Raw genomic sequence first — 61102 nt, 5'->3', positions numbered from 1 at the left:
AGTGGGGATGGGAGGAGGGACAGGAGTGAGGGGCAGTGGGGACAGGAGGAGAGACAGGAGTGAGGGGCAGTAGGGATGGGAGGAGGGACAGGAGTGAGGGGCAGTGGGGACGGGAGGAGGAGAGCGGAATGCACAGGCCCCGACTCCCAAGGCCCGCGTTGGAATCTCTAGGCTCTCAGTGTCTCTGTGCCTTGTGTTCCAGGTCTTTCAAATGGGTCCAGGAATTCCTGCCGCATTGGATGGGTTAAGGCAGGAATAGAAGGTCATGAATGGAAGTAGTTAGCAGACTGTGTCATGCCTAGTGAGTGCTTAGTGATGGTAGTTGCCATCATTATTGTGAACATAACTTCAAAACAAAGCAAGCTTATGGGGCTGCACCCAGCAGATGTCAGGCCAGCTGGGCCCACATCCAGAGGCAGGGGTGGGATGGAGACTCACAGGGCACTGCGCCATGTTGAGGAGGAGCCTGTGATCCAGGAAGGAGCCTGGGGGAGGTGCCCCCGTGCCCTCTGGCTGCAGTGGGCGGACCAGCACATTGTATTCCTGGCTATTCCTGCACGGAACCAAAGTTTAAGCCCAGATGGGCCAATGGCTGTTGGAAAACAGGTGAGAACCCCCAGGAGCAGCTGTCGGTCTGTTGTTCTGTGTGTCTGTTCCTAACCCTTTTTCTTTTTTTTTAGACAAAGTCTCACTCTATTGCCCAGGCTGGAGTGCAGTGGCATGATCTGGGCTTACCTCCCCACCTCAAGCAATTCTCCCGCCTCAGCCTCCCAAGTAGCTGGGATTACAGGTGCACACCACCACGCCCAGCTAATTTATTTTATTTTTAGTACAGAAGGGGTTTCATCATGTGGGCCAGGTTGGTCTTGAACTCCCGACCTCAAATGTTCCACCCACCTCAGCCTCCCAAAGTTCTGGAATTACAGGCGTGAGCCACCGCACTCACCTAACCCTTTCAACTGGGGGTCCGTCCCACGTGGGTGTGGACTCCACGGCCACAGTAGCAGAGCTGTCTCTTCTGAAAACCAGACTCCAGGACCCCTGGGTCAGCGCCACTAGGCCAGTCCTCAGACTTACACAGTTTAAAGAAAGAACCAGTGAACATGGGGTTATCCTGGGGTGCCAGTGGATCCCAGAGCAGGCCCGGAGGTCTGCCTTTCTCCCCAGAAATGAGCTGCCATCCTCCACTGGTTTGCACTGGGCACAGGGACTGGAGGGCCTGAGGCCACTGAGCTCAGCATGCTGTCACTTCTTGGGAAGTTGTGGGGGTGAGGAGACTAGCTGGGGCCACTCTGCAAAGGGGAGAAACGGGCACAGGCCAGAGGCACGGGCTGGTAGAGTAAGTCCTCTCCCGCATTCATTCATTCACTTGTTCATTCATTTCGTCCATCAGACACCTGCTGGGCATCTGCCATGTGCAAGGCTCTGTGCTGGGTACTCCAGACACAGGACAGAAACCCGGGTCACCCCGTGTGCCTCCGCGCTGGCCTTCCCTGAGGGGTGGGTGCAGGCTTGGTCTCCTAGGCTTTAAGCCCCATGCATCAGGTGGAAGACAATTTCCAGCGGCCTCTGCCGGCTTGTTTTTTCTCCTCTCCATTCCCTGCCGCCGTGGTCTTTTTTGTCTTTTGTGCAGGGCCGCCTCTCACAGCGCCCGTCTGTGCTCCACAGCGTCTAGGAAAGGATTAGTGTGAGCAGAGCATGCAGGCTTTGGTGAACAGAGCCGAGCTTGGTTTCAACATCTAATTCAATTTGTTCTGCCGAGATTGAAATATGAAATGGTTGCCAGTCAAACGTTCAAAGGACGGGGAAGGGAGAGTGAGCGTCTGCTGAAATTTAAATTTTAATGAAAATGACTTTAACCCTTTGGTACACCTTGCGGAAATGTAGCACCTCTTCCCACCCTGGGAAGGCGGCCTCTCGGCTTAGAGCTTTCCACCCACTGCTCTTCCGCTGAGCTTCACTCATAATATGTCATCGTTTTTTTCCAGCCGTCCCAATAATAAAAGATTAATAGAATACTTGCGTAATAATAATTTATTCACCCATGCCGCCTGGGCTGTTGAAGTAGGCACCTTGCCTACATGACTTTCCCAGGCCCCATCCCAGACAAGCCCAGGCCTCGTGTCAGATGCACTCATCACACCAGTTGTCTCCCTAGCTCCTTACAGCTGTGAATCGTTTCTGTGTGTTTATTTCATGTCTGACCTTTCTCTCTCTGGACCGTAAACCCCAGGAGAGCAGGGTCAGTCCCTGTTTTGTGCATCATGTAGTAGATGCTTAGTAAACACTTGGTGAAGGCATCAGTGGCCCCAACTTTGTCCTTTTAGCAACTGTGAGAGGTAAGTTTATGGGAGATGCGGAAACAGAGAGGTGGGTGGCATTCCCAAGACAGCACTGCACAGAGGGCTGCCATCAGCCTCATGCTCAGCTCCTTCTGGCACAAGCCCAAGCCCTTCCTCCCCAGAGCAGTGAGGGCAGTTCCCACAGGCAGGGGGCCGGGCCCCTACGCTGGGCTTCAGAGGCTCACCCCGCGCTCTCGTTCCTGCACCAGGGCCTGGGATACTGTCTCCACTTTACAGCGGGGGCAGGCCCACTGTGTGCCATCTCGAGCCCTGTCCTCAAGGCAGCGTGGATGGAGGCCTCTCTCTCCTCACCCCCGATGAGGTGCTCCTATTCAGCTCCTTCCTGCCACAGCACCCCCAGTGTGCTTTTTGGTTTGTTTTTTAATATCATCAAATGCCATCAGTGCCGGGCCAGTGGGCATGCATTGTAGCTCATTATGGCTGTGGACTGACAGTGCCAGGCATTGCCCAGGCATCATAGGGTTCCAGGGTAAAGAGTGGGGCGATGGGGGCAGCCCTGAGACCACCTTCAGGACTGTCAGCTTCCAAGGACTGATACCTCAGCTTCATCCTCTGGGACTCACACAGCCCCAGAGCCCAAGGGAGAGGTTCAGACCTAAAACACCCAGCAGATGTGTGTTGAGCTCGTGTGTACCAGGCATGGCCATGATGCTGGAGGTGCAGGAGTGGACACAGCAGATAAGACTCCCTGGCCTCGAGCAGCTGGTGGCCAAATGTGGGGAGACCCAGCCCCAAGTGGGCAGAGGATTGCTTTCCTGGCACTGCTGAGGCTCTGTTCTCTCTGAGGATGCCTGGCAGGCCCAAGGAAGGGCTCCTGAGGAGGTGGCATGTGAGCAGAGCCAGGAGGAAGGGGACAGATCTGTATGCTGAAGAGAGGAAGAGAGGGCCAGCCCAAACCACAGACAAAGCCAGGGAGAATGGACAGAGGGCTGCCAACCCCGCTCAGGCTTGGGTATCAAGTCTGGGTCTGTGGAGGGCAGCAGAGCTGCCCCAGTCTGCCACCATGTTGACAATCAACAGCAGGACAAGAACCAAAACAGGGATAGGTGTTCAGAAGCCATTGCAGTGAGCAGGAGAGACGGGGTTGACTCAGAGCGGAGAGGTGTCCGTGGAGGGCTGAGGTGGCCCTTTCCGGTAGACAGATTGAAGATGCAGCCAGTGGCCTGAAGGCTTGGCTGTGGGGTATGCACAACCAAGGTGCGCGCTCACAGCCTAGGCAGTGGGAAGAAGGAAGCTGGTGCTGAGACCATTGCAGGAGGAGCCGGCTTGGAGCGGGGCAGGAACTGGCTTTAAACTCGGTTAGCTGTTGCTAAGAGGTAAAGATCACACCAAAGGATGTGTGTCTCAGGTTGAGGAGAGGGTTGGACGGGGTATAATGGGAAATTCTCCTCCTTTGGTTAAGAAATCTAAGAAGGGCCAGCCTCGGTGCTTTACTCCTGTAATCCCAGCACTTTGGGAGACTGAGACAGGAGGATAGCTTTGAGGTCAGGAGTTTGAGACCAGCCTGGGCAACATAGGGAGACCTCCATCTCTACAAATAATTTTTAAAATTAGCCGGCTATGGTGGTGTGGGCTAATGGTCCCAGATACTCAGGAGGCTGAGGTGGGAAGATCACCTGAGCTCAGGAGAGCGAGGCCACAGTGAGCCATGATCATAGCACTGCACTCCAGCCTGGGCGATGGAGTGAGATGCTGTCTCCAAAAAAAAAGGAAAAAATAAAAATCTAAGAGTCAGATGAGAACTAACAGCCCCATGTATATAGACATGGGAAATCCTAGCTCATAGCTCCAAAATTTCATGTTAATTTTTTTTTTTTTTTTTTTTTTGAGATGGAGTCTTGCTCTGTTTCCTAGGCTGGAGTGCAGTGGTGCAATCTTAGCTCATTGTAGCTCTCACCTCTCTCACTTCAAGCAATCCTTCCACCTCAGCATCCCAAGTAGCTGAGATTACAAGCACGCACCGCGACACCTGGCTAAGTACTGTGTTTTTAGTAGAGATGAGGTTTTGCCATGTTGGCCAGACTGGTCTTGAACTCCTGACCTCAGGTGATCCTCCCACCTCGGCCTCCCAAAGTGCTGAGATTACAGGCGTGAGCCACTGCACTGGCCTCAACTTCATTTTGAAGCCACTTCTAGATGGCTCCAAACTCTTTTGGCTCCAGAACCCATTTCTCAAACAAACGTCTTAAACAGATTAAGCGAGAACTGCTTTGTTCCAAGTCAGGGTACAGGGCCTGACCTCCCCCCCCAGGCTCCTCCCCCCCCCCAGGCGCCTCCTCTCCCCCAGGCTCTTCCTCCCAGGCATCACCTCAGCAGTCTGAAAAACAATTAAAAAATGTTCTCAAATCACGGAGCATGGACCTGTGTGCTTCAGGAGATGGTTTAGGTGGCCCACACGCTTTTCTTTTTAATTTTTAACTTACAAGTTTATTTTCACATGTATGCCACAAATTCAAACCTATATTTTTTTAGGCCATCAAACCTATGATTTTGCTAAGTTCTAAGGAATACTAGTGAATTGATATAAAGAAAAATATTAAAAATATGAATTTCATAAGGCAAAGTAGTAAAGAAGGAATATGAACGATTGAAATCGGGGGTTGGCAACCATGACCCATTTTGTTTGTTTGTTTGCTGCTATTGACTGGTTTTGTAAATAAAGTTTTATTGGAATACAGCCATGCCTGTTGGTTTGTATACTGTCAGTAGTTGCTGCATGTAGCAGAGTTGAGTAGCAGCAGAGACCTTATGACATGCAAAGCCAAAAATATTTACAATCTGGCCCTTTGCATCAAGTGTGGTAACCCCTGATCTAAACCAAACCCCCGCAATTGTACAGGTTAGAAAGCCCAAGAGTGGTTTCTACAAGATCACACAGTGGCAGAATTCCCCATCCTGGCTTTCACCTCTGCGTGCTGCCTCCAGCACGTGTGCCAAGTAAAACTTTATTCCCAACACCAGCCAACAGTAGCAGCAAAACTTAAAATAAAATGGGCTGTGGTTTGCCAACCCCTGATTTTGAATTTTGATCGTTTCTGTCCCTTCTTTACTACTTTGCCACTGACTTACCCACAGTGTGACCTTGAGTAAGCTCCTGGCCTCTCTGTGCCTGGGTGTTCTCACCTGTGAACTGACAGCAGGACAGACAGACAGACTCCTGCGGATGCGGGGATGAGGTGAGGGCTGAGAATGGTCCCAGCCGCATATGAGCACTACACAAGCCTCAGCTGTTGTTACCCCGTCCCCCCAACATGAAGGCAGTGTCCTCCTGCACCCCGACAGGATTGGCCCATCACCTGCCACCCAGGAGGCCGGGGTACTTCAGCACAAGCCCCAGGAGGGGCCCCTCAATCTAATTATAGCACTGCCAGAAGCCAGGGCTGCATTCCCCTCCAGCTTCCTTAATAAACCCCACTTCCCCATAATTGCAGATTTCACGGAGCCGTCCACTGGGGCCACCGTGTCCCACCCTTGGGCTCAGGCCAACAGCAGACATTTTGCTGTGCAGATTTCCAGATAGCAGCTGCTCCCACCTTTCCTGGAACTGTCAGGAGCCTCTCCCTTCTCCTGCTCCTGAAAAAGATTCCAGGTGATAACATCGCTGCCGCCTTGTACGCCTGCAGTTTACAAAGCACGTTCACGGGTGGGAGCTGGGTCACTAGGCAGGGGCTGTCTCTGCCATCGCACAGATGAGAAAACTGAGTCTCCAGGAAAGTGGGGGAGCAGCCATGGCCAGTGTTCCAGAGAGAAGGCCCAGGCAGCGGCTCCACAGTCCAAGCCCCTCCTCCCTTCCCTTTCGGCTTTGCAGAAGAGGAGAGGAAGCTGGCTACGTGGCACCCTGCACGAGGGATAGCAAGAAACCCTGCGTCCTCTGAACGGTTCTCAGACTGCATTCCCCAGAGGTGCTGAGATGCGGGCTGAAGGAGGGAGTCCGGAGCCCTGAACCCCTCCACCTCCCAGGATTGTATATTCTTGGGCTCAGGTGCCTAATCCTCATAGTGTCAGCATCTCGCTGCAATCTCTTATGAGCTGCGAGGTATTTTGTGGACCCTGCACACAAGTCAACAACTTCACCCAGTGCTCAACCGAAGAACAGTCGCTACCCCAGTGCTAGGGGACAGCCAGCTGTGTTCATAGGTCAGGGAATGTGTTGGTTGCTGTCACAGACCCAGACATCAGTGGGTTTAAATGAGATGGAGGTGGTTTCTGTGTCACCTGACAGTTGGAAGGTGAGCAGGCCTGGTCTGACGGCGAGCAGCAGGGGCCCAGCCCATCTGAACTCACTCTGCCATGCCTCCACGGTCCAGACAGCACCCCACTGTGCTGCCACCATCCAGCCACCAGGAGTGGGGAGGAAATAGAGGGCTTGCCCTGCCCTTCAGGGACACAGCCTGGGCATTCTTATGTCACTTTGGCCAGAATATGGTCACCTGGTTTAACCTAGCTGCAGGAGAAGCTGGGAAATGGTGTTTCTACTAAGGACACTTGGCATTGAATTTATGGCCCACCCCTAATCTCAAGATCCTTAGTTATATGTACAAAGACTCTTTTTTCCCAAATAAGGTCATATTTGCAGGTTCCAGGTGGACATATATTCTGGGGAGAGGTCACCATTCAACCCTCTGCAGACTGTCTGAGTCCCCTTTCCTTGCTCTACAAGCATTGAATGAGCACCTCCTATTGACCAGCCCTGAACTGGTGGCCGGGGATCCATCAATCAACACAGCAGCGTTGGCCAGGCTTGGTGGCTCACACCTGTAATCTCAGCACTTCGGGAGGCCGAGGCGAGCAGATCACTTGAGGTCAGGAGTTTGAGACCAGTCTGGCCAACGTGGTGAAACCCATCTTTACTAAAAATACAAAAATTAGCTGGGTGCAGTGGCTCATGCCTATAATCCCAACACTTTGGGAGGTTGAGGCGGGCGAATCACTTGAGGTCAAGAGTTCAAGACCGGCCTGGCCAACAGGGCAAAACCACGTCTCTACTAAAAATACAAAAAATTAGCCGGGCATGGAGGCAGGTGCCTGTAGTCCCAGCTGCTTGGGAGGCTGGGGCACGAGAATCTCTTGAACTCGAGAGATGGGGGTTGCAATGAGCTGAGATGGCACCACCGCGCTCTAGCCTGGGTGACAGAGCAAGAGTCTGTCTCAAAAACAAACATACAACACAGTAGGCTCACTGCTGCGATGAAAGTTCACAGTCTGTTGGGGAGATGGCCAAGTAACAGGTGGTCATGATGCCAAGGGAGAAGTGGGGAACGTGTCCAAAGGAAGGATGGGGAGAGCGTCCCAAAAGAGGTGGCTTCTAAACGGTGTCCCAGGAGGTGAGGAGTGGCTACTCTGAGGGGTTGACTTACCCTGAGGGCAGCGGAGAGCCCCTGAAGGTCCAAGAGCAGGAGAGTGGCAAAGTCCAGCTGCCTGTGATGTCGCCACCTTCTCTCCCTCCACACCTCGACACTCAGGGACATCCCCCCCACCGCAGCCCACACTCCCAGGGAAGGCATTCCTATAGTGGCCCTTCCGGTTTCTTTTGTAGATAACCATGTGGCCCTTCACCACCTCTGCAAAAACAACATCCTCACTCACCCCACGAAGCCCAATCTGTTCTCTCCCTGCCCTGGCTGTGGAGCCCTGAATCAGGGCGAGCTGCACCACCCTGCCTCGACACCCAGCTGAGGCGACCTCATTTCTGGAGGGAGATGAAAAACCAACTCGTCCTTGTTCCTACCCAGAGAAGCCCAGATTTTTACCTTCCTGGTGTCTGAAAAGCAGTCACAATTCTTCAGTCTCTCTTCTCTCCGGTTAGGTGGGTGATCTACTTAGAAGAATTGTGTATTCATACCTACCCCCCGACCCTCCACCCAACCGATTCAGTAAAGCAGTTTTCAAAACGAGGCAGGTTGGGGGATGGGAAGGGGTGCAGCCAGCGTTTGTGTTTTCTGAGTTGACTGCTCTCTTTTTACTTTATTGCATCTTGCATGAGAGTCCTGGCTTCTGGAGCGGAAGCCATTGGCCCCTCAAGATGCGATTCCCATGCTTCCAAGAAACCCAGGCCCTGGCCAGGCATGATGGCTCATGCCTGTAACCCTAGCACTTTGAGAGGCTGAGGCGGGCAGATGACCTGAGGTCGGGAGTTCAAGACCAGCCTGGCCAAAATGGGAAAACTCCATCTCTACTTAAAATACAAAAACTGGCTGGATGTGGTGGTGGGTTCCCGTAATCCCAACTACTCGGGAGGTTGAGGCAGAGAATCACTTGAACCCAGGAGGTGGAGGTTGCAGTGAGCTGAGATTGCACCACTGCACTCCAGCCTGGGTGACACAGTGGGACTCTGTCTCAAAAAAAAAAAAAAAAAAAGACAGAAAGAAAAAAAGAAACCCAACCCAGTCCCTTAGGAGTGAGAGTCAAGCTCCTCCCTCTATTCTGGACGCACAGACTGGACAGTTGCCCCGGCCAGGATTCTCCTTCCCAATTCCTGCCTCTCTGCATCTGCTTCCTCATCTGAAAACAGGGATGATGTGGCCATTCCTCCCCAGCGGTGTTAGGAAGACCCAGGACATGAGTGATGAGCCACCACAGAGTGCCTAGTTTGCAGGAAACGCTAAAACCGTTTATTCCACTGACTTTTGCTAAATGCTGCCCGGTGCCAGGCCCTGGTTGGTAAGCCCAGGATCCACATCCAGGCCCCCGAGGGAGTCATCCCCACGCACCCAGACCCAAAATGACAACTGGTGACACCTGTGTAATGTGGGTGCTGGGACGGCGCCATGTGCCAGGAGAGAACATTGCTGGGGTGCCTCCTTCAGATTGGTGAGAGCAGGTTTCTCTAGGAAGTCACTTTCCAGCCAAGGGAGAGTAGGAGGCAGCTGAGCAAAGGGAAGAGGAGGTTCCGGGGGGAGGAGCGCCCTGGGCAAAGGTGCAGTGGCAGGACCTGAGTGCCTGGCTGCCTGCTCCCCTCCAACCCCAGCCCCCAGCCCCTCTTCTCCATCACCTGCCCCGGATAGAAAGCCCTGCTGGCACCTCCAGTTCCAGGATGGAGCGCCATCAGCTGGAGGCTGCCCCCAGGACACGGACCTGTCCCCATTTGGGGACCGAAGCCTTGGGTCAGGGCTGTGCAGGTGCCCCTGTCTTCAGACTGGCCTCCTCCTCGAGGCAGGGAGTCACGTGGCAGCTGACTGAGGTTTCAGACGTGTCCACTCATGAATATCAATGAGGCCTGGTAATTCACAGTGAGATCCAGATTGACTAATAAGCAAGGCTTTCACCCCAAACTGGGTCTGGGGAAGGAGAGTGGCAGCGGGCAGGTGTGGGCATGATGTGACCAGAATTGGAAAACCCAGCAGCAAAGCCACAGGCAGCAAGGTGGCCGTGGTCGCCTGCTCACTGCGGGAGGGGCTGCCAAACAGCCTGGGCAGCCGGGGTCCCCTCACAGGCAGCAGGCACTGAGCCCCAGCACAGAGCATGTGCAGCCCACAGGAATGCTTCAAAAAACCCCGCAGTGTGACTAGGGGCCAGGGTTTGGTGGGCTTCCTCAGGGTAGAAGCTGTCAGCCCCAGGTAGGACTGAGAAAGGGCTGCAACCTTTTCAGGGGTGTCTGATGCCCACCCTGGTGTCTGGCTGGCATCAGGAACGTGAACCCTGTGGATCTCTTCTCCATCCTGGCCGACAGCCAGTGTTTCTCTCTGCAGTTGTGGGGTCCGACTGGGATCCCAGGAGAGATGAGTTGCCTGGGCACAGTGCTCCAGGAGAGGTGAGACCCCCAAGGCATGCTCCAGGAGAGAGAGCACCCTGAGAACTTGGGGCCCTGAGAGTCAAAGGTGGCACCCAGCCTTGTTCTGAGCACTTCTGTGACCAACAGGCTCAATCTCACCAAAATCAGCTGGAAGTCTGAATTGTGGACAGTTTCATGGGAACCAGCCGGCGTGCTGGATGAAAATCCGGCTCTACTGCTTACAAGCTCTGTGACCTCAGGAGGGTTACCTGGCTGTTCTGTGCCTCAGTTTCCTCCTCTGTAAAACGGGTATGAGAGGAACACTCACCGCCAAGGATTAGCTGAGCATGCCTGAGTGTGTCACCTCCCAGCTGTGTGACTCAGGCAAGCACTGTGCCTCCCTGGGCCATGTCCCCATCTGTAGGGTGAGGTCAGGAGACTGAAATGAGATGTAGAAAGTCCCCTGCACCGTGGGTCTTGGACGAGGGCCACTTTCCTCCTTCCCTCAGTCTCCCCCACTGGAGTTTTGGTGCCTCCACTATCCTGAGGAGTGATTATCATATTGCCCTAGCTATGGGTTAACTCAGCCCTCATGCCATCCCACACGATGGGTACTGTTATTGCCACCCTTACCTCCCGTGAGAAAGCAGGAGCCCAGAAAGGGCTCGTCACTTGCTCAAGACCACACAGCTCATGGTTGAGCCAGGCTTAGAACCAGGCGGCCCCACTCTGGGGTCTGTGCTCCCCACCCAGCACTGTACCCCTCAGCCGGCTAGGTCAGTCTGCACCTAACGTCTCACATACAGGCATGCCCCCCTGCCCACTGGAAAAAGTAATGGAACGCTCTGGAAACTGCACATCTCCCAGCCTGCAGCTGCAGGCTGCTGGTGGCCAACAGAACTTCCCCCTTCCCTTAGGCGCCAGAAGGACGGTTGGGGTTTTAGCAGGAGCTAATGGGGGGATTTGCAGAGAATCAATCATACAGAATCCTTTATTTTCCTAGTGCAGCGCTGTCCTGGTGCCACTGTCCCTAGCCGTTAGGACGCAATCGGTTCCCAGAAGCGGCTGCATGCTCCCACTCATCTTGCCTGCCACAGCCTGGTTCCAGGAGAGGACAGCTTCTCTGCCTTCCGAAGATTCCCTTCTGCCAGGGATGTGGTCAGCCCAGAGTAGGGATAGGAGAAATGTGGGGCTCAAATTAGGAGATGCTGCGTCCATCCGGTCACATATTTGACAGGTTCTCAGGGTGGGGATTGTGTCTTAAAGACAGTAGCCAGCCTTCTTGGAGACCTAAATTCAAGACCCTGCGGACTGAATGATAAACTGAATCCATGGCCCCATGACCAAATCTTCCCCACAGCTCCATGGGTACTGCAGTCTCCCCATTTTACAGTTGAGGAGGCTGAGGTTCAGGGCTGCTCCAGGGGCTTCTCAGCACCACACGGCTTGGAATAAGCTGACGTGGCATTCCTGCTGGGTGTCTCTGACTTCCAGCCCCAACACTGGACCCCCAGCTGAAGGCGGCGACAGACAACCCGGTGCATTTGTGCATGCGTCAGAACAGACATTGACTAGACATTGACTAGCACCTTTCCTGCTGGGCCTGGCCTTAGCGTCCACGGGGAAGAGGGTGAACACAGTCCCTGGCCACAGAGGGAGCCCCAGGCTGGTGGGGGAGCAGACAGTTCTGGTGATTATGGAGGACCGAGAATGCCGAGGGCCTGTTGGACGTGTGTGTTCGTATGTGCACCCGCACGTGGAAGGGTCAGCAAGCCGCGGACACACGGTTCTGCTGTCATCCCGAGCTTAGCCTTGGCCTTCAGAAAGCACCAGGCACTGCCTTTACTCATCCAAACAGTAGCCAGGATATGGATTCAGGGCCCTACAGGGACCCCCCCAACTGCCTGTTTATATGTGAGATGGCATAAAATGTAGTTTTAAAACCAGCAGATTGGGGTTTTTTTGTTTTTGAGATGGAGTCTCGTTCTGTTGCCCTGGCTAGAGTGCAGTGTTTCTATCTCAGCTCACTGCAACCCCTGCCTCCCGGGTTCAAGCAATCGTTGTGCCTCAGCCTCTGGAGTAGCTGGGAATGCACCATCATGCCTGGCTAATTTTGTTGTTGTTGTATTTTTATTAGAGACAGGGTCTTACCACATTGGCGAGGCTGGTCTTGAAACCCTGTCCTCAAGTGATCACCTGCCTCGGCCTCCCAAAGTGCTGGGAATACAGGCATGAGCCACTGTGACTGGCAAAACCCAGCAGACTTTGTAACCAGGGAGGCAGGTGAGCAGGTTGTCCGCCTTCATCACAGACAAGCTGTGTCAGCTTCGATGCCTCCAGCCAGGATGTCTTGAACATGACGTCAAGTCTTGTGCAGAGGGGCCCAAGGGGGAGGAGGCACTGGGGCTTCCCCGAGGCCACTGCTGACAGTGGGCTGGGTGTTACCCCCGGAGTGGCCCCAGGAAAATGAGACAGTTGTGTTGGGACTCGGATGGAGCAGTGTTTGGGGCACACAGTCAGGCTGGGGACAGCTCAGATCTGATCAGCCTCAGTTTCCCTGCCCTAATACACAAGCGGCATTTCTCCCACTGGAAAAAAAACACCCCAAGTGCACTGTGTTCCATTTCACTCTAGCATGTGTGAGATCCAGTCCTTCTGGATCATGAATTCCATGAGCACTGACCCTGTTCTAAGTCCTCTGGGTGAAGAACTCATTAGCTTTGAAACAGATAGTAGTGTTCTTCCCTTTTCCAGACAAAGAAACGGGGCACAGAGAGGTGTGGTGGAGTGCTCAAGACCACACAGCTTCTCAGTGGCAGGACCAGGCTTAGAAGTCAGGGAATCTGGCTCCAGGGTCCACACCCTTGACCGCAACATGCCGTGGCTTTGGGCTGGTCCCTCCTGCGCCTGCATCGGCCCCACTCAGCCTGTGGAAGTCAGAGCCCATCAAGAGAGGAGCTTCAGAGGCATACTCTGGGCATTACCTCCCAGCTTGTGGAGACACTGGGCCCTTTGCTGGAAGGTGTGAGTCAGCCAGAGGGGAACGCTTTGAACTGTGAGGAAACAGGGCATTGGGTTAGTGTACCCTCTCCCGATCAAATGCTAAAGGACATGTCGGGGAATAGGTGAGCAGAAGGCCAAGAACCAGGGTGTGGCCCAGAGCCCCTGCACTGTGGCCAAGATCCAACCCTGCCCACCTGCCCACCTGCCTCTAGGATCCTTGTGGCCCCCGTTCTGTCTCTGTAAAGTGGGCATCCACTTATTTGGCTAAATGTGTATCGAAAGCCACCTAAGTGCTAAGCCCTGATCTAGGCACTAGGGATACCACGGTGAAGAGAACAGACCCAAAGCCCCGCCCCCCTGAAACTCACATCTCACTCCCGGAGACAGACATTCAGCAAGTCAGAATGTAATGTCAGGCAGAGGGGGCTGCAATGTCATCAGAGCAAGGGGGGGCACCACAGCAGTCGGGGAGCGCCTTCACTTGGGGCCCAGGCATGGCCTTGCCAGTGAGGTGACAGTCATGCTACCGATGCCTTGAGGATGACTGGGAGGAATCTCGTCCAGGGCCTCTCAACACACGGCCTGCACATAGTAGTAAGTGCTCAATAAACGGCCACCACTGGAGTGGTGCCTGTTCTTGTTATTTGCATCCCTATTCCCGGTCCCATCGATTCTTAAGCAGATGCCGGGTCAGCTAGAAATTTCCCCATCTAAACTGCAAAGACGAGCGATATTCCTGAGGGGCCGTGGGGAATAGACAGGCCAGCTTGCCACCGCTGCTAATTTTTATTTGCATCTCAAGTGGGTCTCGTCGCCTTCCTGATGTGGGGAAGCACCACCAGGATTCAGTGGGGGCAGGGGACACTTGCCCCCTGTTCGGAGGGCATCCAGGGGCTCTCTGCATCCGCGGCTGGCGGCTGGAGAGGGTTTGCCATCGGAGTTCAGAAGGCCCAGCCCGCTGCCTCCCGTGAAACACTGGGTAGTTTCTCATTTTCCCCTTGAGTAGTTTCACAGCCCAGTTAAACCTGCAGCAAAGGCTGGCTGGGATGGAGACCTGGGCCCGAGAAGGAGGCGGGTGAGGGGAAGCAAGTATACCCCACACTGTGCCCTGCCCCCACCACACACACACAAAATATGAAATGGCCAGGAAAAGCTCAGAGGAGAATGTGATTTACAATCACTGGCCCTGACCCCAAGACAAGTTCTCCAAATACAAAAAAAGACACCACGCAGAGATGCCACTTTGGGACGGATATTTTGCGTACTGAACAGCAAACTGCACAAAGGCCTCCTGTTGCTGCTCTTTGTCTTTAGAGCAGCAATTTGCCCCCTGGTTCATTTCCCTAAGGTGTGCTGTAGAATTCTTGCTTTGATGGTGATAGTCGGGGGTATGGATCATTTTTCGTTATGGGGGTTTGGAAGTGCTACCCTTGAGCATCTGCCCTGCCCCAGCTGCCCATTAACAATGCCAGTCCATAACCATGTGAGAGAGGCTCCTATGCCCATTTTTTAGGTGCAGCAAGTGAGGCTCAAAGAGGTGTGGTGACTTGCCAGGGTCACACAGCACAGAAACAACAGACTCGGGCCTCAGGCTTCAGGCCCATCCACCCTCATTCCCCCCTCTGAAGTCAGTGCTCTTTCCAGAACATACCCTGATGGGCCAGGGCAGCGAGGGAGAAAACGGGCCATCATCTTGCAAACAGCTTCCGGTCTGGGATCCAGGCAGTCCCAGCCGGCTGCAGCGGTGACAGTGTCAATTTACCTTCAGGCTCACCCGCCCCCTTTGCAGCTCTCTTTCAATCAGTGAGAGCAGCTGGAATGAGACCCTCCCGCCGGCGTCAGCCCTGGCCCACAGGCAGGGTCAAGCACCACACGTGGGCATCTCGGATGTTTCTCTGCACTCATGGGGCTCTGGAATCTGGGTTGCCGGTGGCCATCAGGCTGGGCAACACGAGTCCAGCTTCCTGGAGCCTCACAGTGTCAAAGGCTTCTGGAGCCAAGCTGCCACCGTGTCCCTGCTGCCTCTGTCCAGGGGTCTCCAGCCTCATGGTCATAATTCTCATTGCGATTAGAATCATCTGCTCCGCCGGAGCCACTAGGGCCACCCTGCAGTCCCTTATGCTCTCTGCTGTCCCCTTCTTTTCTCTAGGTCTCTGTTCAGATGTGGCCTCATCGGAGAGGCCTTCCCTTCCATCCTGTGTAAAGTAACGCCCCTGACGTGCTCTGTCCCCAAATCGTTTGATTTTCTTCCTAGCACTTATTCTCTTCTGACATGCCCTTTGTTTGTTTTGTTTGTTTGTTTTGTTTTGTATTTGAGATGGAGTCTCGCTCTGTCACCCAGGCTGGAGTACAGCGGTGCAATCTCAGCTCATTACAACCTCCACCTGCCAGGTTCAAGCAATTCTCCTGCCTCAGCCTCCCTAGTAACTGAGACTACAGGTGAACGCCACCATGCCTGGCTAATTTTTGTATTTTTATAGAGATGGGGTTTCACCATATTGGCCTGGCTGGTCTCGAACTCCTGACCTAGGGATCTGCCCACCTTGACTTCCCAAAGTGCTGAGATTACAGGCATGAGCCACCATACCTGGCCCATCCTCAGACATACTTTATTTGTTTATTGCCTGCTTCTCCGCCCTCCCCCAACTAGAATGTTCCATGAGAAGGGGGCGTGTTATCTCAGTCTTTGTTGAGTCCCCAGTGCCCAGAACAGCACCGGGACAAAGGCACATGGATATGGAGTGAAGGAGTTCATAGGCAGAGAGCTGTGGGCTCTCTCCTAGTCATCACCACCCTTCAAGGTAAATCATCTTATCCCCACTACACAGATCAGAAGACTGAGGTCCCAGCGGCTGAGTATCACGCAGGTCGAAGCAGGAGAATTGAGTCTCCTTGACGCTGATGGCCACTCTGCACAAGTGCAGAGAGCCCCATGTCACTCTTCAGTGGCACCAGCAGGACGGGGAGCTTTGTCCTCCACGAAGGTGGGCAGTTCGACTCCTGACAAGCCTCCGCAGCTTTCGAAAAAGATTAAAGGGAGATCAAATCAAACTGGAAGTTGGAAACCTGGGTTGGCCCGCCTGGCTCTGAGTCCCTGGCGAGGCTGCAGCCGCTGTCTGTGCCTGAGCCGGAAGCAGGGCACAGAGCGGCAGGCCTCGGGGTCTGGGGGCTTGCTGGCAGCCGGCCGGCGGCGGCTCGCCTGACTTAGTTAGAATGCAGCCGTTAGATCGCTGCCTCCTCTCTGATGGCTGTGAGTGATTGACACTTACAAATTACCCAGCCGAAAGTGTCGAGTCTTTGACCCCTGAGTAACATCTTTGGCAAGCCTGAGATTTGCCAGCATTTTGTCATCTAATTACTACAAATCCCTTGAAAATTCACTGGCTGGTGAATTTTTAATGCAGGGCAATTTCAATGTGATGCATGGTCCAGATGGGTTCTTGTGTTTCTCACCTCTCTCTCTCTTTCTCCTCTTCTCTCCCTCTTGTGCTGTCTCCATTCCTCTTTGCTTAACTTTTTTATTTCCTTACCTCCCAAACTTCTGAATGAGCCGGTAGTAACAGGAGCCCCACCCAAGCATTTGGTTGGAGCGGTTGGAGGATGGCTTCCTGTCTTCATATCTGATTATTTTCATGCCATGTTCTTGGGAAATGGGCTTACAGACCCGTCACCAGAAAAATGCCTCCCAGAGAACACGTGGCTTCACCTTCTCCCGCTAGACTTCCCCAACCAGCACAATAAACAAAACGGCATAAATAAACCAGTCTTCTGGCCGGGCGCCGTGGCTCACACCTGTAATCCCAGCACTTTAGGAGGACGAGGCAGGCGGATCATGAGGTCAAAAGATCAAGACCATCCTGGCCAACATGGTGAAACCCTGTCTCTACCAAAAATACAAAAGTTAGCTGGGCATGTTGGTGTGTACCAGCTACTCCAGAGGCTGAGGCAGGAGAATTGCTTGAATCCGGGAGGCAGAGGTTACAGTGAGCCCTTGCACTCCAGCCTCGCCACAGAGCGAGGCTCCATCTCAAGAAAAATAAAAAATAAAGCAGCCCCTTCACTTAGTACCTTGTGAGTGGTCACTGTCCCCAGGCAAGCGGGCTGGTGACTCTCTGCAGGGTTGGTGGCATTCACACTAAACTCTTGGGCAGAGCTAGTGTTTCATCACCATTTTTTTTCTTTTCACTCATTGCTGAGGTCCTCCCAGGACAGTGCTCAGTGGGGAAGGGGCGAGGCAGCTGCCTTTTGCAGAGTAGAGATGAAATCATCTCTTCTGCCCTGCACGCTTGGACATTCAATGCTGACCAGGCCTCCAGGCTTCTTGGACCTGGACGGGGAAGCAGGGCTTTCTCCAGCCAGTGCCACACTGCCCCATTTTGTAGAATGCACTTGAGACTTCAACGCGGAGGAAGGCAGGCCTCCCACTGCTTCGGGTTTCTTCCCCAAAGGAGCAACGAAGTAGCCCATGAATTAGAAATGCACATCCCATTCTCTAAAGACTCAACCACCCCATTCTGGCATGGTTTTAGAATATTTATTATGTCTTTCACCTATGATATGTATATTGGGTTCTTATAGCTAAATACAAAAACAAGATGCCTTTTAAACTTTGTGCCCCAAACAGCCCTCTGTGCAGATGCTCCCTGCATTGACAAGACAGAGGGTGGAAATCAGTCACCGCATGTTCCCGCTGTTGACCTCCTAGAGATAAGTCCCTTCTGCCACCTCCGCTAGCGTCCCCACCCCCTTCCTCCTTCCCCCTATTCAGGGAAACGAGGTTTTGCTTTTCAGCCCCATTTCTGGTTACATATGTACACGGCTGATAAAATATTCCTCTTCACCCCTTCTCCCCGTGGGACCTGCCGTCTTACGGGGAAAGGGTTTGTATGACAGCGACCGCAACAGACGACGTGTCGCCTGGAAACCGCAGTAGGGAGGCGACTCTCTCTCCCCTCTCCTTTTTATTCAAATTCCCTCTCCTGGTTTTGATAACAGCATGGCTGCTGGAGAGAAAAGGCTGGGGCTTCCTCCGTGGAACTCTGGCCAAAGCCCAGATGGTCACCCTCCTGTCCTTGAGAGAGAAGGAGGATGCCACCGAGGTCCTGACCGTTTGCTCCCTCACAACGAGCACCTGAGGCCACTCGGGCCTTCGAGGAGGTCGCTTCTGCCCTCCTGCTAAGTAGGCAAGGTCTGTCTTCTGCAAAGCAGGCTCAGCTGGTTCCACGCGGAGCTCACTCTTTCTTTGTGGTCAGGATAGTTGGGGCCAGAGTAGAATTTGGATGGGGGAAATTTCCACAGCAGCAAATGTGGCTGGATGGGTGGAGTCCAGCACTGGGAGGAGGAGGCGCTGGGCAGTGTGCATGGGGAGGAGGAGGTCCCGGCTGCTGAGACCATCCAGGGAGGATGGAGATACAGGAAGGTCTGCGGGGTTTGCCCTGAGGGTTCAGAGAGACTCTAGACCTTGCCTTTGCAGAGACAGATTTCTGCTTGTCTGTCCACCCGCTTGGTTCTCTCATGTCTCCCTTCATGTGTAACTGATATTCTCCAAATCCAGAATATTCCAGAAGCAGAGATGGGGCAGAGGAAGGTTCAGGGAAGTTGGGGGCCAGAGGGAGACTTCTTTCCCCAAGCTTCCTGCCAACCTCCTTTGCCAAAAAGCAACACGTCTCTTTGTTGAGAGTTCACAGAAGCAGAGAATTTGCACCCAGCGTTTTGAAAGCTGGGCATTAGCTCTGGAATCGCCGTTTGCAGAGTGCTGCAATTGACCAGGCCCAGGGCTTGGCGCTGAGGGGCAGAGATACAGAGTCAGTGTGTGAAAGAGGTTAAAACGGGGCGTGGGGTTCAGAAGACAAGAACGAATTTAATGAACTCCATGCAAGAGGGGCAGAGGCTTCTGAAAGATCAGAACAAGGCGGGGTTCAGATATTGAACTTGTCTTGCTTATTAAATGCTCATTGCATTTAATAAGCAAGATAAGTTCTGGGTGCTGGGTACAAGGGTGGCAAAGATGAGAGACACAGTCCCTGGTCTTGGAGGGCTGAAGTGTCCTGGGAATGATCTCTTAGAAAGGGGGCAACCAGGTGGGAGGTTGCCGCGTAATGAAGGACCAACTTCACACATGCACTGAGACCCCTGTAGCTAGGTGGAGCTGGGCAGTTTTCAAGCTAACCTATGTCAAACAAAGGTGTATGTGTGCATTACATGCAAAATAGGGCCCAGTCCCTCCATATGGAGGCCCGATTTGCATGAGCTAGCAGCTAGCAACACAGAGTCCACATTGAAAGAAAGGCATTTAGACCTAAAAATCATGCGGCCACTGCAAATGACAAATTCTGTTATCTGTTCAGTGAGGCTGCCTGCCACTCCGAATCTTATGGAGACTGGTACTCCATAAGATTGAATAATGAAGCAAAAAGGCTGGCAACGAAACTTGCCTCTACTTCTTTCCCACACCTCAGTACTCCTCTGCTTTTTGCTTTTCTCTTTCTTTCTTTTTTATTTTTTCTGAGACGGAGTCTCATTTCTTCTCCCAGGCTGGAGTGCAGTGGCGCGACCTTGGCTCACTGCAACCTCTGCCTCCCAAGTTCAGGCAATTCTCTGTCTCAACCTCTCGAGTAGCTGGGATTACGGGCATCCGATACCACACCCAGTTAATTTTTTTTGTATTTTAGTAGAGATGGAGTTTCACCATCTTGGCCAGGCTGATCTTGAACTCTTGCCCTCGTGATCCACCCGCCTCGCCTCCAAAGTGCTGGGATTACAGGCGTGAGCCACTGCCTGACCTCCTCTGCTTTTTTCTTCTTGTTTTATTGTTTCATTTTGGTGTGTGTGTGCACACGATTGTGTGTGCATGTGTGTGTGTGTGTGCATGTGTGCCTGTGTGTGTTTGCATGTACATGCATTTTGCTCCTAAAGAGTGTCATGGTAACCATTCAAAGTTCTGGACTTATTTGAGCCATGGTCCCCGCTTGACAATATTTACCAACAATTTGGAGGCTATTGGAATTTTTCCCTCCTCCCGTTCACATATTCATGCATTCATTTAACAAATATTCATCAACACTTTTACACTGTGTTTTGTACATGGGCATTCTATAGTTGGACAGAAAGTTTTTCTGAGGCCTCATGGAAAACAGATAAACCAGGAATAAAAACATGTATTATTTCAGATAGGGATGAGGGGCAGAGGAAGGCCTGATTTTAGATTGCAGTGGCCCAGGAAGGTCACCCCGAGGAGGTGACGTTTCAGCCAAGACTTGAAGGCTAAGAAGATACCGCCCATGTTTGCTGAGAATGGAGCTGGGGCCAGCAGTACCTGGGGTGGAGGGACAAGAAAGTTCCCCAGAAGCGGGGAGACTTTGTGTTTGAGGATGTAGAGATGGCCTGGGTTTCTGGAACACAATGTACGTACGGAATCAACTGGGGAGACATTTAGCCTGGGAAAGCAACTGTGGAGAGCTTGGCACACATCGAACCTGGAAGGTTAAATGACACCACAGCGAGGAGCAGGCGATGGGTGAAAACAGGACACAGCGGACACTGTGGGGTCACCGGTTATTTCCAATCCCCTTCACCAGTGCTGCCCTCCACTTGATTTCTCAGCCCTGATGGCAGCCAGGGGCTGTCCAAGACAGTTATTCTAGCCAGTCAGACATACACATAAATCTGGCTGGGCACAGTGGCTCATGCCTGTAATCCCCGCACTTGGGGAGGCCCAGGCAGATGGATCATTTGAGGTCAGGAGTTTAAGACCAGCCTGTCCACCATGGTGAAACCTCATCTCTACTAAAAATGTAAAAATTAGCCAGGCATGGTGGTGAACACCTGTAATCCAGCTACTTGGGAGGCTGATGCAGAAGAATTGCTTGAACCTGGGAGGCGGGGGTTGCAGTAAGCCAAGATCATGCCACTGCACTCCAGCCTGGGTGACAGAGTGAGACTCTGTCTCCAAAAAAAAAAAAAAAAAAAAAAAATGAATCATAAAGACAAAGAAGTTATTTAATCCACACCAGTCACCTCCCTCCAGACTCTTCACTACATAAGAAGAATGGCTCCCATCTAAGACATAGTTGGCTTTTCTGTTACTTGCTCTGAAATGCATTCTTGAGCTGATCCGTGGAGTAAGGGTTTGGGGCTGTGGATGGGGGGATAAAAATATGGGTGAGTCTGAAATCAAAAACAGGAGCCTTAAGATTCTAAGATGAACACCAGGCTTGAAAGAGCCATCTCTGATGGTAAAATCAATCTATTACTTAAATATCTCTACTTCAAGTTCCATATTTTGGGGGAAGAGCTGAGCTGAAATGAATCAAGAAAGGCATGAATCCTTATTTTATATGTGATCCTTATTTCACCCAAAAGCAAGCTTGGTGGCCCAGACAGCACCACTGGAGAAAGACTACTTTCTGGGGTTTAATTTGTGTATCCATTGAGCCTGGATGGGAAAGGGCTGAAGATGACGGAAAGTGAAAATCAGTGAAAAGTAGAACATCTTTCCCCATGAGCTCTGCTATCCCCTGGGCTTCCAGGATTTCAGGTATATTGTGACAATAAACGTTTTGTGGAATAGGAAATAAAAGTTATGGGATGTGCAAATTCATTATACAATGTTAGATAACAAAAAAAAAGAACATTTATTTAGTTTCTGTGTTCTCTCAAAAGGTCCGTGTACATTCTCATTAAGTAAAAGTATGCATTGAACTATAAATCATACAGGTGGCCACAAACTCTAGATATCACAGAGTTAAGGTCTCAAAATCATGGAAGACTGAGAGCACAAATGACATGGGATAGGCTGAAACCGTGAGCCCTGGCACCAAGAACCTGGCATCTGGGCAGTGCCCATCCTGCCCACTTAATCTAATGCCAGCAAGTGTTAAGGTTCAATTGGGCCAAGAGAAACCATCATGCCCAAAGAGACGGCATCAACCCTGTAGTGTAAATGCTAAATACGCGGCTCTCTGCCTGTGTGTGTGGCATATTGACACGTAACCAACTGATACAGTTTGGCTTTGTCCCCACCCAAATCTCATCTTGAATTTTGGTTTCCCTAATCCCCACGTGTTGTGGGACCGACCAGGTAGAGATAATTCAATCATGAGGGCCGTTTCCCCCATCTGTTCTCATGATATTGAGTTAGTTCTCACAAGATCTGATGGTTTTATAAGCGGCTTTCCCCTTCACTAGGCACTCATTCTTCTTCTCCCTGCTGCCATGTGAAGAAGGACAAGGTTGCTTCCCCTTCCACCATGATGGTAAGTTTCCTGAGGCCTCCTCAGCCATATTAAACTGAGTCAATGAAACCTGTTTCCTTTATAAATTACTAGTCTTAGCTATGCCTTTACTAGCAGTGCGAGAGTGAACTAATACACCAACAAACATTTGTTGAAGAGATACCTACCTACTGTGCACATACTGCCCCATGTGCTGGAATCATCTAAGACCAAGGGATTATTATCATAAAAGATGGATGTCAAGGTAGCTGTCCCAGAAATAATCTAGAATGTTAGGATTTAGGCTGCAGTCCTTGATTTTGGATAGATCACTGGGTGTGTGGTACAGCCCCTGCTTTTAACCGGATTTGAACAGAAGAGTGGCCACTTAGTCCAGGTGGCAGTAGATGAAGCGTTTGGTTTCATGTGTCACATAACTCCTGAAGTTCCTCCACACGATGCGATGTGGCCATGTTTGCCTTGAGAGAATGTGCTTCCAGCTGCATTTCAAACAAGACATAGTCGTTCTGCACCTAGAAAACTCCAGAGGCGGCTGAGCATGGTGGCTTATGCTGGTAATCACAGCACTTTGGGAAGCCAAGGCGGGAGGGTTGCTTGCCCCCTGGGTAACCATTTGCAGAACGACTAAAGATGATAAAAAATGCTGACGTGTTGGAAGAGATGCGGTAGGACTTGGTGGAGTGCACTACTCAGGGGCTAGAAAAATAGAATAGAGAGAAGGGCATGGCAGCTCATATCAAGAAGGAATTTGACAACAGGTCCAATCCCATGCAGCTTGCATCGTGGGGAGGAACTTCGGGAGTTCTGTGACGCACGAAAGCAAACGCTTCATCTACTTCCACCTGGGCCAAGTGGCCACTCTTCTGTTCAAATCTGGTTAAAAGCAGGGGCTATGCCACACACCCAATGATCTATCCAAAATCAAGGACTGCAGCCTAAATCCTAAAAATCAGAGACTGAAATTTTTAGCCCTGATCTTGGAACCTTCATTGTGGTTTATACAGGGTAGTCCCTGAGCTAGTTTGTTATGGTTATAAAACAATTAGCAAAACCATCTACATGCGTATTTCTTTTCTTTTTTCTTTTTTTTTTTTTGACAGGGTCCTGCTCTGTCACCCAGGCTGGGGTGTGCAGTGGCACTATCTTGGCTCACTGCAATCTCTGTCTCCTAGGTTCAAGTGATTCTCTCACCTCAGCCTCCTGAGTAGCTGGGATTACAGGCACCCGCCACCACACCCAGCTAATTTTTGTATTTTTAGTGGAGACACAGCTTCTCCATGTTGCCCAGGCTGGTCTTGAACTCCTGGCCTCAAGTGATCTGCCTACCTTGGCCTCCCAGAGTGCTGGGATTACAGGCGTGAGCACCACACCCGGCTTTGTATTTATTTTCTATTCCATATTTCTTCCCCATGTTATTTTCTCTCAAAATCCATTCCTTTGAAAAATAAATCTGTTGCAGATGTGAAAAAAAAAAAGAAAATTGGACTTGGAGTATAACGTGAAAGGAGAAAGGAATAAGTGTCATTAAAATGAGAACATAGAGAACAAGGGATCCATATACAGCTAGTGCTCGACTTACGACCACGGTTGGGACCGCGGACTGGTCGTAACACGATTTGATCGTAAGTTGAGTAGGCTATATGTACAGTTGAAATGGTGCACGCGGCGATGGTAGTGCTGCCGGAAGCTGGTCCGCACTGTCGTACGCCCAGCTGGGCAACGTTTGCGCTGCCAGACGCGGAGCAGTCGTGGCTAGCGATTGTGGTCGTAAAGTCGAATGGTCGTAAGTTGCATAGGTGGTAAGTCGATCAATACCTGTACAGATGTCCATAGCAGCATTATTTGCAATAGCGAAAGGCGGGAAACAACCCACATGTCTGTCAACAGAGGATGGGTAAACAAAGGGCGGTATATTCACACGACAGAACACTGCTCAGCAGTGAAAAAGAAACCACGGACATCCACAGCAACAATGGCCTGAAGTTCAAGAACATGCAAAACTGAAGGCGGTAACAGGATAGCAATGGCCTTTGGGGAAGAGAAATGTTCTATATTTTGATCTGGGTCATAGGTGCACAGTGCATACATAGGTCAAAATTCACCAACATGTGCACATTATCTAATTTATACTTCAGTTTCAAAACCATGGGAAGGATAGAGATGTGCACATGTAGGTAATAGTTATAAAGCATATCATATGATTCAGATCAGACCTAGATGCATGTCAAGATCACCTAGGGTTTTCGAAAAACATCCACACCTTGCTGGGCAAGGTGGCTCACACCTGTAATTCCAGCACTTTGGGAGGCTGAGGGGGGCACATTGCTTGAGGCCAGGAGTTCAAGACCAGCCTGGGCAACATGGCAAAACCCTGTCCCACAAAAAAATTCAAAAATCAGCTGGGCATGGGTGGCTTGTTCCTGTAGTCCCAGCTACTCAGGAGGCTGAGATGGGAGGATCACTTGAGCCCAGGAGGTCAAGGCTGTAGTGAGCCATGATTATGCCACCGCACTCCAGCCTGGGCCACAGAGTGAGACCCTGTCTTAAAAACAGAAACAAAAACCACCCAGGCCTTGACTCTACCCCTAGAGATTTTGGAATAATTTATCTGGGACATTGGTGATGTTTTAGTTTCTCAGATAATTCTGAAGGGCAACCAAGGCTGAGAACTGCTGCTCTAAAGAGCCGATCCACAACTACTTACAGAGCCCTGAGCTTCTAAACTAGCCCCAGCCCCAGGACTTCTATCTCAAGCAGCCCTGCCCTCTCTCCCTCTAGGTGTTTGCTGTCTGTTAAAGGAAGCAAGGCAGCAGAAATTACTTGGCAATGGGATTGTCTGTGGCTCCAAGAAATCACCAGAGAGAAGGTAGCATAGACCTCACATCAGGGAAGAAAAGCCTCTGATGGATCAAACCTAAGCAAGTAGAGAAAGCAAGGATAAGCATTCTAGGAGGGAATGGCATGAACAGAGGCACAGAGGCAGCTCAGCCTCAGTGGTATGAAGGGCACCACCCATCTCTCAGGGCCCAGCCCAGCTGGGATCCCCTTCCTCTTCTCTGCCTCCCCCTCACCTCACCTGACCTTTGTACATCCCTTGATTTACTCCTCTGCAGGGTAGTTGTCCTTTCTGCGAGTCTGTCTCCCTGTTAAACCCTGAGCTTCCCAAATACGGAGACTGCCTTAGTTACTTTCAAACTACCCAACTCTAACCCAATTTCTCGGATAGAGAGAGAGAGTTTCTGACGGAGAGCTGGGAAGTGGGGCTCACCATGGAACCTAATAGATCTTGCCCAAAGTTGCTCAGCTTGTAAGTGGTGGAAATTAACTGACTCCGATCTGGACATCATCTGTTTGCTGCCTTTGACCCACGCTGCACTGTGCTCCACCTTGCTCTGTGCCTGGGAGGCCAACCTATGTGGACTGCATCCAGAGACCCTCTTTCAGGCTTCTGGTTGTGTTTGACCAATAGGAGGCACTGGCAGAAGAAGGGGGAGAAAGAGGTCGGGGTATTAATGCCCCTGATGCCCTGCTGTGGGAGCACAAAGAGTTGGCCATGTCCTCCGCCAGAGGCCATTGCTCCTGACCAGCAGTTCTCTCCAGCAGGGGCGGCAATGTTTCTTGGCTTCCTTTTCTTTCTTTCTTTTTCTTTCCCTGCCTCCCTTCTTTCCTTCCTTCCTTCCTTTTTTTCCTCCCTCCCTCCCTAACTTCCTTCCTCCCTCCCTCCCTCCCTTCCTTCCTTCCTTCTTTCTTTTTCTTGACAGGGTCTCATTCTGTTGTCCAGGCTGGAGTATAGTGGCGTGATCACAGCTCACTGCAGCCTTGACCTTCTTGGCTCAGGTGATCCTTCCACCTCAGCCTCCTGAGTAGCTGGGACCACAGGTGTGTGACATCACACCCAGCTAATTTTTCTATTTTTTGCAGAGATAGGGTCTTCCCTATGTTTCCCAGGCTGGTCTTGAACCCTTGGGCTCAAGCAATCTGCCTGCCTTAGCCTCCCAAAGTTCTGGGATTACAGGTGTGAGCCACGGCACTCACCAACATTTTTAAAAATGATCATCCCCCTAAGAAGACTTTCTGGACGTTTTTCTAATCACTCCTTCTCCCCATGAAATTACAATACAGCAGATACACTGTGTTCCTGTTTATGTGCTGTATGTATATTTGTGCTTCCCACATACAAACAGTAAGATTTGTTTCACCTCCCAAGAACCAATTTTTGCCCCTTTTGGGGGTGAAATGGACTCCATTAAGAAAGCATGAGCTCCCTGTGTACCACCAGTAGCTTCTGCCTCACCCTGCCTTATAGGAACAAGGTGTAATGGCTCCCCACTGCCGCCAGTCCCAAGGAGCTTCACTCCCCTTCTGATGTCTCTTTACCTCACCCACACGTTTGTTCCTTTAAACCCCCCTCAATTACCGGTTCATTCCTGCCAGCACCCTAACTGATGGAGATTCAGTGATGGAACCAAGACCACACCACAGGAATGTTCTGGGATGTTCTAGAAGTAAGATTTGAGAATTGGGAGTCATCCACAGCTCCCCCAATCCTAAAACCTCTGCCCTACCCACTGGCAGAGCCTGGCATGGCTTGCCTCTCTTGTAGCTAACTGCCCTGGAGCTTATCTGTGAAAGAAATACCACTGGCTTCACAACTGCATTTTAGGACCTTTTCAAGAGCATCCAGAATTTCCTCAGGTAGAAAGAAAACGCACTGCTTGCTCAGAGAAACTAGGGACAGAGGGTAAGAAGAAGAATTTTAGCCTCTTTAACAAGGCAGACAGTTGTCCTGATTACCAACCTCCAACCTGCAAAGACAGCAAGTTTCCATGTGAATCAGCCTTGGGTTTGAATTCTTTGAATCTATTTCTTAAAGATAAAGCATTCCATATTATCTGGTTGGCCAAGAAACCTCCTTTCCTATTGCCAGCCTCCTTCCTGGGCAGATTTGGGATTCTCACCTTCCTTGTGGCCCCTGAGAATGTTTCTCGGCAAGCATCATTTCCTAACAGGAGAGTTCAAGTTTTCGCCTTGGGTCTTGAGTCTTACAGAGTGAGCCACAAACTCACTCTTGATGAACAACGGAGCCCTTTCTTGCCCAGGAGTCCTGATTTGCCTCTTGGCTGATTTCATCTGCTTCTCCATTTGCTCTCTCTTTACAGTCAGCCCAAATTTTCTGCCCAGTATAACCAATAACTAACTGCCCCTTCAAGTAAAAACCAGTAGAGATATTTTCTCCGCACTGTTTTAAGGGGCAGCAGAGAGCTTCTAGGAGAGATAGCAAGAAAGAGTGCCCTCTGGTGGCAAAGTTCAGCTTCCTCCAGGAACTGCAGCAATTCCATTCTGGCCCCAAACTTGCATAACCTCTTCAGCAAAGAATGGCCTTGCAGTTCATTACTAGGTACACAGTCCTTACAAGGCAATTTAGCAATCATCACTGTTACTTGAGAAAGCCTCTTGAAGATCTCACTACTTATCCCTGTAACCAGCCTCATACAAGACTCTACTGAGAGGAATTTGACAAAACGCTGTTTTCTCCGTATTATTACACATCCATTGCTGATTTTATGACCCTTAAGGGTGGCTGTTTCTGGATACCTGTTCAGCTGGCCTGATCCTTAATCCACGCCTTTTTTCTGTCTCTAGCTTGCCTTGCCTACCACACCTCCCAGGATGCCCCATAGCCAAAGCCCTGGGTTAGAGCTCCTTCTATCACAACCAGGTAGGTTTCCATAGAATAGCAGTTCTCAGACTTTTGGGGTTTCAGGACACCTTTACACTCTTAAAATATTGAGGAGCTCAAAGAGTTTTTATGTATGTAAGCTATGTGTATCCATACACATAGTTTTAGAAATTAAAACTGAAATATTTAAAAGACTTAATTATTTAAAAATAATAATTATGAAGTCATTACATATTAACATAAGGTATTTTATAGAAAACTAATCATTTTCTAAAAATAAAAATTTAATGAGAAGGGCTGGGCATGGTGACTCACGCCTGTAATCCCAGCACTTTGGGAGGCTGAGGCGGGCAGTTACCTGAGGTTAGGAGTTTGAGACCAGCCTGACCAACATGGTGAAAACCCGTCTCTACTAAAACTACAAAAAATTAGCCAGACATAGTGAAAAGCCATCTATAATCGCAGCTGTTCAGAAGGCTGAGGCAGGAGAATCACTTGAACCTAGGAGGTGGAGGTTGCAGAATGGCATTGTTGTACATTTTTGCAAATCTCTGGCTTAATAGAAAACACCTGGATTCTTTTTTTTTTTTTTTTTTTTTTTTGAGACAGGATCTCACTTTGTCACCCAGGCTGAAGTGCCATGGCACGATCTCAGCTCACTCACTGCAACTTCTACCCCGAGCCTCAAGCAATCCTCCCACTACAGCCTCCTGAGTAGCTGGGACCACAGGCTCATGCCACCGTACCTGGCTAATTTTTTTGTATTTTAGTAGAGACAGGGTCTCACCGTGTCACCTAGGCTGGTCTTGAACTCCTGAGCTCAAGCAATCCACCTACCTTGGCCTCCCAAAGTGTTGGGGTTACAGGCAACACCTGGATTCTTAAACCCACTTCTGTGATCTGTTGTTTTGCTTGAGACACATGAAGAAAATCTAGTTGCACAAAAATAGGAGGTGGGAAAGGGAGAAGCCCCCTCCCCAGGTCCCCTGGAAGGGTTTCTGGGACCATCAAGAGTCCTCAGAACACTGCTTAGAGAGTTCAAACTCTGGCTTCTTCTTAGTGGAAAAGCCGATCTTTGCAGAAAGCAGAGAGCCTATGGTAAGCCTCAGGGGTTCTTCACTCTCTTGGGTTAACAACCACTTTGAGTATCTGATGAAAGAGAAAGATCTTTGCCTGGGAAGAAAACCATTTTTAGTCGATGCAGAAGGGATGTGCCTGCGTATAATTTCAGGGGTTTCACCAACCCTATGAGGCCCATCTCTGACCCCAAAGTGACAGCAGGGGTTGGGAAAGAGGGAGGTCCTGGTTGCTTCCAGGCCCTGAATAAGGATGCACACCACTGTAATCCATTCAATGCAAAGTCATGTTCACAGCGAATTAGTAATAACAACAGCGACTATTTGGGGGCAACCTGTATGATGTGTCAGGCACTGCTGTCTATTTTACACACTTTACCTAAGTTTCTCCTGGCAAAAGCCCTCCATGCTATTGTTATTCCCATTTTATAGATGGTGAAACTGGGACCCAGAGAGGCAAAGTGGCTCATCCAAGGTCACACAGGAGGAGTACACCAGCTTAATCTGCTAACCACAGCCTTGCTCAGCCCCCAGTGCTAACAGCTTTACAACTGGTGCGTGTGTGTGTGTGTGTGTGTGTGTGTGTGTATGTGTGTGTGCTTTTTAAGCAGGAGAACCTATTTTCCTAAACAATTCATAATATGTAAAGCAAAAGAGAGGCTAGTCTGATTAAAGTCCTGGGGCTGGGGAGAGTGTATTCCAAGCTTCTTCCTCTATATTTTCTATGTGCTCAGCACTGTTCTAAGCACATTACACGTGTTAATTTATTCAGTTTTCCCTACAATTTACAATCTATAACTGTGTCTGTTTTACAGATGAGGAAGCAGATTCAGAGAGGTTAAGCAACCTGCGTAAGGCCACACAGTAAAGGGCAGTGCTGGGTGAGGAGCTCAGTGAATCCTGTGTGCGTGTGTGTGCGTGTGTGCATGCGTGTGTGCGTGTGTGCGCACATATGCATGTGTGTGTACCTTTTTATAATCATGATGTTTGCATACAAAAGTCTGGCAAAACAGATACCAACCCATTAGCAGTGGTTATACGACAAGGGTTGAGAAAAAAAGATGGACATTCCCTTGCTAAACCTTTTCTTGTAATGTTTGACATTTTAAATAAGAAAAATAAAATGAAGGTTTTCTTTTTTTTTTTTTTTTTAAGAAATAAGAAGACTGTGCATGTCGACCTGTGGAGCAGGCCGTGAGCATACAGCCTAGTGTTTGGGCATGCAGGTGTATGTGATGGGTGGGGAGGGGGAAAGAAACTTCCAGAAAGCCACAGTCTGGGGGAAAAGTTGCCAGGTCCTAGGCACAGGGCTGGAGAGTGAGGTGATGCAAGGGAATCACAGCGGCTTCATGACTGTGCTGCCTCCCCCTTGAAGTCCTCCAGGTGTGCACCCACATGTGCTGGACATTGGGGTGCTCCCAGAAAAATCTGCAGGTGCCTCAAGCCTCTAGAATCTGCTGGGGCATGGGCCTGGCCCTCCGGGGTGCTCACAGTCATCGTATGGTGTGAACACCCCCTGCAAAGTCCCCCCCGAGTTCACAAGACAGGAGATTCTCATTTTCACCCAGAAGATAGCCTGTCTGTTGTATGGCTAGGAGCCTCCTTCTATTTTTTTTTTCTTCAATGATAATTTTCCCTCTTTTTTGTAGCTAAAAATCACCCAGGCTTGTCCAGACGAGAGGGCAGAAAATTATGCGGTGAGAGAGAAGGGAAGATAATTTCTCTGGGTCACAGACATTCTCACTTGTCATCCGTCTGCAGGAGGAGAAGTGGAGAGGGAGGGAGAGCGCGAGCGAGATGCAGGGATCGAGAATGAAAATGAAGGCTGGCCCAAATCCATCACTGTCCTCCTCGGCTCTCCCTGGCGGGGGATGAGTCTGCAGGAGGGGGGCCGCGGGGGAGAGGATGGCGCTTAACTCTGATTGAAGGGTGGGAGGAAGGACCGAGCCACACGTGAAGCCCTGCCCTCCTGTCCCAGCTACTCAGGCCCACTCCCCCCCCAGCCTCAGTTTCCCCATTTGGAAAACAGGGATAATAACATCCTCTTGCACTCACCACTTGCACTCCTTCCTGCATGACACACACACACACACACACACACACACACATAACAGATGGGAACATTTCGGAGAATCTGGACCATGAAAACAAAGGTATGGGAGGAGTAGGATCGATGTTCTCCAAAGACAGAGGAAGCCTGCAGGCAGGGACCAGAACAAGCCAGTTCAAATCCCAGTGGCATCCCTAGGAGGACCTGGGAAAACTGCAACCCCTATCTGGGCCTCAGTTTCCCCATTTGTAAACTTGGGATAATAATGCACCCCATCTCACAGGGCTATTGTGAGGACAAACTGAGAATGATAGATAAAGTGCCTGGCACCTTGTAATCAGTCAATAGTAGTAATAGGAGAAATAATGGAAAATGACAAAGAAACTACCAATAGCTACCCATGTTCTCACCGCCCCAAATTGACAGTGGGTAATGCCTTGGAGTCACCATTTCTCATGTGTATAAAAAGCTCTCATGAGCTTTTAAAGTGAGAGGTTGTAGGCGGAAAAAAGCAGAATTTATCATTAAACAAATCTGATTTGAGTCCTAGATCTATCACCCATGGTGTGAACCTTAGCAAGTCACTTTACTTCCTTGGGCCTCAGTTTCCCCATCTGCAAAGAGCAGGTTGCAATACCTCGCAGGGTTGCTGGGAGGATTAGCAATACTGTGTGTGACCTGCCCAGTATAGTGATGACTGTAGGTTCTTCAAACACTTTCAATAAAGGGCTAGACAGTGAGTATTTTCAGTTTTGCAGGCCAGATAGTCTTTGCTGCAATGACTTAACTCTGCCACCATAGCAGAGTTGAGTAAAGCAGCCATAAACAGTATGTAAATAAATGGTGTGACTGTGTTCCAATAACACATATTTACAAAACAAGCCACAGGCCAGATTTGGCCCATGGGTCACAGTTTGTTGACCCCTGGTCTAATGGAACAAAACCATAGCATGAGAAACCCACCGAGATTGGCACTCTGTCAAGCTGAAATCACCCCAGTTGTGTGTTTGAGCATCAGGATTGCAGGAAAGCACAGGCAATTCCAAAAGCTGAATCAGTTTCCCAACCATTTCCTTAAGCCAGCCCTGGATGTCCTTCCTCCCTGACCTGTCCTGGACTTGCCCTTCCAAGTGCATGCCTTCTGTCACTCCCTGCTGCCCCACCTTCCTGCCCTGTGGCCCTCCAAAAACTTGTTCCATGAAGTTTTCCCTAGTGGGAATGCCTTTACTCTTTCCCTGGCTGGTCAGTATACAGTTGACCTTCAAGAGTTGGCTCAAATACCGAGCTGAGATTTTTTTTAAGAACTACTAGAGCACCACTTAAAGCAAAATGGCAAATGCAGAGCACAGGTTATGCAAGTTCCCTTCCTGTACCAAGGCAGACATTACTAATCAATCAAGACAATCTTTCCTGCCTTAGGCAGCCATTAAATCAAACAGAGTTGCTTTTGTGATAAAAGCTAATTGCCATTTGGGCCCCATAAGAAGAAAGAGAATAGCTGCTTTAGTGCTAGTTTCATTTATGGCCAGGAAAGTCCTGAAGTCTGAGATAAAAGTGTTTGTAAAATCCTTAGCACAATACCAGGCAGTTGCTAAGAGCCCCATAAATGAGAGCTTCTGAGGTTACTGGCTCCAACTTGGGTTTCTGATGGCCTTGTCTGGAAGATTTGAGCCCAGATGGAAGAAATTGGGTCTGGCAAATCCTGGGAGAAGCTTCAAGGGTGGTTAGCTAAACCCTAGGATCTTCTGCTTTCTAGAAATTCAGGTCTCCTATTTGTCTTAAGAGGAAGAGTGGGAAAATACTAATGAAACAGCCTCAAACTTCCCAAGGCAGGGGTGCACATGCAGGAGAAGGAAGCGGTGACCATCCTATGGAGCTTTAAAGGCTCTCGTTGCTTAAAAAAAAATCAAAATCCCCTACTGCAGCTTCTCTTCATTTCTTTCAGTGTGTTACACTCCCTCCTGTCTTAAGGCCTTGGCACCTGCTGTTCTCTTTGCCTGAAATACCCTTCCCTGCCCGTTGTACCTAACTGATGTTTACTCATCCTTCAGATCCCAGCTCTGACGTCTCTTCCCTGGGGAAGCCCTTCTCGATAGCCTGACTGTTCCCTTCTTAGTTACTCTCCTTCATGTCAGGTTGAGTCTGTGATCTGGTAACATCATCTCCTCCACTGCGTGGTAAACCCCATGAGAACAAGGAGTAATGGTGTCTGTTCGTTGATTATCTGATTAATACATTCATTCACTCAACAAGTATTTATTGAGGACCTACCATGTGCCAGATTGGCCAGGCAGACCAGGAAGCAGGAAAGAGGGAGATTCTTGTAAGAAAATAAATACAAGAAAACTGTGACTGGACAAAGTGAGTGACAGAGTGAGAGTGAGAGAGGGGAGGGGTGGGAAGAGCTGAGATCGAGGGGGAGGGTGGCTTCATACAAAAAGCAAAAGCAGACTGTCTCAGTCAGTGAGTGCTGCAATCATGCTGCAAAACAAATCACCCCAACGTCCAGTGGCCTAAAACAATAAACATTAAGTATTAGTTCTTGAGTCTATGTGTCATGGTCCTTCTGGCTTCGTCTGGGCCCTGTCATGCTTCTGTGGTCAGTTAGGGGTCACATAGACGGCTCTGCTGATCTAGGCTTGCCTTTCCCACTTGTTCAACGGTGAGCTGGCTGGCAGTGGGTCTAGAATGGCCCCTGCTGGGAGGACCTGGCTCTCCCCCATGGGATCACTGATCCTCCAGCCCAGGCTTATTCTCAAAGAGGAAGCAGGGCTACTAGTAAGAGAGCATGGAAGCCACGAGGTCTTAGGATTGTCGCAGTGTCACTTCTGCAACATTCTATTGGTCAAACCAAGTCCACCCCAGGTTCAAGGGGTGGGGAAATTGAAGCACCTCCCATCAAAAAGTGGAGTCTAAGTCACAGGTCAAGGGGAGAACATGGGGATGGGGGAGAGCCGGAGCCACAGGAGCCACGGAAGGTTTTAAGCAGGGCAGAGATGTCATCCCACTACGCTTTATACAGCTCTCTCTGGCTGCTGTGTGAGGGATGAACTACAGGGTGGCAAAGGGTGGGAAAAGTGGATAGAGGGAAGCCAGTTGGGTCCACCACTGATCTATCTCTAGAGATAACACATGCCGGGCACAGGTGAGGCTCTCAGTGACTGTTGGACACATGTAAAGGTGGAAGATGGTGACTGGATGTTCTCAGCCACTGGTTGAGTGAGGATTAACTGCAGGGGGACACAGCCCCTCAACTTGGCCCATTAGAAGCCCCCTCCCCTTTCCCCAGAGCTGTGATGAAGAGATAGCCTTCTTCCTCCCGAAGTTTAATTAAGTGATCTGCCTCCATGGGGTTAATCCTGTTACCGCTGCCCGGCGCTGACCACAGGGGAAAGCGTGGGGCGGTGTAAAATGTCAGTTGTCTAGAAGGCCTGGTGGGGCACTGAAAGCCACTGGAATCTGGGGAAAGGTAGGGGGTGGGATGGAAGCCGGAGCCCCCATGGGGGCAGGATGTCCGCTTTCCAGACAGAACACAAAGGGGCTAAGCTCAGTCTGAATCCCATCTCAGGAGGAGATGGGGAGGAGGAGGGAGTTTGCTAAGAAGCTTCTGGCTTGGACGGGCTTTGCTTTGACTTCTGCCCATCCGGGTACCACATTCCAGAGCGGAAACCTCAGCTGGCTCACATTCCTGCCTCTTCAGAGACTCACTTCCCCTCAAGGGCAGAGGGAAGAGGTGGGCAATCCTCAGTCCCAGGCACGCAGTTCCGGACCTAAAGAGATTGGGTTTGGATTCCATATCAGCCGTGTCCTGTGTGACTTCAGGCATACTACCTAACCTCTCTGAGCCTTCATTTCCTCATCTATACAATGTGAGTGGTAACACCATCTTGGAGAGTCACTGAGAAGATGGAGCCTAATACCTAGAGTGGTGCCCTGCATGTAGTGGGTGCTTCGGTATCCATGGGGAATTGTCCGTCAGTATCCATGGGGAATTCATCCCAGGACACCCGGCTCTCTGCCCGCCCCCCCCCCACACATACCAAAATCCACGAATGCTCAAGTCCTTGATATGAGGCATATACTGTATGGAATAGTATTTTCATGTAACTTGCACACATCCTCGTATATTGTAAATTGTCTCTAGATTACATATAATATCTGATGCAATGTAAACACTGTAAATAGTTATTCTACTGTATTTTTTGCATTTTTAAAATTGTATATTGGTATTTTTTTTTCTTTTCAAGTATTCTCTATCCAAGTTTGGGTGAATCCACAGACATGAAACCATAGATGTATGGAGAGCCAGCTGTATTCCATTTCCCACGTGGAGTGGTTGTCTTTTGTCTCCACTAGCCATTCATGGACTCCTTGGGAGCAAAGACTGTGTCCTAGACATAGGGCCACTCTGCAGGCACCTGCCACCTCGTAACCAGTGACCAGCATCCCCAAAGGTCTGAAGAACACAGGCTGTGACTCACCAGGCAGCTCTGCTTACTGCCAGGTCCCAGCCTCTGGCCCAGGGCTTGGCAGGTGTCGCCTTCTGTTTTCACATGTGATTCATTCATTCATTCATTCATTCATCAGTGAATATTTGTTGATGCCATTTCAGTTTCTCTGCCTATAAAATGGGGCATGGGGAGGGAACCATTGGATGACAATTCCTTCTTGTCTAACATGTAATGAGAAACTAACAGGTCTCTAACACGAGACTGGGAAGCCCCTCCCCCTTTTCCCTGGAAGCCCCTCCTTTATCTGTTCCCTGCCTGATATTTTTCCCCAAAGGCAGAAATTGTGGCTGTCCCCAGTCACGGGGACTCAGGACACTTGATGAAGTGGGAGCATTTCTTAAGAGCAGTTGCTTTTTGGGGCAAAGACTCAGGAGCTAAGGTGGGGGTTGGCTAGGGAGTAGAGGGAGAGAGGCAGGGACATAAAACAGTGCCCCAGACTCACCTCGGACTCATTACCTAGTGACTGCCAGCACATGCCAAGAGCTTTCCTTTATCCATTTATTGTCCTTACTGTTCATTCCCCCAAAAGATGAACAACAGAGGTCCAGGGAGGTGCACAACGTTATGCAGCTGGTGCGTGGGGAGGCTAGGCTACCAACCAGAGTCCAGCTCCACGGTGTTTGTGCTTTTAACCTCTTCGCTCTAAGGCTTCTTGACTCAGTTTCCCCACCTACCAAATGGTGCTCTCAGTACCTTCCTTGCAGACCTAGCGAGGGTATGGAGAGTTCTTTCTGCAGGAGCTGAGGGCTGTAGAGAGGCAATGATGCCAAGCGCCCTAGACCACCCAGGCTCTGACGTCAGACCCACTAGCTCAGGGAGCTGGAACCACCATTTACCCTCTCTGGACCTCAGTTTTCTCATCTGCCAAGTGGGGTGGATTTGTTGAACCTACCTCCTAGGATGGTTGGGAGGGTGATCGAGCTGTGTGTGATGTGCCTGGCACAGAGACAACAGATCAAAGAGGCTCCCACAGCATCTGGCTTGTAAATGGTCCACATGCGAGCTGTCACTGAAGACTCGGGAAGAGACAAGTCTCCCTGCCACCATCATGGTCTGGAGAAATGGCAACCCCAAAGCACTCCATAAAACCCAAGCAGTAGTTAAGTCGGACTTCTGAGTGAACAAGAGTAATTAGTGCACTTCACAGAGAGTGAAACCCAAATGTCAGCCAATGCCAGGGCTATTAAAAAGCCGTCCTCCGCTGCAGCTCTTGCCCACTGCTGGCTGGGCCTCCGCCTCCCCGCTGACCTTCTCAAAGGCAGAGGACAGCACAGCAGGGAGCTGCCCAGGTCTGAGGACCAGACTCAGGGACCGAAGATGGGCTTTGTGTTTTTCTCAGCTCTGGCACCAACATCTCCTTGAGCCTCATCTTTTTCATCTGATAAATGGGTTGTGTCTGCCTCATAGGGTTGTAGGGAGAATTCAGTTTGGCCATGTGTCTAAAATGTTAGGCAAATGATAGTCCCTCTCGATGATGTAGGTAATACCATGACGGCAAACAGTGCCCAAGACATAGTAGATACAGTAGATGTGCTGGTATCCCACTCAGATCTCTTTACTCATGGACCTGTCCCCCACTGTCCTCTAGGCTGTCAGCATCTTCCATGTCCAGAGAAGGAACCAGAGTTCTGCTAATGGAAGTAATGGAAGCTGCCACTGAATAGGAAGTTTTGCCACATGCAGCTCCTAAGGCGGCCCACAGCCAATGCTGTGGTACAAAAGGCCAGCCCTTGGCCTCAGGGTTGGAAGCAACTCTGTGAGACCAGTAACACCCAGCAGGTACCCATGGGATCCGACTGTGGTTGGACCCTAGTTACAATCATGTCTGTCCAGATTCTTCTGCTCCGCCCTGCTTCCCTAACCTCTCACGGGTTTCTCCTGCAAACAAAGCCTCCGTGGAAGACTTCTTGTGAATTCTGAGGCTCTAAGGCTCTTCCTAGAAAGGAAGTCTAATTTAAGATTGCAGGTGTTCAGTAAATACTTGTTGAATCAACATATTTCCTGTTATTCCAAAAACGAAGAACGGGACTGGGACCAGGTGAGGTAAGTGAGGTGCTGAAGGCCCAAACTTTAAGGAAAGGTCCATTCTTGGAGTCGGGCAAATGCCCAGCCCTGATGAAAAACCAGAAACCAGTTAAGCATCGATCAATCAAGAGCCAGCTATGTCAACCACAGGACATCCTAAGAGAAGATGGAGGGTCATGGTGATGACATTGATTCCTGAATCAGTTGGAGTCAGACCTGAGTTCAGATCTTGGCTCTACCACATAACTGCAACTTTGCACAAGTCACCTGACTCCTCTCAACCTGTTTCCTCATCGCTAAAATGAGCGTGATAGTACCTCCCTCTGATGGCTGTCAGAAGATTTGATGAGATTGTGTGAATGCACTTTGTACATAGTAGGTACTCAAGAAAGAGTAGCCACTGTAATAGCCTTTAGAAGCACTTAGAGCAGTTTTTTGAAAGTGCCTTACATGGGATGTCTCCTTCACATCTCTGCCTTGTCCTTCCATCCCAGTTACTTGCTAGACCTGATGATTCTGATTCTCATGTAGGGCACAGTAGAAAACATGATTAATTTCTAGTGATGGATACATTCCCTCGGCTTACCCATTTGTGGATGAATCCATGTCTAAGGGATCTTCTCATCAGAATTTTGATTAAAATGAGGTGTGCATAAATTCATCCATTCTACGAATTGGCCCAAGCAGCTGACAGTAAAACTGCAACAAACAGCATAGATTTGCTCTTCCAGATGTGAGATGACAAAGCTGAGGCTTTGAGACCCACATCTGGCATGTCTGAGTCCGCTACCCATTAGGTGGCCTAAAGCAAGCTGTGCCTTCTTTCTCAGCCTCGGGTTGTGTGTCTGCAAAAATGGGCATGATAAAGCTCATAACACTAACACTGACATAATGCTAAGTGCCTGCGTATTGGGCTAAATTTATTTATTTACATGACCGCTGAAGTCTGTAAGGTTGGTATTAGAATGATCTCCAGTTTCCAGATGAGGTAAAGAAAACATCCAGAGGGAGAATTGACAGTTTCAGAAGTAGGGGGCATCTTCATTTCCAGCAGAGACTGGGATAAACCAGGGGCATGAGATAAAAATGGAAGATTCAGCCATAAAAGTTTGGGAAATTAAATGATGCTATGACTACCTGGGGTGTCGCTGGACAGAGCCCTCATGAGGAGCAAGTTACATTGTCTTCATGGGCATCCCTGTGTTCAGTAAAACCCACACTTGCTTGCTCTTTCTTTCTTTCTTTCTTTCTTTCTTTCTTTCTTTCTTTCTGTCTGTCTGTCTGTCTGTCTCTTTCTTTCTTTTGAGACAGTCTTACTCTGTTGCCCAGGCTGGAGTGCAGTGGCATGATCTTGGCTCACTACAACCTCCACATCCCAGTTTCAAGCGATTCTCCTGCCTTAGCCTCCCAAGTAGCTGGGATTATAGGCGCCTGCCACCATACCTGGCTAATTTTTTTGTATTTTTAGTAGAGACAGGGTTTCACCATGTTAGCCAGGATGGTCTCCATTTCCTGGCCTTGTGATCTGCCTACCTCGGCCTCCCAAAGTGCTGGGATTATAGGCGTGAGCCACTATGCCTGGCTCTTTTCTTTTCCTTTTTTTTTTTTTTTTTTTTAAACAGTTTTATCCTGTCATCCAAGCTGGGGTGCAGTGGCACCATCTTGGCTCGATGCAACTGCAAACTCTGCCTCCCTGGTTCAAGCAATTCTCATGCATGCCTCAGCCTCCCAAGTAGCTAGGATTACAGACATATGCTACCATGCCCAGCTAGTTTTTTTTTTTTTTTTTTTTTTTTTGCAGAGACGGGGTTTCACCTTGTTGGCCAGGCTGGTCTCAAACTCCTGATCTCAAGTGATTCACCTGCCTTGGCCTCCCAAAGTGCTGGGATTGCAGGCCTGAGCCAGTCAGCTGCCTGGATGACTTTTCTATTTTGAGATTTTGGGGGTCCGGCCATGGGTTTTTGTTGTTGTTTGTTTTGTTTTTTATTTTGTCTTTCCAGCATTCCCTATTCCTTCTTCCTATTTTCCTGCATTCTCAGTCCAAGAGCTTAGGTGAGGCTGAATCACCTTTAGATACTCATGACCAGGCACCCACCAAAGGAGTCCAGGCCCTGGCCTTATTGACTGGTTCCAGGATAGGCATGTGACTGAGGTTTGGCCAATTAGAACATTTCAGCACTCTAACTACACTGATTGGTTTTGGGATGGGCATATGACCAGGTTGGTCCAGTGGGAGCCAACCCAGGGACATTCCCCTGGAGTGGCTGGAAAAGAGGAGTCTCTCAATATTCTGCAACTGCTAACAGCCAGGAAGGGGTGAGCAAGAGACTTCCAGGGGCCATCATGTGGGGCCTGATAAGGAAGCCAACACCCAGGAAGCAGGATCAGAGGAAGAGAGACACACTCACAAAGCCCTGATGATCTTGTTTGAGCCTTGTGGTCCAGCTGAGCCTAAAGTCTTACATTCCTGGATCCTTGTTACATGGGACAATAAATTTCCTTTTTTCGCTTAAGTCAGTGTGAGTTGGGTTTCTACCATAGCAACTTAAAAAGCTCCGTCTGACACAAATGTCTGGCCTATTTGCATTACTTTTTTTCCCCAAAGGAAGCTTTCCTCGCATCATCATGTGATGCCATGGTTTGGTTTGGTTTTTGTTTTGTGTGTGTGTGGTATGGGCTCGCTCTGTCACCCAGGCTGGAGTGCAGTGGCACCATCTGGGCTCATTGCAACCTCCGCCTCCCGGGTTCAGGCGATTCTCCTGCCTCAGCCTCCTGAGTAGCTGGGATTACAAGCATGCACCATCACACCCGCTAATTTTTGTATTTTTCGTAGAGATGGGGTTTCACCATGTTGGCCAGGCTGGTCTTGAACTCCTGCATTCAAGTGATGCACCTGCCTCAGCCTCCCAAAGTGCTAGGATTACAGGCGTGAGCCACCGCGCCCGGCCATTTGATGCTATTTCTAAGCACCAGTGTGGAAGAGTGTCAAATGTGGCATCAGACTGCTGAGGCCAAGGCGGGCGGATTTGGATCAAATTTCTGCTAGTTTCTCCCTTGGGCCAGGCCTTTCATTTCTCAAAGCCTCAGTAGCCTCATCTGTAAAATGAGAATATTAATATCTCCCCTCACAGTGCAGATGAAACAGGAAAATGTGTTAAACCTTTGCATACGCTGTTCCTTCTGCATAGAATGCTATTCCTTCTCTTCTTTGCTGACTTAGCATCTATTCATCTTCAGAGTCTCAGCACAGGAGCCATTTTGTCAGGGCTCTCTCTCTAACCTCGTTGGCCAAGTCCGGTTGCTCCATTAAATTGTCCCATCCTTGGGAACTTTCATCACAGAATCAATGTGTCATTCTAGGCATGATTAATCTCCACCTCCCCCGCTGGAATGTGAGTTTCATGGGGACAGGGAAGTGTCAGTTTCTGCTCACCACTAGGTCTTCAGTACCCTGCACAGAGCAGGTCTTTGAGAAATGGTCAATGTGTTAACTGCTGCTGCACGAGACTCTAATCAAAAGTTCTAGGAGGTTGGGTGCTCAGACCTATAATCCCAGTGATTTGGGAGGCCATGGCAGGATTCCTTGAGCCCAGGAGGGTGAGACCAACCTGGGCAACATAGTGAGACCCCTATCTCTACAAAAAAATTTAAAAATCAGCTGGGCGTGGTGGTGCATCCCTGTAGTCCTAGCTACTTGAGAAGCTGAGGTAGGAGGATGGCTAGAGCCCAGGAGTTCGAGGCTGCAGTGAGCTAGGATCCTGCCACTGCACTCCAGCCTGGGCGACAGAGCAAGATCTTGTCTGTAAAGATAAACGTTAAAAATTTTAAAAATTTTTTGGTAAGTAGAGTTTCTTTGGACTCAGCCTACATAGAAGTGAGTGTCTGAAGTTACTATGATTCCAGCAAGTGTCCACATGGGTTCATTTGACCCAAAACCAACGGAGGGGAGTGTTGGTCTCTATATGGCTCGCCTGAGCCGTGCAGATGGCAGGTCTTCTTCCATCAGTCAATGGACAGTCACTGTTCCCTTAGGTCCAGGAAGGCAGGAACAGTGGCACACAGGACAAGTGGCACTCAGAGAACCCATAGAAGAGATGAGCTTAAAAGGAACGAGATGAAGGCTGGGTGTGGTGGCTCATACTTGTAATCCCAGCGACTCAGGAGGCCTAGACAGGAGGATCATTTGAAGCCAGGAGTTTAAGACCAACCTGGGCAACATAGTGAGACTCCTGTCTCTACAAAAAAATTTAAAAATTAGCCAGGACTGGTGGCACACACCTGTAGTCTCAGCTACTCAGGAGACTGAGGCGGAAGGATCACTCGAGCCCAGGAGTTCAAGGCTGCAGTGAGCCATGATCATGCCACTGTACTCCAGCCTAGAGTGCGGGTTAGATGCTAGGTTAACAAAGAAGATGCCAAGTTTAACAAGGAAAAGCATTCTGTGCAGAAGGAACAGCATGTGCAAAGGCTTCACACATATTTTCCCGTTGCATCTGCACTGTGAGGGGGATGTTAATATTCCCATTTTATAGATGAGGCTACTGAGCATTTGAGATACGAAAGGCACTCCAGCCTTTTATTCTTTTATTGAAGCAGGAAAAGAATAAAATAAAATAAGGATATTATGAGCTCTGGAGAAGACCTCCCTGGGTTTGTAACTGCGCCCTGTCACTGACTAGCTGTGCGGCTTTAGACAGCCTTGATCCATCTCGGTTTCCTCATCAATAAAACGGAGATGTCATTCCTGTGTTGCGAGACACTGGCTGGGTCCAAGTCTCTGCTCCTCCATTCACCTGTGTGAACACAGCCCACTAGTTTACCATTTACTGCCTCAGTTTCCTTGGCTGTAGGATAAGGTAGCAACAGAATCTAATTCTTAGAGAGGTTGGAATGATTAGGCTATTTAATGAATGAAGTGCCAGCCACCAAGCCTGAGTTTAATGGACACGCAATGTATGTGGCTACCGCTGTCCTGCTGCTGCTCCTGTATTAGTTTTATTAGCGGTAATATTAATATAATGAATAAGCTGGCTTATGTCAAGCACCCAACACTGCCAGGGCATGATTGGGCCCTTTCTCTTCTGATGTGTGTCCTGGCTCTGGCCACTGGCTGACCCACCCCAATTAGGTGACTCTCATGTTAATATTGACACACAAAGAAGCCAGCTGGTGACCTCTGAACTCATCCCACTTGGGATCACAGGCTGATTTTGGCCCAGCCCTTGACTCTGAGAGCCGGACGCGTAATCTCCTTTGACACCAAAAAGAGTTGGCCTCACCCTGACCTTTGCTCCCTGCTTCACTGATTTCCAGTGCTTCCTGGACCTAACGGGCGTCACGTTGCCCATGGCATGGATGTGGCCTGGAGAGAGTGGAGGGAGGCCTGGATGGGCCAGTGCTTGGGGAAGGAGTAGGGAGGGACCAGGCAAGTGGAGGCCTGTGGCTCCAGAAAACACACCTGTGGCCAGGTGCGGAGGTTCATGCCCTTAATCCCAGCGCTTTGGGAGGCCATGGTGGGAGATTCGCTTGAGGCCAAGATTAACCAGGACAATGTAGCAAAATCCTGTCTCTCAAAAAAAAATTAATTAGCTTGTCATGGCAGTGCATGCCTATAGTCCCAGCTGCTCAAAAGTGAGAGGTGGATGGCTTGAGGCCAGGAGTTTGAGACCAGCCTGGGCAGCAAGCAAGATCCCCCATTTCTACAAAAATAATTAGCCAAGTGTGATGGCACAAGCCTGTAGTCCTAGCTACACGGGAGGCTGAGGCGGGAGGATCACGGAGTTCAGGAATTCAAGGTTACAATGAACTATGATGGCGCCACTGCACTCCAGCCTGGGCGACAAAGTGAGACCTTGTTTCTATATAAATAGATAAATCAAGCTCATCTGTTTGGATGGATCTGTGGGGACAGATTGCCAGACAGGGACCCATTAGGAGGTCAATGGTCCACGAGGAGATGATAGTGACTCCACCTGAGTGCTGGTGAGAAATGGAGCCGGCAGGACAGTCACTGGGGAGGTGCAAGGTACAGGGTCCCAACCATTTAGCCTGAGGGGTGTAGGGAGGAGATTCTCTAGGGAGGAGGTCTCTTCTCAAATGTACTCAACACGGGATTTTGTCCCGTTGCTCTGGGCTTACAAGGAAGGAATACAGATGCCTCGCTCAGTGCTCCCCGACCCCTTGCCACCGCTGTGGGTGGTCTGCACGAGCGATGGCCTTGTGCCTTTTCCCCAACACCAACACCAGCCCTGTGCCTCGGCCCCAAAACCAGCCTCAACCCTACCTACCCTAACACTGAGCCCAGGAAACAGACCCAGAATCGGGTGATGCCTGAGAGGAGTTACCATGGCAACAGATGTGATGGCACAGAGAGAGATGGGGAGTTTTGCTGACCATCCCCAGCCCGCTGGCTGCCCCTGTAGTGGGGTACATGAACCATAAACTGTCCTTGCAGCTGGCCCTGGAGACTTGGCCCTGGACATCCTGCCAAAGGAGAGGTCTCCTAAGGCTAGTCACTAGACACAAGCGCCAGGCCAACCTCCTGATGGAGCTCTCTGGCTCTTCCAGCTTTCTCTGTATGATGCCTTTTATTACAGCCCCTCTGGGAGACCGTCTGCTTCCATTTTCTCCTCGGGGCTGTCTCCCTCCTGTGCCGCTGATGGAAGATGAGCTTCTGAACCCTGGATTCACACCTGGCTGAACCTCCTTTGCGATGGGCTTGGGGCTTATAGGTGCAGTGGGGGAGAATGAAGGAAGGGTCGAAAGAACTGAGGTTAAGGGAGAGGCCTCTGGAGCCAGACCTGCCTGGATTTGACTCCGGTTCTGTCACTTTGGCTGTGTGGCCTTGGGCCAATTACTTAATGTCTCTGAGCCTCCTTTCATCATCTGCAAACTGGAAGTGATTACAGCAGCACTCACCTTATTAGGTCATGGTGAGGATTAAATGAGATAATACATAATAAATGTTAGGACAGGGCCTGGCGGAACATAAACACTTACTGTCCATAACTCCCTCCCCTCACTAAATTCACCCCATTCCTGGGAAGAGAGGAACATTTTTTGCTACAGAGCTACGAGAATTCAGAGGATCAAGTAAAAGTGTAAAAGAGTGAGCAAGTGAGAATTGAGAGTTTTGGGAATTAGAAAGAAGGGTGCTTTCTTTTTTTTTTTTTTGTTTTTGAGATGGGGTCTCCCTCTGTCTCCCTGGCTGGAGTGCAATGGTGCTATCTCGGCCCATTGCAACCTCTTCCTCCTAGGTTTAAACAAATCTGTGCCTCAGTCTCCCGAGTAGCTGGGATTACAGGCACATGCCACCACTCCTGGCTAATTTCTGTATTTTCAGTAGAGACAGAGTTTCACCATCTTGGCCAGGCTGGTTTTGATCTCCTGACCTCATGATCCACTCACGTCGGCCTTCCAAAATGCTGGGATTACAGGCATGCGCCACCGCACTCAGCCTGAAAGAAGGGTGCTTTCTTAATACACTCTGCACTAGACAGTTAAGTTTTCAGGGAGCAGAAAGAAAAGTAAAAGTCTGTCTGATTTCCCCCAATCCTTCCAACACCTGGCACAGGGCTAGGCACAAACTTTTATTTCCACAGTCTGGAAATGCCATCCATTATAAGAGGGACCATCCATTTAGAGTATTTCTCTTTCTTTTTCTTTTTTAAGAAGGAGTCTCCCTCTGTCACCTAGGCTGGAGTGCAGTGGTGTGATCTCAGCTCACTGCAACCTCCGCCTCCCGAGTTCAAGCGATTCTCATGCCTCAGCCTCCTGAGTAGGTGGGATTATAGGCACACACCACCATGGCTGGCTAATTTTTGTATTATTAGTAGAGACAGGGTTTCACCATGTTGGTCAGGCTGGTCTCAAACTCCTGACCTCAGGTGATCTGCCCGCCTCAGCCTTCCAAAGTGCTGCAGCAAATAAGAACGGGTGTTATATATGTACTAGATCCCAGTTTCAAAATGTTAAAAAGAAAAAAAATAGTTCATCTTCAAACTGGAGAAATAAAATAATAGGTCATTAATAAATGGTAATTGACCATGTGAATGAATGGTTACTGGAAATTACAGTACAATAGAACATAGTCAGATACTCATTATGCTCACAAATACTGGAAGAATTAGAAAAGGGATCCACCATAACAAGCAGGGTGCATCTGGGAAAACTTCCTGGAAGAGGCAGCCTGTGAGTGGGAATAAGCAAAAACTAACTTATCTGACTTGGGGAGAGGAAGAAATGGCAGTTGGGCACAGGAGGCAGAGTCTTGATAAACTAGGAGGCTGTGTGACCACCATCATCCCCCTCCTTAGGTAGGGAGGATGTCAGAATTATCCAGGGAAGTGACTTCTACGTCAGCTCAGAGAAGCCAGGACCAGATCGGACATGAGTCCCAGGGCACGGACCTGCAGTTCACCAGGCTAGGCCCACAGCGGGCTTAAGGCACTGGAGGCAAAACAGCCTGGGTTCAAATGCCAGCTGCTGCTTCGCTGGGCAACTCTAGACTGGTTACTTGGCTTCTCTGGGCATCAGATCCCTCCTCACCCAGGAAGTAGGGCAGATGACGGGGCTCTGAGGTGAGGCATGCGCAGAAGCTGGCATATGGAAGGTGCTTCATAAATATTAATTAAATTTATAATAGGACATGGTTTCTTTCTTTCTTTCTTTTTTTTTTTTTTTTTTTGAAAAGTTTTGAAAGGTAAAGACCATTAGCTTGAGGGCAGAAGACAGACCACCCTGACTGCTGAATTCTTCCCGATCTGAAATTGGAGCATTCCAAGCTCCTCAAATGAGTCATAAGCCGCCAAGACTGAGTCTCTGGGTGAGGATGGGTAGAACCAGCTACTTCCTTTGCAGGGCTCCGTGCAAAATGCAAATGAAGGGTCAGCACTAAGTACCGGAATGTGCCCATCAAGCTGCCTGGGCCTGGCAGCAGCCACACAGCCTTGGGCTGGAATCTGGGGAAACGCTGTGGGAACTCCCATGGTCTAGGACACCCTGAATCTGAACACAGCCCTGTGGAGTAGGTGCTATGTTATCCTCCTCTTACAGATGGGGAAACTGAGGCACAAAGAAACCGACCACCAGCTGAGCCACCAAAGAACAGGCAACTGGTGGCGTGGCTTTTAAAAGGGAAACTATGCCCCTGGATCTGGAGGCATCTGACCCCACTGGCCCCTTCTTTTAGGAGGAAATACACATCCTGCGAGATGGAGGCAGCTTGCAATGGGGGTGAAGCCAAATGCAAGAGGCCAGGGCAGCTGGGTTTTCCATCGCAGTCCCCAGGGCACCTCCTTCCCGTCCCCCACCATACCCCGCTTCCTCCAGCAGGGAGCCCCCTCCCTCCAGCAGGACAGGGTCTGGCCTCGCCAACTTGCGGCCAGGGCCCGGGGCCAAGAGTTAACGTCGGAAGGGAGCTCGGGAGATGAGAGCGAAAGGACGTGTCAAATCAATCATATTTAAACAAAAGCCTCTCCCGCCCAAGGGCCCTTTTAAAAGCTGCTTATTTAATTAAAAGTCCCATTTTCCATATTTATGGCCCTTATTCAGTTAAATATTAACCGCTGGGGCCAGGGGTAGTGTGTGCTTTGTGAGCGGTGTGCGGGGAGGTTCATTACCGCGGCCGGGATTTATCAGACGGTGGCGCGACCGCGGCGGATCAATGCGGCCTGCCCTGGACAAACACGCGCGGGGCGGCGGGGCCGGGTGGGGGCGGCGGGCCTGAGGGCGCCTCCTCGATCTCCGGCCGGACCTGGCGACTCGGGGACTCCTTCCTCTCTCCCTGTCTCTCGCTTGGGCGTGCTGTCCCTGGGGCTCAGTGGTATGCCCGTAGTCAGAGACAGAGAGACAGTGAGAGACCCAGAAAGAGACAGAGTATGAGACCCAGAGAGAAATACAGGGAGATGGTGAGAGACCCAGAGAGAGACAGACAGTGAGACCCAGGGAGAGAGATCCAGAGAGACAGTGAGACCCAGAGAGAGATACAGAGAGACAGTGAGATCCAGAGAGACAGTGAGACACAGAGAGATGACAAGAGACCCAGAAACAGTGAGAGACCCAGAGAGAGACAGTGAGACCCAGAGAGAGATCCAGAGAGACAGTGAGACCCAGAGAGAGATACAGAGAGATGGCAAGAGACCCAGAGACAGTGAGAGACCCAGAGAGAGACAGACAGTGAGACCCAGAGAGAGATCCAGAGAGACAGTGAGACCCAGAGAGAGATACAGAGAGACAGTGAGATCCAGAGAGACAGTGAGACCCAGAGAGAGATACAGAGAGACAGTGAGATCCAGAGAGACATCCAGAGAGATGGTAAGAGACCCAGAGACAGTGAGAGACCCAGAGAGAGAGAGATAGTGAGACCCAGAGAGAGATCCAGAGAGACAGTGAGACCCAGAGAGAGATCCAGAGAGACAGTGAGACCCAAAGAGAGATATACAGAGAGACAGTGAGATCCAGAGAGACACTGAGACCCTGGCAGAGGCCCAGAGGGAGATACGGAGAGATAGTAAGAGGCCCAGAAAGAGACCCAAAGACAATGAGAGACATAGAGAGACAATGAGAGACAGACATCAAGAGATACAAAAAGTGAGAGATACAGAGAGACACACAGTGAGAGACACAGAGGGACAGAGATACAGAGAGACACACAGAGACAGTGAGAGACATAGAGAGGTAAGGAGAGACAGTGAGAGATCCAGAGACAGAGATAGGGAGACACCCAGAGAGAGACCCAGAGACAGTGAGAGACACAGAGAGAGACACAGACAGTGAGAGACACAGAGAGACAGAGACTGAGAGACCCCAAGAGACAGTGAGAGACCCAGAGAGACAGAGACAAGGAGATACCCAGAGAGAGACACAGAGACAGTGAGAGACACAGAGAGATATAGAGACATTCCCAGGGAGATACAGAGACAGACAGTGAGAGACCCAGAGAGACAGGGGTTGTGTTTCTCCCGTCTGGCTGCGTCTAGGTCAGAACCGGGTCCAATGAGATCCAGTGAGAAGTGAAAATGTTCAAAAATTAATAAGAATTTTCTGTGTGTGGCTGCACAGGTGGCACGCCCTGGTCCCTGGCAGCCTCTCTTACTATGCTTGCAGGGGCTGGGGCTGCAGAGGTGCCAGGCATAGGGGTTGGGGGCTGGAAGGCCCATAAGAGCCCACTCACTGCTCCTCTGGGTCCCATGCACTGGGAAGATGGGCAAATAAAAAGAGAGAGAGAAAGGGGGGAATGTGGCATCTGCTAAGGATTTGACCCCACACAGCTGTGGGGTGGGGGCAGAAAGAAAACGGCCGTGGAAGAGGCCTAGATCCAAGTGGAGGCGCTCACGGCTGCAAAACACGCTTTACATGCAAGACTTCATCCAGGGCTCCCCTGCACCAAGCCTTCGAGGTGCTGGCCAGTGTTAGCTCACGTCATCCTCACTTCCATCCTATGTAGGTCATACCTTTTTTTTTTTTTTTGTAGTGCAATGGCACGATTGGTTTGGAGTGCAATGGCACGATCTCAGCTCACTGCAACCTCCGCCTCCTGGGTTCATACAATTCTCCTGCCTCAGCACCCCAAGTAGCTGGGATTACTGGTGCACACCTCCACACCTGGCTAATTTTTTGTATTTTTAATAGAGATGGGGTTTCACTATGTTGGCCAGACCGGTCTTGAAATCCTGACCTCATGATTCCCCTGCCTCGGCCTCCGAACGTGCTGGGATTACAGGTTTGAGCCACCACACCCAGCCGGTTGTGCCATTTTGATCACCATTTTACAGATGGGAAAACTGAGGTTCTGGGTAGGTAAGGAGTGATCCCAGGGTCATTCAACCAGGGAGGGGCAGACCCAGGCTGTCTGCTACTCATCACACAGTAGAAATCGCCAGAGTTGCTCAGGCCCAGCTGGGGACCATCCTTGTCCTTTACAAGTTCCTGACCCTCCCTGAGCCCGTTTCCTCATCTGTGGAATAGAGGAGGAAGATTCTTGGGGACATTTTGAATCGCATTTTGTGGTTGCTCCATCCCAGGCCCTCCACCCCACCCTGCTGCTCCTGGCCACTGCAAGTGGTCCCTGAACTCGCTGATGCAACACTCAGGGCATCAGGGACAAAGCTGAATGCACTTCCCCATCTTTGGAGTGCTCAAGGGAGCAGGGCTTTCTCTGCCCCTCACCACAGGGAGCAGTGTGGTGAATGGTGAAGGTGCACTTTAGAGCCATAGACAACCCCACCTCTGCCATCCATGCATTCTGAAAATGTAGGCTGCCTCACCTCACCTCTCAGAGCCTCAGTTTCTCCAGCTCCAAAACGGGGATAATGATAGACCCTCCTCCTAGTTGTTCTGAGGATTCAATGTCATAATGCTTGTAATGGCTTAGCGGTGCCTGGCATGCAGTGAGCAGCATTGCCAACCCTATAAGAGACTGCAGGGGCTGCACAAATGCTGCAAGCCTGTGCCTCCAACATGCCATCTCTGAGGGGCAGTGGGGTCCATCAGTTCCAGCCCTGAGACCCTGCCAGTCTCCTGAGTGGCCTGGCAGAGGGAGACATCTGCTCCAGTGCCGCCTCTGGCCCTCCTGTGACCTTGGACCTGGAACACGCCACTGCCCCTCAGCTTGGGGCTCAGCATACCCTTCTGTGGAATGAGGGGAATATTGGGGTTAGAAACTCTCTCTGGGCTATTGCAGTGCTAATGCATCTCAGCAGCAGACAGGGTGAAGAATTTAATCTAAATGCGAACATCTCATCAAAATGTGCCCATTTTTGCACAGGAAGGACTGTGTGACGACCAGAGCAAGTGTCCAGCTCCTGAGAGCTGTCAGGTGCCAACAGACAGGCCGGGAAGACATCTCTTGTGTCACACACATGCATATATGCAACAAGCATAGGTGCATGCACACATGAACACACACACATGCATGCACACACGTGCACATGCACACACATACAGGTACACATGTGCACATGGACAATGCAAACACATGCACGTACACACATGCACACATGGACATACGAGCACACACACATATACACACGCACACATGAACATACACATGAATGACACATGCACACATGCCAACACATGCATGCACACACGTGCACATAAACACGTGAACATGCATGCAAACATGCATGTACACATATGCACACATGAACACACATACATGCACACACATACACGCACATGACAATGCAAAAACATGCATGTACACACATGGACGCATGAACACATGCACTACACACACGCGAACACACATGCATGCACACACATGCATGCATGCACGTGACATGAACGCATGCATGTACACACATGCACACACAAACACATGCATGTACACATGCATACGCATGACATAACGCAAACACATGCATGTACACATGCACACATGCACAGGACACACGAACACACGTGCAGGCACACACATGCACATGCGAACACGTGCATGTCCACACGCACACACACGAACACACATGCATACATGCACAGGACACACGCGAACATACATGCATATATACCAGCGCACATGAACATACATGCACACATGAACATATGCATGTACACACATGTGCGCACACACACGCGAACACGCATGCAGGTACACACGCACACACGTGAACACATGCATGAACAGACACGCACACAGGTGAACACACATGCATGTACACACATGCACACACGTGACCACCTCCATGCACACACACGCATGTACACGCCTGCACACATGAACACATGCATGTACACATGAGCACACGCACATGGACACACGACTCCACATGCATGTACACATGCGCACATGAACACACATGCATGTGCACACGTGCATATGCACAGACGCAAGCATGTATGTATACACATGTGCACATGGACATGCACGAGCACAATGCATGCACACATGCACACACGTGCATACATGCATGACACACGTGAACACACATGTGCACATGGACACATAAGAACACACATGCATGTACACACATGCATACGTGCACATGACACCCAAACACATGCATATGAATACTAGCATGAGCACTGGCCTGCGCACACACACATGCACATATACATATACACACTTGCACACACAAGCATGGACATGCAGGCATACATGGGCATGAGTGCACAGTCACATGAGCACATATACACACATGCTCTTGCATGCGTATACTCAGACACACGTGCACATACACGGACATGAACACACACACGTGCACATGTACACAAGGACATACACCCATCACATCTTCTGCCCCATGCTCTGCTTCTCCGTTTGGATCCTGTTGAGAGCCTGGTGCCCGATTTCTCCCACCACTACCTCCTCCCCAAAAAGAAAAAAATAATCTGAAAAGCCAGATTAGAACTTCACACACGCATCGCTGGAAAAAATCTATGTCTCATTTTCATATCTAGCAAAATAAAGTGACAGCAGAGCACTCCAGCAAAGCCCTGAGGGGGAGCGTGTCTGCCGAAGATGAGGGGTGGTGGCGGGGAAGACACCTTTCCCAAAGGGAGGAGGCCCCAGGGCCAGAGGCACGGGAGGGGGTCTTGGGCCTGGCGAGAGGCTGGAGGATGAAATCGATCAGGCCATTTTGTCCTGGGACTGGAGGAAGGCTGGGGGGTCCTGGGTAGAGTCTGGGGGGTTCAATGGAGGTTAGAGAGGCAGCGAGGGGGGCAAGAGAAAGAGAAGGAATAAAATCTTGGGGATGGTGGTGTGAGTGAGGGAGCGGGAGAGAGAGGGAGAGACACCAGGTTATCAGAGAAGTGTGAAGACAATAATACAATCTGACATTTCTGAAACAAGACCCCCCGGTTGCCATGGTAACGTCTCATGTGGGAGCAGCTCCCAGGAGACGGCTCCGAGATGTACTATAAATGATGTTTGATTAGAATTTAAATCATTTAGGCAGAGAGAAGATAGGCCTTTTGTCAGCAAGGGGACCTGGGGGTGGCAAGGGAGGGGGCCGGGGTTGTGGCGGAGGAGGGGGCGCCACCGGAGCCAGCCTGGGCGTGGGGAGCGGGATCGGAGGTCAGCCAGGGGGTTGATTACTTTTGCCCTCAGCTTCATTCCCGTTTACAGTAACCTTTCCATGGAGGCCGGAGAGACTCAGAGGGCAGGAGAGGAGAGGCCTGGGGGGGCCGGGGGCGTGGGAGGGGAGTAAGGGAGAGCAGCAGAGAGGAAGGGAGAGATGAGGAGAGACAGGAACGGACAGAGCAGAGAGAGAGAAGTGGGAGAGGGAAGCAGGAAGAGAGGGAAAGGAGAGGAAGAGAGACAGACACAGATGGGCAAAAACGATGAGAGAGACAGAAAGAAGAGAGACCAGGAAATGGACTGAGAGACAGGTAGACAGTACAGACACGGACGGAGACGGAGAGACACAGAGGCAGAGGCCTGGAGTGAAAACGAGGACCCTGTGTCCACACGCCCCGAATCATTTTCCAGCCCCTGAAAAATGCGTCAGGAATGTGGGTGCCCATGTTGAGTCCTGCACATGGAAAAAGCTCTGCCTCCGCCTCCCACTCCTGTCCCCATCCACGGGAGGAATCCCTAGCCCTGGAGTTCCTGGCCAGGGATGAGTGGCCCTGGAAAAGAAGTGCCATGGGCTTCTGGCCCTAAGGAAAAAGGGACAATTTTACTGAGCTGCCCTGTAAAATCTTAGACAAACCACTTCACTGCTTGAGCCTCAGTTTCCCCATCTATAACACTTCTTGTGTTGTAGATGGACAGTCAGATCAGCCTATGGGCAGCGAACCCCTGTGCCTCATTCAGTTTTTATTTTTAGTTGCATTAGTTGCCAGCGTTTAAAAGTTGGGAGAGTTAGCAAAAAATGTTTAATTTCTGGGTTCTTAAAAAAATAGGAAAATCTATGTGTGCTGGGCCTGTATTTCTGCATGGCAGCCACGTGCTGGAAATGAGCAGTCGTCCCACTTTTAAGCAGAGTATGAGTTTACCACAGTTTCCATCGTTCCCTATTGTCTCATACCCAGCTACTTTTCACACCTGCATGGATCCTGCCTTCCCACTCTAGGAATTTGTGGGTTTTTGTTTTTTGGAGATAGTCTCACTTTGCCACACAAGCTGGAGTTCGGTGGTATGATCACAGCTCACTGCAGCCTCAACCTTCCTCCTGGACCCAAGTGATCCTCTCACCTTAGGCTGCCGAGTACCTGGAACGTGCACCATCATGCCTGACTAATTTTTGTATTTTTTGCACAGATGGGGTTTCATCATGTTGCCCAAGCCAGTCTCCAACTTCTGGGCTTAATCAGTCTTAATCAGGCTTAATCAGTCCTCCGGTCTCAGCCTCCAAAGCGCTGATGAACCTGCGAATAAACTCCAGGGTCCTTGTGGCTCTAGCAATCTATTAACAGATGGATTGTAGAGGACTCAGTCACCATGGTTTTGGGCACCCAGGATAATGGAGTTCACGTGGGTAATCACAGAGTCGGAGTAAACTATATGGCCATCCTCATACACACAGTCGGTGCTCAATAAATGTTTAATTAATACAGGAAAATGAGCCAAAATGATTAGGGAGACTGAAATGACAACCATGATGGCAAATGGGGCAGCTTTTTGAGCAAATGAACTTGCACCATTGGGCACTGAAGATAAAAATGACCTGCTTGGGAGAATCCCAGGAAGCAGATGGGAGGGAATTTGTAAGGAGGGAAAGAGCTGCTTTCAAAGAGGCCATCTTGAAGTTGCCTATCTTGGCAACTTCCTCATGCCCAGTGGGGCACTTGTCACAATCTGAAAGTTTGTTGTTTGTTTACTGGCCTGTGTGTGTGGCCCTCTCCTCCCCGAGGAGACTGTGAACTCCATGAGGATAGAAACTATATCTCACAATCAGTGCTGTAGCCCCAGTACCCAGCACATAGTAACTGCTTAGGAAACTCTGGATGAATAAATGAGGGAATGAGTCCCCTTTTCTCACATACTTCTTATTCTCCCATTTTTGCTCTGCCCCATTTTTGCAGCACAAATGCTGCAATTGATTAGTGATGTCTGCCATGGGCAGGGATGCATTTTGAGTATTTTGCTCCCAATTTTGAGTATTTTAAAGCCGTATGAGCCCAGTCCTCATACTTAATTATTATTAAGACTAGAACTGGCTCTGTTGCCCAGGCTGCAATGAAGTGGCGCAATCACGGCTTCTGTGGCCTCGACCTCCCAGGCTCAAACAATCCTCCCAGCTCAACCTCCCGAGTAGTTGGGACTACAGATGTGCACCACCATGCCTGGCTAATTTTTTATTTTTATTTTTTGTAGAGATGGGGTCTCACCACGTTGCCCAGGCCGGTCTCAAACTCCTGAGCTCAAGGAATTCTTCCGCCTCTGCCTCCCAAAGTGCTGGGATTACAGATGTGAGCTACCATGCCCAGCCCCTCATGCTGTATTATTAAATGCAAGCAGTTTGCTTTTATGTTTTGTTCATTTAAGGGCGCACTTTCCTTACTAGGGGTGGCAATGATGTGACCCTAGGCTAGTAAGAGGCAGTTAATATCTCTGAACTTCAATTTCCCCACCTTCAAAGTAGGGCTAATACCTTCATTCTGAGAATGTTCCAAAATTTAGGTGACAGGTCTATAACAGTGCCTGGCATGGAACAGGTGGTCAGTAAGCAGAAGCAATTTTCATGGTTGTAGACACTAGAAATCTACTAGCATGTGGTAGTCACATAAGTAATAAGAAGACCCGAGGGAAGAGGCAAGTCTTGGGGTGATGTGGACACAGGGAAGAATTTGGAGTCACTTTAGCAGCATTTCTCTTAGGCAAAGCTGTGTTCCCAAGAGTATTTTCCCTCCTCAATTTTAGGAGCTTGATAGTGGATTCATATATGAGAAGTAACCGATAATGGACATAGAACCTCTTGACCCTTCCCACTCCAATCACATTGGTACTGCCTGCCTGGAGCACTGGGTGGGGAATGATGTTACAGCCATGTCTGCACTTATGGAGCAAGAATGCTGCAATTGATTAGTGATGTCTGCCATGGGCAGGGATGCATTTACTCAGTTGCGCAGTGCTTGGCATACGGGAACTGCTTGTGGCAGCTGCCTCTGGTTACCTGTGTCATGGTGTCCCCTTTGCCCAGCTCTAATTAAGTTGCAGCTGCAGTGGGCCGTTCTATGCAAGCAAACTGCGATTCACCGTGGTGACAGCACACAGCCTCCAGCATGAGCTGCGTGCCTTTCCTCTTTCGGTCTCAGGCCCTGTTGGATGCGATGAGAGTCCACTCAACCGTACACCACGCAGCCTGGGTGTGGAAGGCTGTGACTTGCATTACTATAGCGACTGTATCAAATTTCCACACACTGAGTGGCTTCAAACAATATCCCTTTACTATCTTACAGTTCTGGAGGTCAAAAGCCTGGCATGGGACTCGTTGTGCTAAAAATCAAAAGTTGCACTTCTCTTAGAGGCTTAGGGGAGAATCTTTTCCTTGCCTTTTCCAGCTTCTAGAAGCTACCCTTAATCCTTGGCTCATGGCCCCTTCCTCCATCTTCAAAGCCAGCAGTGTTTTGGGCTGAGTCTTTCTCCCACTGCCATCTCTGTTTGTCCCTCTCTCATCCCCTCCCTTCCACTTATCAGAGCTCTCGCGGTTACACGGGGCCCATCACATAGCCCAGGATGGTCTTCCTATTTTAAGGTCAGCTGGTTGGCAACCTTCATTCCATCTGCAACCTTCATTCCCTTTGCCATGTAACTGAACATTTCACAGGCTCTGAGAATTAGGAAATGGATAGCTTAGGGGTCATCGTTCTGCCTACCACGTCACCTCTGGGGTCAACCCCTCGCGACAGTGAAGGACAGTGGATACTATTGTAGTCTTCTGGTCTTCAGTAGACAATTCTGGAAAGCATTCTCTACACCCCTCCACACGTTCCAGAGAAACTGAGTCTCTGTTGTCTGCAGTGGTGACCTCAGTCATGTACTTTTATACTGATGCTCCTCCTTCCCTGGCTTACTCTCCCTCATCCTTCACCGCTGCTTCCAGAGATCACTGGTCAAATAAGTTATCTGTGCCCAAGTCCTTGTCTCAAGCTCTGCTTTCAGAGGAACCCAACCCAAAACAGTTCTGGCCAGGAGCAGTGGCTCATGCCTGTAATCCCAACACTTTGGGAGGCCAAGGCGGGCGGATCACTTGTGGTCAGGAGTTCAAGACCAGCCTGGCCAATATGGCAAAACCCCATCTCTACTAAAAATACAAAAATTAGCTGGGCATCGTGGTGGGCACCTGTAATCTCAGCTCAGGAGACTGAGGCAGGAGAATCGCTTGAACCTGGGAGGCGGAGGTTGCAGTGAGTCGAGATTGCACCACTGCACTCCAGTCTGGGTGATGGAGTAAGACTGTCTCAAAAACATAAAATAAACAGTTCTCTGTAAATGTTGGCTGTTACATTGGTCAAGTTGGGTGTGATAGACACCTGGCACAAAGTGGCTTAAGCAAAAAACTATTTTCTCATTAACTGAAGAGTTCATGATTATATCTAGGACTTCAGGCACAGCTGGATCCAGGTCCTCAAACAATGGCTTCAAGAGTTTGTCTCTTTTGAAACCTGACTTGCTCTTTCCTCTGTGTCGGCTTCAGCCTCAGGCACCCCCTTTCCATACATTGGCAACGATGGTTGCCAGCTGCCCAGCCAATGACCACAGCCAAAATGAGAGTGACTTTTCCCTGACAGTGCCAGGAAAGGCACAGACAGGCATCCTTGTTCCTCAGCTCTGACTGGCTCATCTTGGGGCATGTGTCTGTGCCTGGACCAATATGCTGTGTTCATCTCTCGTTACTGCTGTCACAAATTACCAAGAACCTGGTGGCTTACAAAAAACAGATATTTACTCTCTTACAGTTCTGAAGGTCAGAAGTCCTGAGACTGGGCACAGTGGTGTATACTGTAGTACCAGCCACTTGGGAGGCTGAGGTAGGAGGATCACTAGAGTCCAGGAGTTTGAGGCCAGCCTCTGCAATGTAGCCAAGGGAGAGGGGATGCGGCATTGTCGCTGGCCTTGGGTCACCTGTCTCTCCCATGAGCCGGGGGTGGAGTCAGCTACATCAAGGCCACCTGGCCTGAGAGCGAGCAAGCTGCGGTTCCCCTAAACAGCTGGAGTGCTTCTCACATAACCAGGAGCCAAGTACAAAGCACAGGTCCTCTACAAGGGAGACCATCGTGTACTGTGAATTTTAGGTGAATCTCTCGCAAGGTTGGGAGACAAGATGCCGCCCAGCAGGTGGAGACCTGGAGCTGGGAGGAGGGGAAGCCAGGCGTTGTGCCAGTCCTCAGTGCCAACCGGTCCCGGCTGCAGGGAATTCCTGGGATCAGAAATCTACAGTCTGAGAACTTGTCTATAATTTTGCAATTTCTATTTTCTTCGCTACAATGCAGAGAGAAAGCTGAAAGAAAATAAAGTTCCTCTCAAAAATGCCAGGCTGTCTGTGCCAGAAAAAAAATGGCATGTGAAGAGTGAAAGAGCCTTTTGTTGAGGCTTGGGGAAAAAGAAAAAGAGGCTGAGAACAAGAGAAATGTATGAGAAGCCCCCTTCCCCCACCCGGGGAAGAGGCGAAACAGAGATGGGAGGGAGAAGAGGGTCCCTCTTGCAAGAGCTGAGCCCAGGGAAGGTTTGAGTGTCATTGGTCGTCAGGTATCACACAGACCTGGATGTGACTCTCTCCTGCCACTTTCTAGTGGTGTGGCCTTGGATATGTTTCAGAAATTCTCTGAGCCTCGGTTTTCCCATCTGTGAAATGGAGATGGTAATGGCATTTACTCATATGCCTTAGATGAAGATTAAATGAAACAACAGATACAAAGCCATTAGCCTAACGTGCCTGGCATCTGATAAGGGTTCAAGAATTCATAGTCACTATTATTAGGATTGCTGTTTTTACTCTGATTCCTTATACCTGTCGATCTTCAGGGTCACCTGTCTCAAGGAAAATGGGTTCCCAGCTTGCTTTTAATTAGAGGATGGGAAGTGCAGCAGGCACAGAGACCCAGTATGCTGTGTTCATCTCTCGTTACTGCTGTCACAAGTTACCCTGATCCTGGTGGCTTACAATAACAAACATTTATTCTCTTACAGTTCTGAAGGTCAGAAGTCCTGAGACTGGGCACAGCGGTGCAGGCCTGCAGTCCCAGCTGCTTGGGAGGCTGAGGCAGGAGGATCACTTGAGTCCAAGAGATCAAGGCCAGCCTTGGCAATATAGCCAAGGGTCAGACCCACAACAAAAGACTCACCCAGCCAACTCACAGAGTCATAAACAAAATCATTGTTCTGAGTTTTGATAGGGTTTTTTTTTTTTTAAGACTCTATATCTTAAAAAAAAAAAAGTCTTAAAATCAAGGCATTGGCAGGGCTACATTCCTTCTGGAGTTGGCTGGGTGAGACTTTTGGTGTGGGCTGGCTCTGCTGGTCTTGACTGGTCTTGCTCAGGAGTCTGCAGGCAGCTGGCAGGTTGAACGCTGGCTGAGTGATCTAGGCCTCACTCCCATGTCTGGTGGCTGGCTGGCTGGCTGGCTGACTGCAGGACTAGGGGTCTCTCATCATCCAACAGGCTGGCTCAGGCTTCCTCACTTGTAGGCATTGAGTTCCAAGGGCAGAAACCACAAGGCCACTTAAGGCCGAGGCTTGAAATGGGCACAACATTACTTCACCTGCATTCTAGGATACAAAGCAAGACACAGGGCCAGGTCAGGTTCAAGGGCTGGGGAAACAGACTGTACTTCCTGATAGGAAGAGCTCCTACGTATTATGGCCATTTCTGTAATCCACCACAGGCCCAGTGCCGGGGACTGTGCTAAGTGCTTTTGTGACACTATCTCATTCCATCCTCATAATAACCCTTTGAGATAATAAGCACTATTTGGGTCTCCAACTTATAGATGAAAACACTAAAGCTCAGAGAGGTGCAGCCATTTGCCCAAGGTTGAACAGCTAGTAAGTGGCAGAGTGGGGACTTGGCCCTCATGTCATGAGCCACAATAGACCCTTCTAGCAAAAGGCATACATTTCGAGATGGCTGGCCAGCGTTAGAAAGGGTGGCTGGGGGAAGCATGGGTCTCACTTGATAGCATTGCCCAAGCACTGAACTCACCAGCTCTGCTGGTAACCCCAACTTGACTTCCCAGGCCCCATCTCCAGGGAGGCTGAGTGGATTCCCAACAGGGCATCTATTTGGAGGAGCTGGGAGCCCTTCCCTCACCCATCCAGGAATCTGGGAAAAGGGAGGACGGACAGCTGGCTGGGGTGGAGGTGCCCAAGCCTGTCACTCTCCCTGTGAGCCTGACCTCTTTGCCCTACCACCGCTACCCCCACATGAGTCCAAGCCCCCACTGCTTCCCTGGATGACACCAGAGCCTCCTCCCTGGTCCCCCTGCTTCCATTCTGGCCTTACTGCCCCCAGCATTTCCCACTTGGTGACCAGGGTGAGCCTTTGACAACCTAAGTCAGATCCGATCACTCCTTCCACGGCTCCCATCTCACTCAGGCTAAAACCAAGCACCTACAAGATCCTGCCTGTGGCTTCTCTGATCTCCCCTGATCCCTACCATCCCAGCCTGGGTGCTCCAGGTACCCACCCACCAAGGGACTCCAACCTGGCTGTCCCTGGCCTGGAACATTCCACCTCTGGATAGCCATATGGCTCACTCCTTTAGTTCATGCCAATGGCTTCTCAAATGTCCCTTTGCCCCAGCCAGGCATGACAGCTCATGCCTTTAATCCCAGCACTTTGGAAGGCTAAGGTGGAACGATCACCTTGAGGCCAGGAGTTCAAGACCAGCCTGGGCAACAGAGCAAGACCCCTGTCTCTACAGATGTCCCTTTGCAGGGAGGTGGGTTTTTTCCTTTTCGTTCCTCCCCTCCCCTCTCCTCTCCCCTCCTCTCCTTTTTTTTTTTTTTTTTTTTAATATCTAAAATAGCGCCCCTTATCATTCTTGTCTGGTCTTTTATTCTGTTTTGCTCTTCCTCCGTAGTGCATCCTTCTAGATATGATGCTATGTGTCGATGTATTTGTTTACTGTCTGCCACCTCCAACAGACTATAACCTCCACCAGGGCAGGAATTCTCTTTCTACCTATTCTCAGCTATGTTCCCAGTGCTAAGGCAGTGTCTGGCATTGGCACACAGTAGTTGCTCAGTAAATACACTTTGTGCTGACAAATGAATGAGCAAATGAGTGAATATATGGCAGTAACCCTGGACCCCTTGATCTCTGGGGACACTGGGCACAGGAGGAGCCTGATAGAGGCTGAGAGCCAAGTGGGCCCTCATGGCACAGATAGCTCTTACCTGGATTTCCTGTGGGTTGAGGCACCAACAGGAGAGAGGGCGGCCAGCTCCATGGAGTCACTGGGTGCCCTCACGGGCTCTCCTTTCAGTGTCCCCTCCCCCACGTCCTCTGCACATTCATTCTTCCATTGCCGCCCGCTGCTCAATAAGCAGGATCTGCTCTGTC

The 61102-nt window shown here is 50.1% G+C and overlaps 1 long non-coding RNA gene and 1 pseudogene across 1 annotated transcript; both read left to right on the top strand.

Moving 5' to 3' along the window:
- The first annotated feature begins 803 nt into the window (after window positions 1–803).
- LOC116525087 lies at window positions 804–14820 on the top strand. Its single transcript, XR_004257574.1, has 3 exons — window positions 804–3560; window positions 12054–12062; window positions 14810–14820. It is a non-coding gene; the product is annotated as an uncharacterized LOC116525087 (long non-coding RNA).
- A 7965-nt stretch (window positions 14821–22785) lies between these two features.
- LOC116557109 lies at window positions 22786–23399 on the top strand (annotated as a pseudogene).
- The last annotated feature ends 37703 nt before the right edge of the window (window positions 23400–61102 follow it).

The sequence above is a fragment of the Sapajus apella genome, unplaced genomic scaffold (genome assembly GCF_009761245.1).
Source record: "Sapajus apella isolate SASKATOON/1434 unplaced genomic scaffold, GSC_monkey_1.0 scaffold2, whole genome shotgun sequence".
Taxonomy (NCBI): Eukaryota; Metazoa; Chordata; class Mammalia; order Primates; family Cebidae; genus Sapajus; species Sapajus apella.
This window is presented reverse-complemented; position numbering and strand designations above follow the sequence as displayed.